Below are 67,218 nucleotides of genomic sequence, written 5' to 3' on the forward strand. Positions count from 1 at the left end.
TCCCAGCGGGCCCTCCCTACCCACAGGGCCTGGGAGTGGGAAGTGAGCGTCCACACCCCAAATCCCCTGCTTTTCCTCCCACCCACACATTCAGCCCGGGGCCCAAACATGGCTGGGAGCCAGTCCCCGGCCTCCCCCTTGGCAACGAAGGCACAACACCCAGCACTAGAGACTGTTTGTCCTGCCAACGCCGCACCCCAGCCTGGGCCTGTGTGCCCCGCTGTGGGGGAGCCTGGCTGCGGGTGGGGGAGGCGCCAGCGGGGCCCCTCAGACCTGGAGACCCTGTCCCTGCATGGCCGAGCTCCGGCGGCCAGGGCTCTCGTCCCAGTGACCGTCGAAAGCGTGGCCCCAGCCCCGGCCCCTGCTTCTAGCCTGAATCACGGGACAGGACTGGGGGACAGAAGCAGGGCTCTGTGAAGGGTTGGGGGGAAGGCTGGGTGCGAGGGGACACTTCTGTCCTGGCTGAAGACAGCAGGGCTCCTTTCGGGCAGGGGTTAAGGGCAGTTCCCCAACTTGCAGGGCAAGAGGGCGGGGGCACCATGCGGGGCTCCAGCATCGAGGGATGTCAGGGCTTGAGAAGCGAGGTGGCACTGGGGACGGGAAGGACAGTTTTACTGTCTGCACCGGCCTTCGGTTTCCGTGGTCCAGGGCTCAGGGTTATGGGAAATGGAGAAAGGCAGGCGGGGGCTCCATCTCTGGGGAACCCTCTGTCTGCGGGAGAATCATAGCCCCCACCTTCCGGGAGCTCCCAGTCTGAGTGGGGAGACTCAGCCCCTGTCCTGGGAGTTTGGGACACCCACACTGGGTGACAGACACAGAGGGCCGATGGAAGGAGCCCTCAGCTCTGCCAGGAGCACGGGGCCAGCTTGGCCTCTGAGGCTTGGCCAAGCTTCCGTGGCTCTGAGAGACGGGGACCCGAGGGTCTTCCTGCCTCTCCTCCCTGAGCGGGGGCACCTTCCCGGAGCTGGTGGACCCGCTCCCAAGTTACCAGGCCTGGTCAAAGCTACGATTAATTTGTCACCGCTTGTCAAATGCTTCCAGGCTCAGCAGAAACTCCCCACCCCCTCAGCCCTGCACTTTGGGATGGAACTGTCACCAGCCCTTTTTACAGAAGAGAACACTGAGGCTCAGGGGAGTGACGAGGTCTGTGCTGAGGGCTCAGGTACCACCGGCCAGGTTGCTGTGTTTAGAGCACCCAGTTCTTCCGACATTTGGGGGAATCGGCTGTGAGCAAACCCCAGGCAGTGCAGCAGAGGGTCAAGTTCAACAGCATCCCTGCCATTCCCCCCAGGGGGCCCCGGGGGTGCCATCCCGGTGTCCTGGCCCCTCTGTCAGGCCCTGTCCCCGGCTTCAGTCCCCAGTGAGGCAGGTGGGGTGGGTGGGGCAGGCAGGGTGGGAGAGACTGGGTCCTGCTGAGGCTGCAGCTTCTCGGCCCACCCAGGCTGAGTCAGGGCTGGGCGGGAGCCACGGGGGCGGCAGCTTTGGCAGGGCCAGCCCGGGCGGCATCCACATTCCTCTCATGCAGGGTGCGCCCGGGCTTGGCCAAGCCAGGTGTCTCGTGCCCCGCCCAGGCCCCCGCCAGCCCTGAGCCAGCTCAGCGCCGTGGCCTTGTAAGGGATGTGTCTGGCAGCGGCCAGGAACGGGGTGTGGGAACTGCTTGCCTTGCAAGTCCTTGTTGGGTGGGGTCAGGCTTGGGGGGGCAGCCTGCTGGAGCCCCAGTCCCTACAGTAGCCTGGGCAGTTGGGGTGCCCCTGCTCGCCCCCTGCTAATGCCCCGCATTGTCTCTGCACTTGGAGAGCCGGAGGCTGACGCTTAAGGCAGCCTGTGGTTTGGGCCCTGGTCTGGCTCGTGACTCAGCAAGTGCTGGTTGGCGGACGAGGGAAGGTGGTCTGAGGGCTGAGGGAGGCCAGGGAGCAGGAGGGGGTACATTCTCTTTGTTGTCCCCTTCGTCCTCACCGACTTGGAGTTCTGGGTGCCCAGTGGGGTCCTGGGACCGAGGCTTTTGTGTGGGGCCCTGTGCCCATGGGGACACCCACTCTGTGGGTTATTGCACTCAGCCTGGCCCTGCTTCCCCCGCACCCTTGGCCCGGCTCTTGGCATTGACATCAAGGGCTGGGTTGGTCAAGGTCAGCCCCTACCACTTGTCGAGTCCTGCTTGTGGTCTGCTTCCTCTCCCTGGGCCTCGGTTCCTCTCCTGTAAAAGGAGGACGGGAGGCTCCCACCTGCCAAGGCCCCTGGTGGTTGAAATGTGACCTTGAGATTGAGGAATTGCTCTGGGACCTCAGATGGGCCATGCTGGGACCCCACTGCTTCCCTGCTGGGAGACCCCCGGCCCTGCCCGGCCCGGCCCTGGAGCCTCCCCATCAGCCTCTACCAGTCAGGCCTCAAGCCTGGAATTTGGGGACCTTGCTCACTGTCCACCCTTTTCCTCTGAGTGCTGCAGCAGGAGGTAGTATTTTGCTCACTGTCTTTGCCCTCCGCCCCCCTCCCTGCCAGCACCCTGCTCTGTGGCCTCGGCAGTTTTGAGCCCAGCCTGTGGGGCCTGGGCTGGCCCCCCTCCACTGTGCCCCGGCAGCAGGCAGGGCCAAGCTGTTTCCTGGGCGGCCCAGGGCAGCTTGGGCTGCAGAAGTTGCTTCCCAGGCCTCCCTCGGTGGGAAGAAACAGGCCTGGACTCGGGCTCAAGGTGGGCGTGGGAATTCTGTCCCGCGTGGACAGTTGGGAACAGTGGCACTCGAGCTGTGGGAGGGGAGTCTGAGAGATGAGCCTGGATGGGGACCCTGCACCTGAGCGGCGGGTGTGGGGGGGGGGGGGAGCCTGCGTCAGGACAGAGGGAGCAGGGTGGGCGTGGCCCTGGCCCTGGCTGGCCCACCCCTGAGCGGCCAGGCAGGACCGGCCTGGGATGTGTTGGGCTGGGCCAGGGACCCCTCGGCACCCCCTTCCCAACCTTTTTTGGCTGAACCTTCGAGCTGTTGTTCTGGGGTGACCCCGTTCCCATGGACCCTCTAGGGACTGTGGCTGCTTTTCTCCCTCCCCTGCCCAGGGCCTTGTGGCAAGAAGGCAGCAGTTCGTCCTGGGGTGGTGCTGTCTGCAGTGGAAGGAAGTGCCCTGGTCCCCTGAAAGCCCAGCTGCCCCGTGGGAGCATGTGTGTGTGCTGTGGGGAGGTGGTCTTGACACTCAGACCAGGGGCCCTGTCGTTGGTTTCTGAGCCGTGAAGGATTCTGGGAGTTGGCTCGGAGACCTGGGTCCAGGTCAGCCTGGGAAATCAGGGGAACAGGTGAGAACAGGCTGGAAGGGCGTGGCCGCAGCTGGAATGCGGGCAGCGCAGCCCCACCCTCCCTCACCCAGGAAGGGGCCTTTGCCGGGTAGCCAGGGCCCAGTGCCCTCGCCAGCGGCCCCCAGCCCTGCCCTGCCAGCCTCCCAGCCCCCCTACCTCCTGTAGGGCACCCCTAGACCCCCTTGCTCCTTGCTGGGCTGTGGCCAGCGGCCCATCTGGGGAAGGCTTTTGGGAGAAGCTGGCAAGTCCTCCTGGAGATTCCGGGTTCTCGGTGCGGTGTGTCTGTTTCTGACCCTCTGCACAGACAGACCCTCAGTCAGTCACGGGGACCCCTCCGGCGGGTTAGGGAAGCCCTTGGCTGCAGCCTGGGCCGGTGGGTGGGGGCTCGGGCCAGCCCTCTCCCGGGGTAGGGGCTGTGGGCGCCTGCCAGGCCTGGAGCTTCCAGATACATGCTGTCAGCCTCTGCAGAGCAGCTTTGTCCTTTGTTCTGCGCGGCTGATCAGGGTGCCCTGTGGCCTTCAAGAGAAAGGCCGGAGTCCTCAGCAGTGGCAAATAGGGCCTCTCTGGGCCCAGCTCCCACCTCAGCTCTCCCTCCCCAGCCAACTCCCCTGTCCGCAGCGCCTCCGCCGAGGCGGAGGGTGCCAGGCCCCGGTGCCTCTGCCCTTTGCCTAGGCCGCCGGAGACCCTGTCGTGCGCAGCTCCCTGCTCGGACCCCTTCCCTGGCGTCCTACTCTTGCGCTGTCCGGGGCCCCTCTTCGGAGCTCGCGTAGCCCTGCGTGCTCGGCGTCCATGAAGCCCTCCCTGGCCGGTCAGCTTGTGAGGCCCAGGCGTCTGCCTCGGAGACAGAGCTCCCCAAGATGAAGACCTGACGAGTGTCCCCCGTGCTGTCCCCAGGCCCTGCCTCCTGTAGGTCAGGGAGTGACAGAATAAATTAATGAGTGAATGCGGGAAGTTTGGGGACTTCCTCTGAGGCCGACAGGGCTGTCACGTGACCCTGGCCCTGCTTTTGCTTCCCCTGGGCTGAGCATAAACGCCCCTCTACCTTGGGGCTGGGTCCCTTGGGGAGATTCCAGAAATCTCCCTTGGGATCAAGGAAGGCGCAGGCTCTTCCTCCTGCTGCGAGGACTCACGGTTAATGGGCTGGCACGTGAGCGGCAATGGCCGCTCTGAGTGTGGATGAGTGTGTAAAGTATGAGTAGCGAGAGGCTGTGTGCGTGTGAAGGTGCACAAGTGTGTAAGTGTGTGCAGGTGTGTGTATGAGTGTGGGAAAGTGTGAGTGTGCATTCACGTGTGAGGCTGGGCACGTCTGTGTGCCTGTGTGAGTGAATGTGAGTGTGGGCGTGGGTTTGTGCGTGTGAGGCTGTGTGAGCCGGTGAGTGGCTGTGGTCTATGTGAGGGTGCGTGTGAGCTGATTTGTGGGTGTGAGAGTGTGAATGTGTTCGTTAGTGTGTAGGAATCTATGAGCATGCGTGAGTGTGGGTACGTCTGTGATTACGGCTCGCTGAGTCTCTGACAGACACCGGTGTGACTATGTGAGACTCGGGAGTGTGAATGCGGGAGTCCTGGAGTGCGCAGTGAAGGTGGGTGAGTGTGTAAGAGTCTGAATGAGTGTGTGTGTAGCCGTGAATCTGTGAGTGTGAATTTGTGAGCCTGGGATCGTGTGAATGTGCGTGTGCGCTGTGTGTAAATGTGTGGCTTGTTCTGGAGGGGGGTTGGCGGGAGCCCGGGGCGGTAGGAGCAGCTTGCCTTTCCCCTTCCCAAGGCTACGGTCAGACCCAGGGAACCCACCCCAGGAGCCCTGGGGAGGCCCAGGGGGCGCCAAGGCTCAGTGGGCCCCAGATGAGGGGCGAGTGGTCTTTTCTGTCCTAGAGGCAGTTCTTTATTAAACAAAAAAAATAATACCGAATGGATTCAGAATGCTATCTGTAACATATATGTAGGATTTAAGAATTAAGATACAACAAACACCCATGAACTTACCACCTAATTTTAAAAGCTCTGACGAAGGTCCCACCCGCACCACCCCTCCCCCTGCAGTGTCAGCGCTAGCCTGGATTTTGGGGTGTTATTTCTTTGCTTCTTTTCGTAGATCTGAAGTTCTTCTCGCCACCCCTTGCAGGTTCCAGCATCTGGTGAGACACCAGACTCTTCCCTGGGCCAAGTCACCCGCCAGGCCCGAGCGGCTCAGTGCTGCCCTCTGGGGGCGCGGGAACGCCAGTTTTTTCCTGCTCTGCTCTGGGCAGTGAGCAGCCTGGGTGAGAAGCCCCACCTGGGGACCCTGCTGAGACCCTGGAGAGACCCTGCTGAAGTGGACACACTCCCTGTGCAAGACGCACAGGGCGCACCAGGGCGCTGATGTGCACACTGGGCACCCACAAATGTTTGCACACAGACATGCTGCATCTATTGTGAACTGAGTGGGTGCCATGCTCTGTGTGGGGTGCCCAAGAAAGGCGAGCCTGTCCCTAGGGAGGTGACAGCAGGAAGTGGGTAGTCCCCACGGAGGGGAGAGTGCCCTGCCTCAGTGGCACTCACATTTAGAGCTGGGAAAGCTGGTGAAGATGGTTGACTTTGGAAGGAGTGGTCTAACAGAATGACCTAAGGTGGGGGCGGGAGGAGGGCTTTGTGCCAGACAGGGCAGGAATTTTTTGAGAAGGAGAATGGGGGGTCGGGGGCGAGGCCTGACGTAATGCCCCGGCCAGCTTCAGCACGGAATTTTGTGTCTGTGGGCCTGGAGTCAAGGGAATGTGCACAATGGCCTGGGTCCCTGGAGCTATGGGAGTCATGGGACTAAAGGGAAAGGGGATGAAGATGGTGGGGAGAAGCCAGGTCCTGGTCAGGAGAAGGGGCCGGTGGGAAGCTCAGGTGGAGGTTGTCTTCAATCCCTTTGTCCCCTGCCGTCGCGGCACCTCTCTGGTTGGCACAGCAGAGGCGCAATACTCAGCGTGACCAGCAGAGGGCGCTCCCGGCACAGAATTGAGGCTCCCGCCAACGCGCTGGCGAGCTGGGATTTAACTGCATCATTCTCCGAAAGCCCAGAGGCCTGCAGTCCAGATGGAAGGATTCTGGCCTCACCCTTGGGGACTGATGAGCACAGGGGTGAAAAGAGACGATCCGTGAGGTGTGAGTCCCAGAGGGTCCTCTTCCTCCCCTTCTCCTTCCTCCTGGTCAGGCCTCCACCCTCCCTCTCCAGGTAGTGACCTCAAAACCACCCCCAGAAATGTGACTGGCCAGCTGACCTGCTCTGGAAGTGCTCTTTTGGGCCGCTAGGATCTGTCAGGGCCAGTCAGCCTTTCTAGAAAGTTCCTCAGCATTCTAGCCCTAGGGCTCTGCCTTGGCCACTCTCCTTGTGACCTCCTTGCCTCTCTGCTTCCCTCACTCGCCTCTAGGGGGAGGACTTCTGGGCCTGGGGTCCAGCAGGTCCCTGGCCTGCCACGTCCCAGGAGCGGGGAGACCCTGGAGTTCTCAGGGCCAGACGCCGCGCTCTGCCACAAAGGCTTCTGCCAGCGGGCTGGTGCGGGCTGGTGGACAATGCCAGGCCCAGCTCAGGCAAGGTGTGGTCAACGCCTCGGACTCCTTGGCAGAGGGGGTGGAATTATGGAGGAAAGCGTCCCTTCAGCTGTAAATGCCGCCTTCTACCTCCTGACATTCCCACCCAGGCAGAGACACCTCCAACTCAAGCCATTCATTTTTCATTCATCTCTACAGTTACTGAGCACCATTTGCTACCTCAAACTTTGGGGACACAGGGAAGAGGGAGGCAAGATCCCTGCTTATGTCTAGGGGATGTGACGCTAGGTGTGACCGCGCAGGGCGCTAAGTGCTTTGAGAGCACTGGAGTCTTTTCCTCTGAATTTTGCTTTTCTCTCTGGCTTCCAGTCTTAGCTGGTGACGTCATCACCCACCCATGTGCTCCACACTGAAAATGCCGAGTCACCCTGGTGCCTCCTCGACTCAGGCCCCGCTCCCCATTGGCTATGACGTCCCGTTCCCACCCCTCACCCTCGCCCTGGCCCCTCTCCCAGGACATTGTTTCAGTCCTGCCCCCCCATCCAGCTTTCACCTCGTCACCAAAGGGAGCCCTTGTAAAACTGTCTGGTGCCCAGAGGCATAAAAGGAAAGATTAGCACGTATGACCTCAATGAAATCATCTGTTTGGAAAAAGACACTATGTGCAATGGCAGACCAGTGGCCACTGGGAAAAACACCCTCGCAAGCCACGAGCCTGAGGGCCTCATTCCCACATTTATTAGAAGCTCCTACGAGTCAGGAAGGAAAAGACCCCGCAGAAAAAATAAGTAAGGAATAGACAAGCAACTGGTCCATAAGAAAGAAGAAGGAAAAGGAGGGACCAAAAAGCACAGGGAAAGATGTTCAAGCTCACTTATAATTAAAAATATGAGAACCAAAACCCAAAACAACTGAAAAGGAGAGGTCTTTTTCAGTGATCAAAAGGACAAAAGTTGGAAAACAATAAGAGACAAACCCTCCAACCTTGATGAGACCCAATGCTGGCGGCTGTGCAGGGGACAGTTGTTCCCATTCATGGCTGGTGGGAGTGAACATCTGTAGAACTTTTCAAGAAGACTTTTTCTTTTTCTTCTTTTTTTTACTGTGGAAAATTTCAAGTATACACAAAAGTAGAGAGAAGAGCCAAACGAACTCCCGTATGCCTGTCACCCAGTTTTTATAATTGTAACACTCTGCGGTTCTTGTTTCTTCTTCTCTCCCTACCACCTTTCATGAAGGAAGTTATTCTAAAGCAAACTCCAGATATCATTTCATTTTACTCTGGAAGAAAATTTGGAAATAGTTACCAAAGTAAAACATGGATTTACCCTTTAACCCAGTAATCCCATTGCTAATATTTCCCTCGAGGAGCTATGTGCAAAAATTCACCTGTCTGTTAAGGGAGGTTTCTGCCGCCGCTGTTTCTAAAAGCAAAGGAGGCTGGAGCCCGGAGAGGTGGTTGGTAGCCACAGGAGGGGAGCAGTTACAGCTTCTGGTCATGATGGATTGAAACAAAGGAGGTGGCCCGCCAAGAGATACTATTAATTGGGAAGCAGAGGCATTGATGAGATTGCTAATATCCCTTTTATAGAATTAAAATCTCTAAATAGATGCCTGTAAAGTAAAACAAAACAGAGCACAGTAATGCTTGGGGGACTCTCTACTGCTACAGGATCAAGTCGAACTCTTCAGGACGCCTTTCATGGCGGCCTCCGCTTCCAACCTTCATACTAGCTATTTCTCCCACTTAAAGGCCCTACGAAGTGGTCCAGAGATTCCCAAAGTGGGTTCCCGGGGACCGTCGCTCCAGCCGCTCCTCCTGGAAGTAGCTCCATGGGTGAACAAGTTTGGGAAGCACGTAGCACTTCATCCCTTCACTGGAGGGTCACAGTGCCCATTAGCTTGTTTAGGGCTCTGGGAAATCTGCATTAAAACGAGCAAAAAGTGGCCAGGAGGTACCATGCCCTGGCCCTCGTCAGCATTGCCCGGCCCGGCTCTGTCGATCAGGGATGAGGAGCACCGCTCTGCGGGGTCCGCCCTGCCCCCTCTGACCTTGCTCACCCCATCTCAGCCACACTGGTCCTTCTTCCTGTTGTCAGAAAGGGAGTACCTTGGTCCAACCCCTTGGTACTCCTGGAATGCCCTTCCCCGTGCTGGTTACTTCCTTAATTCAGTTGCCCTCCTTTTTTTTAGATTTTTAATGATTTTATTAATTTATTTTTAGAGAGGGGGGAGGGAGAGGAGAAAGAGAGGAGGAGAAACTTCGATGAGAGAGAGAAACATCAATCAGTCACCTCTTGCACCTGCCTTTACTGGGGACCAAACCTGCAACCTGGACATGGGCCCTGACCAGGAATTGAACCCGTGACCTTTTGCTTCGGGGTATGATGCCCAACCAACGGGGTCACTCCGGACAGGCCCAGTTGCCTGCTTAAATGTTACCTAGGAGAGGCCTTCCTTTCCTGCTCCCCTAGCACCCAGCTTCCCCTTCATGTCTCCCTGGAGCCTGTATCATTCCCGGGTGTGATTACCACCCATCTCTCCCGCTAGAATGTCTGCTCCCTGAGAGCCAAGCTGTTGTTCGTCCTGTTCGTCGCCTCATCTCCAGAGCCTAGGACAGAGCAGTGCCTGACTAATAGTAGCCAAACAGAGTCATTCCCTTACTTTCCTTAGCATTCCTACCGCCTCCCCTGAAGTACTGGTCCACCCACAAGTGTTCCGGTGATGCCCAAACACACCAGGCGCGCCCCCTCGCCTGGATGATTCTTCTGCCTGGCAGCGCCCTGCCCTGGCTTCAAAATCCAGCTTTGGTGTCCCTCCCTGTGAAACTGTCTCCAGAGGTCTGGTCTGAATGAGCTGCTCCCTCCGGCCCCTCCCAGGTGCTTGTGTGTGTACATACCTTTATCACCGGTCAAATAACACGGCTGCAAAGCCTTGTTTGTCTGCCTCTCGCTCACCCGCCTCCGGTCGCTCTGGGCAGGGCTTGGCTGACTCAGTGCCGAATTCTCCGAGCCCGGCCCAGTGACTGCCGCACACTGAATGCAGTGAACAGGCGCTGAATGAAACCCAGCCTTGGGCTCTCCCTGCCTGCGTCCATTCAGCAAGCATTGATTGCACACTTACTGTGTGCAAAGCCCTGAGTTAGACCTTGCAGTGGCCTAGAGATAAAGTAAAGGGTTGCAATCCTAGAAGGGGAGCGGATCCACCTCCAGGAGCCCTAACACAAGTGAGAGTGGCTAGCGCTCACTGGAGCTAGAGTGGGCTCTGGGAATGTGTGTCATCACAGTGACGTGGGTCTGACTCCAGGGGTTGTGAGGGTGAGGGGCCGTGGTTTCTCCCCCAGCAAAGCTTGCCGGGGAAAGTGTTTCACAGGTGAAACGTGAAACAAAAAGCCCCCAGGGACGGCTCCTGAGGCAGGCACTGCAGGGACGAGGGGGCTGTGAAGTGCAGCGGAGGGAGCTTGCTCTTGGCCAGTGGGTTGGGGCAGCTTCGGGGAGGAGGCAGGACTTGACAGGAGGAGCTGGCGGGGGTTCCATGGAGCCCGGGCCTCCGCACAGGCGCGCTGCGGCCCTGTCCTCCTGTTTTGCCCTTGAGAGGATGGACAACCTCCCTTCCCAGTGCAGGCCCTCTGAGACGAGGTCACTGGGCGTGAAGGCCCCTCTGCCTCCTCTTGCCTGCCACTGCTCCTCCCTCCCATAGTCCTCTCTGCCCTGGTCCTCCCTCCCATAATCCTCCCTGCCCTGGTCCTGTTGCCTGGCCTTCTCTCCTCTCTTCCTCCTTCCCCAGGTCATCCTCCAGCACCGCCCCACCCTTCTCCTGCCTTGTTGTCAGGCACCAGGGTCACAGTGTGGTGAGCTAGGGGGTCAGCACCACGACAGGAGCCAAGAGAACCCCTTTCTTGCCAGCTGTGTTACCTGAAGGAAGAAGGAGACAGGCCACGCTCAGAATATCCCCGGGGTCTCCACACGGAGACACAACCCCCACCCCAAGCCAGCTCCCCGGCTGGGGGCTAGCCATAGCTGCTCCCTTGAGGGAGTGTCCAGTCTGAGCGGGGAGCAAAAGCTTTTCTCTGGGGGAGCCTGGGCCACACCTGCCCTGGAGGAAATTTCTTGAGAGCGTTGAAGAGCAAGTGCCAATGAGCGAGGATGAAGAGTGAGCCCTAAGCCTGGGAGGGCACAGAGGGTGAAGGACAGATGGGCAGGTGGGACGTCCCCAGGGCGCTGGGAGGCTGGGGTCTGGGAGGCCGGTGGAGCTGGGAGCCCTCAGGCCTGAAAGGGGAGCCTGAGCTGCCGCCCTCTCAACCCTCTCGCCTCCCCCGTGCCTCCCTCAGGCCAAGGAGGGAGAGGGAGGAAGGGCAGCCGGAGGAAGGCAGTCCTGTCAGCTCAGGGAAGCAGAGAGTTTCCACATGAGTCTGTCAGTCCAGTCCGCTTGCCAGGCTTCCTCCCACCCATCCCCGCTGGTTCCGGTCCTCCCTCCCTGCTCCTGCCCCGGGTCCCACCTGGGGCACCCTGGCCTCTGGGGCTTTGAGGGGAGGGCTTGGGGCTCTGACGTGGCTCTGCCTGGAGAGGTGAGGTGCCTGCAGGTGTCTGGATCCTATGTCTTGGGTCCACCCCAGACTCCTCTGGCTGGAAACCAGTCAGAGGGAGGTGGCTGAGTCTGCTCGTCCCTAGGGAGGGAGCGCCTGGTGACAGGACCACTGGGGGACCCTTGCTTCTGACCCTCCTGACTGGGAGGGGCTCCCAGGAGCCCCAGCAAGGCTTCGGCCCCCAGCTCTGGGAGGCGGAGGGTGGGGCCCCCTTCTGAGCCGGAGGGAAATCATTACAGGGCAGGGCAGGCCCCGGGCCTCAGGGGAGAGGCTGGGGAGGCAGGATAGAGGGCGCAGAGGGTCTCACAGGGCCAGTGTGGCTGCGTGAGCACGTGCGAAGCCCAGACCGGGCGTGCGGCTTGGTGGCAGGGAAGAGGAAGCTGGAGAGGGGCAATTGGTGGTGCACGGCGCGGAGGCCTCGGGGGCTCTGAAGGGAGGAAGGAAGGCTGACCCATTCGCTGCCCCTTCAAACTGGGCCTCGAGGCAAAGGTCGGGGGGCTTTGGAGGTGGGCTTCAGGGAGAGACACTGAAGAGGGGGTGGTGCCTCATGGCTTGTCCTCCCACCCCTCAGTGTGCTTCAGATGCGGTGCTGGAAGGTGGGCCATCCCTGCCCGGAGGGAGGGTGGAGGCAGCAGGCCGGCCTCTGGGGGCCTGGGGCCCCAGGGAGCGCTGGAGCAGGGCATGGGGAGGGGTTCTCTTCACTGCATGTGGTGCCATGTGAGGGTGACCAGCTGACGTGAGGCCTGCCTTTGGCCCACCCAGGCGACCTCAGGCTCTATTGGCTCCCTCTCCTCCCCAAGACAGTCTTGGGGTGCCAGGGAGGCCCTCCTGAGGTCAAACCTCATGAAACAGCGCTGGTGTGCTGGCCTTGGCTTTGAGACCTTTCCCTCCACCCCTCAGCATCCCTAGGACCCCTCAGACTCCTTAGGCAGGGACGGGGAGCAGGATAAGATTGGGGTTCCTCCCTCCTCTCCCGAATAGCTCCGGCTGCCCCACCCTTCAAGCCAGGAGACACCTTTGCAGGAGCGGCCACCCACCCTCTAAGCCGGAAGTCTTTCCAGTACTCTGGTCTCCTTGCAGCAGCTCCAGCTGCACAGAAAGCCCAACTCCCTCCCTGTCCCCGTGTGTGGCAGTGTGCCCAGGCCACCCGCAAGCTTCCTGGGGAGCCAGCCTCGCCCCCCGCCCGCCCATCCCCTGAGCCCCAGCCACCCCTGGAAGCTCCCGTGCAGACGCCAGTGTCCTGGCAGCACCTAAATCGTTAGCGCCGCAGAGATTAGGCTGGTAATCTCCTTGTCAGGTGGTGGCGGAGCCAGCCTCCAGGATGTGGGATCGTGCTGCTACCTCGCAGTGCGCAGGCGCAGCGCTGACCAAGGGGCCCCTGCCCCCCAGATCCTGCTGCTCCTCCCTCATGCCTCCTGGAGGGCCCCCCCCGGAATGGCTTTGTGCAGGTACCGGAGGTGGGGGGTGAGCGTGAGTGGCCACCCTGACCCTCTGGCTCAGCCCTCTCTGTCAGCCCCATCTTGATGGATGTCACTAGCTCTCCAGGTTCCTTCAGGGACGTGGGAGACAGGAATTACCCCTGCTTTACAAATGAGGAAACTGAGGCTCAGGAATTGACTTCCTTTTAAGACTTGGATCCAAAGCTCCTTCAGGTCTCGCCCCCTTGGATACAGGGCTCCCCAGGCCAGGGCCGCAGACTTGGGATGACGCCCAGAGATCTGGCGGGCTCCCCAGGTCAGAGACGGGTCCTCCCTCTCAGCCTGGGGGGCTCCTCAGGGCCACGTTGGACCTGGGCGGGGACATCACTCCGAGTTGCTGCACCCTCTCCCTGGGGACCATGCACGCTGGGCCAGGGGCAGAGCAGCCTCCAGGCCGCAGGCCTGTGGAGCCTTGTCCTGGGCCTTTTCTGGCTTCCAGGGCTGGGTGGGTTCTCCAACTCCTCAAGAATGAGCTCAGAGGCCTAATTGCTGCTGAGGATGGAGGATCACCCTACCCCGGGGCTGCAAGTCCAACACCACCTTTGTTTCTAAACAATGGGCTTCTAAGAGGGCCACCTGCCCAGGCCGGGCTCTGGCAGGGGAGGGGGTCCAGGGGATGCACTCCCCACGTCCATCCTGAGCCCCAGGCCCTGGGCGGCTGATACAGAGGCAAATTACATGGCTGGGGTTTTGGCTTTGACTTCAAGAGCCAGTGACCCAGCCCCCCTGTAGCCTGGCTATAAAGGGCTGCCCAGGGTCTCTGTCCAGACCAGACACTGCTCCTGACCCGTGGACACCATGGCTGCCACCACCAGCATCCGCCAGTTCTCCACCTCCAGCTCTGTGCCCACCGCGGGTTTCTCTCGGGTGTCCACGGTCCGTGTCGGGGGCGCCTGCCGAGCCCCCAGCCTCCTGGGAGCCGGAAGCTGTGGCAACATGTCGGTTACCTCGTCCCGCTTCTCATCGGGCTTGGGGGGTGGCTACAGTGGGGGCTATACCTGCAACCTGGGTGGGGGTTATGGCCCCAGCGTTAGTGTGTCCGATGCCCTGCTGGGGGGCGGTGAGAAGGAGACCATGCAGAACCTCAACGACCGCCTGGCGTCCTACCTGGAGAAGGTGCGCGCCCTGGAGGCGGCCAACGCCGACCTGGAGCTGAAGATCCGCGACTGGTACAAGAAGCAGGGGCCCGAGCCTGTCCGGGACTACAGCCACTACTTCAAGACCATCGAGGAGCTGCGGAACAAGGTGTGTGGGCTGGCCAGCTCCCTGCCTTCTGCCCTCTGTCCTCCTTAGTACCTGCTTCCGACTCATTCCGTCCCAACTCTGGACCTTTGTGAGCTTTTCTCCTCTTACATCTCCATCATTCACTCACTTGACCTGGAACCCAGCCCTGTGCCAGTCACTGGTCTCAGGCCTGGAGGACATCCCATGCAGGGAGGCTGTTTGGAGTGCTCCCTTTCTGGGAGGAGTGTATTTGGGGCAGGCGATGGAGGAGTGAGCAGGGAAGGGCTCAGAACACTGAAGGCCGCAGAAGGCATTCCAAGGACAGAGAACAGCGTGGGCAAAGGCATAGAGGTGGGGGAGAGTTTGATGTTGACCGCTGGGAGTTGAGGCCGGACATCTTCTCACATTCCATTGGCCTCTGCGTCTGCCTGCCTGCCTGACCTCCTCCAGGCAGTCCTCCTGGATGAATGGCACTCCCCAGGTCTTGGGGCCCCTTCAGCACTTTGAGGTTCAATCTATGCCCTGTTTATTGCGCTGATTTCACTGTTTGGCATGTTCTCATGGCTGCTTTTTTTGTGAGCCCCCCTCACTCTCTCCTTGATGGTCACTCGGGGGGGTCCCTGAGGGCAGAGGCCATGTCTCTCCTTGCAGATTGGGGGGAGGGTCCCTGAAGGAGGGAGCTGTGTCTTTCCCCTCAGACTGAAAGCTCCCAAAGGAAGGAATTTCTTTTAGTCTAATGAAGGAGACAACTCTCTCTCCCTCTTTCTCACACACTTGTGACCTCTAAGATCATGGCCTTGGGCATTCTGTGAGCGTGGCACTTGGGTCTTTTGCACAAACCCACCCCTGGAAGGTCCTACCATGTTGCGACCCTCAGAGGCAGGCCAGAAGTCAAAGAGAAACAGAGAGCCAGGCTGGGTGGGGGGAGCCGGGGCGGAGCGTGGGGGCCCGCGGTGGTCAGGCCTGCTCCGTGTCCTGGTGGAGGACCAGGCACGGCGCTGCCTTTCGAGGGGCTTTGCCTGTTCCTTCCTGGGACCTCAGCCAGCAGGGAATTCCTGCATTGCCCGCTCAGAGCCAAGCTGCTGGGAGTGCCAGATCAGATACTGGGCTCGGTCTGGGCAGCGGGGAGCCCCGGTGAGTCAGGGCTTTCCCCGTGCCATCTGGGGTCAGCCAGCTCCTCAGCACTGCGGAGATGCGGAGATGCGCCCCTCAGAGGTGTTTGCAGGTGCCCCACACTGGGCCCTATCCACATCCTGAGCAGGGAGGTGAGTGGGAGGGACCCCCTGAGGCCTGGGATGTAACAAACTGGCCCTGGAAACAGGGCCTGAGCAGGTCACTTCCCAGACCCAAGGTGAGCCCACTGGAGCTGCTTTGCCTGCCAGGGCTTCCCCCTCTTCCACGGCCTGCACTGCAGCCCCCAGCCTTAAACATTCCACATTCTACCTGCCAAGCCACTCCCTCTGGGCCTCGCTCTCCCCCTCAACCCCACAGCCCTTAATTGGAGCTTCTCTTGGGCATTTCTCACAGTAACAATGACTGCAGCTGGAATAACAACGAACCCTCTGCTCCTTCTAGAATATTCCACGTTCTCATTTAAACCTTCTGATGACTCTGCAGGAAAAGAAAACTTGGCCCTAGATTTGCGGTGGAGCAAGTAGTAACCTTGTTAATTAACTAATTAATCTCACAAGTGTTTCCTCGGGGCCAACTCGGCTGGGCACCGGGGCCAGGGCTGAGGATTTTGAAGGGAACGGGACAGGCATGGCCTTGTTCCCTAGAACGCGGAGTTCATTGGAGGAGGAAATAACCAAAGAAGTCATGGAAAAAATCACACTTGGGAGAAGTGCCAATGATAAGAGGGATGGGCAAGGGAGGAGGTGTATTTGGAAGGAGGGATCCAGATGCGGATTTGAGGAGGGCTTCCTGGAGTAGGTAGCAATGGAGTTGAGAGGTAAAGTTAGATAGGAAAGAGGGAGCGAGGTTCAGGTGGCTTGGGTAGTGAGCCCAGTGTTGTTGAGGGTCCATTTGGGTCTCTTTCCTGGCATCGTGGTTCCCTGTGCCTGGACATCGCGCCCTTACCACTCTGTGGGTCCCCCAGGTGGGTCCTCCGAGAAGGACACACTCTCCAAAGGGCTGCAAGGTGGGGGTGTCACAGGGCCTTCCCGGGGCTGCTGAGGATGCCTGCTCATGGAGCCCACCTCCCGCCCCCAGATCCTGGCGGCCACCATCGACAACGCCGGCCTGGTGCTGCAGATCGACAATGCCCGCCTGGCGGCCGATGACTTCCGCACCAAGTGAGTCTGGGCCCCCAGGGCTGCTGGTGGTGGGCCCTGCTCTGCATACCACAGAGCCCTCCGTGTGTACGAGGCGGGGCCTCGCGGTCCTCCATGGCTCATGCCTCCGCCCCTGCAGGTACGAGACGGAGCTGACCCTGCGCATGAGCGTGGAAGCCGACACCAATGGCCTGCGCAGGGTGCTGGATGAGCTGACCCTGGCCAGGGCCGACCTGGAGATGCAGATCGAGAACCTGAAGGAGGAGCTGGCCTACCTCCGGAAGAACCACGAGGAGGTGAGGCCAAGTTAGGAACAAACGCAGGAGAAACGTGCCTGGGAACAAGCAAGCCTGGGGCCTCCGGATATTCCTGGGCCAGGACCACGCTCTGCATCCAGTGCCCATCCAGGGTGGGGGTCTGGCCCTGGCCTGGGCGACCCTTACAGGGCCCTGGGTGGGGCCTGGTGGGCCCTCTTTCCACAAAGGTTCTTTCCATGTCCCTTAAGGCATGGCCCCCTGTGTGGGGGCAATTAACTCCCTCATGAGCAAATCAGAGTAAGAATGTGCATGCTAATGGTTACAATGAATTATAATGTGATAGTCATAGCAACAAACACCTGTCCAGCACATTGCAAGTGAGCCGCAGCAATGATCTCCGCTGACACCGACAGCAGTGTGGGGAGAAGGGTGCTCGTTCTTCCCTTTACAGTGAACACGCTGAGGCCTGGAGGCATTAAGGGATTTTACCCACAGCTGCACGGGCAGCTGCCCTCCAATCTCTCTGACCCATGTCCATATCCGGGTCCTACTCCACCGCTCTGCCACTTCCTCCACCTCCTTTTTCAGAGAACTCTGGATCCCAGGGACCCCAGGTCTCAACCCAGGACCCTGCAGGGGAACTAACAAACCTGTGGCTTCCTTCTCAGCTGCCCTTGGGGCTGGCCTGAGCTAGGGGAGCCCTATCATCGAGTGGGAGGAGCCCAGAGAGTGTCTCCAACTGGCTTTGAGGCTGGTTATAGAGATTGCATTTCCTAAAGCGGTCTGGTCCTCCCAGTCGGCTTGGGGTTGCTTTCTCCCTGGTTGGCTGTGGGGGACAAGGGTGGTGAGTGGGGTTGTCCTGGCTCCTCCCTGCCGTGACAGAGAGTTGCCCTGTCTCCTGCCCCAGCACACATTGGGGGTAGACACCGAGTATGTGTTGGGGGAAATGTTTTATATCCACAGCCTGCGTATTTGAGCCATGACACCTGCTTCCACCTTCAGGGTGAGGAGCTGCTTGCCTGTCTCTGTCTGTCTGTCTGCCATTGGCACCTGTCTCCCTGAGAAGGCGGGCCTCAGGGTCTCCCCTCAGGATGGCCGCGGGTGAGTCCCTGCTCTCCTCTCTGCCCAGGAAATGAACGCCCTGCGAGGCCAGGTGGGCGGGGACGTCAGTGTGGAGATGGACGCCGCCCCTGGCGTGGACCTGAGCCGCATCCTGAACGAGATGCGCGACCAGTACGAGAAGATAGCGGAGAAGAACCGCAAGGACGCTGAGGACTGGTTCTTCAGCAAGGTGGGTGGCCATGGGTGAGCAGGTGTGTGCACACGTGTGCCTGCCTGTGCTATGTGCTGAGCATGGGCTGGAAAACGTGTAGCGCCTCAGACTGTCCTATCTGGAAGGGCCTTCGGAAACAAGTTGGGCCAGCCCTCATGTTGGATGCGGACCGTGAGGCTCAGAGAGGCCTCGGGTGCACACGACCCGCCCCTGCGGCCTGGAGAACAGACCCAGTTCTCCTCACCCCCAGCGAGGGCTTCTCCCGCACAGGCCTTTGTAGACATGTGTGTGTTTGGATGCATAACTCACACCCTTAGAAGATGCACACTGAGCAGCTGCAGTCTCCCTGGACAGGAACAGACACAAAAAGGATAAAATGCAGGGCCTGTCTTTGAGCAGTGCTTGCCACTCGGGAGGGGCAGCCACTGCAAGTGACCACAAAGCAGGGTGATTATACCAAGTTCCCATGTGGGCACAGAGGGTGTCTGTGTGCAGGTGTGTTTGGGGCCCCACAGAGGCCCCCCCATGTGCAGGGGGAGCAAGTCCAGGAGGTCAGGGCTTGGGGGTGGCCTCCGGCCTCTGCCCCACCCCCACAAGCCTTCCCAAGCCCCTGGGGCCGCCCCTCTTCCAGACGGAGGAGCTGAACCGCGAGGTGGCCACCAACACCGAGGCCCTGCAGAGCAGCAGGACGGAGATCACCGAGCTCCGCCGCTCAGTGCAGAACCTGGAGATTGAGCTGCAGTCCCAGCTCAGCATGGTAGGGCTTCCGTCTTCTCCCTGCCTTGTCCCTGTCATCCCAGAGCGGGTTTAGCCTCGTAGACCCCCGCTCGGAGAACCAGTGACCCGGCTCCTCGCAGCCCGAGTTACCCCGCACCGTTCCGGCTGCCCCCACAACGCAACACAGCGGGGCTCCCCTCTGGGTGGGGAAGAGCCCCATCGTGGGCGTGCTCATCCACCCGCACCCTGGCCCACAGAAAGCATCGCTGGAGGGCAGCCTCGCGGAGACTGAGGCGCGCTACGGGGCGCAGCTGGCCCAGCTGCAGGGGCTCATCAGCAGCATCGAGCAGCAGCTGGCCGAGCTCCGCTGCGACATGGAGCGCCAGAACCACGAGTACCAGGTGCTGCTGGATGTGAAGACGCGGCTGGAGCAGGAGATCGCCACCTACCGCCGCCTGCTGGAGGGCGAGGACGCCCAGTGAGTGGGGGCGCCTGGGCGTCTGCTCAAGCGGGCTGGGGCCCCTTCACCCCGGGAGGGGCGTGTGAGCTGCAGCCTCGGCACCAGCCAAGGCCGGGAGGAGGTGTGGAGGCTTGCAGAGAGGGGGCCAAACTGGGATCACCGGCTGAGGGCCTGCGAGCTGACGGCCTCATTGAAGGCCCCCGACTAACAGGAGTAGGCCTTGGGGTGCTGCGGAGGGGTTTTGCCAGGATGGGTGTGTTCAAGCTGTCTCAGAATATTGCTCTGGCTGCAGAGGGAGAATTGCGTCAGCGAGGCCAGTCTGGGTTCTGGGCACCGGCAGGCCGGAAGGCTGGCGCATGGAGTCGGGCAGGCCGGCTGGGAGGCGGGGCCAGAGGCGGGGAAAGGCCTGGGGCTCACAGCGGTACGCAATGACGGGTTGAGCGCAGCGGGACTCAGTGAGTGTTGAGCGAGCACTTGAAGGCCTGGGTGATGATGACCCTGGGTTTCTGGTTCTGATGACTTATGCGTGGTGACGTCATTATCCGGGATGGGATGAGGAGCAGGGTGGCGGCCTGGTTTGGAGTGAGGAGGGTGGATTGGGGCCCTACTGTGAAAGGGCTGAGAGTATCCTGGAGTCTGAGTCTCCAGGCTTAGTCATGCATTCCAGCTTTTTTGTTCCCTCTAGATGGTGAGGTCCATCTATAGTCTAACCACAGTCTCTCTTGCTTTGAATTTATTTGTTAGGCCCTTCTAGATACGGAAAAACCACTTGCTCAGTGGTTTTCCCCCAGTAAATCCCTGGTTAGCTGCCAAGTGCCTCTGGGCCTCCTGTTGGGGTATCCTCTTTCCTTACCCCTGCCCGCTGGGCCTGTATCCTCTGACCCTTGTGGTTGCCGTTCTTTGCCATGCACTCCCAGCTGTGGTGTTTCTGATTTGCTGGGACCTCTCACCCGGGCCTCCCTGGATACTTCTCCTCTCAGGGGCCCGGGTTGACAGGCCCCCCTCTCCCTTCCTGCAGCCTGGCTAGCCAGTACTCTGCGTCCCTGGCCTCACAGCCCACCCGGGAAGGTAAGAGCCTGCCTTGTATTGCCCAGAGGGTGTGGGGGAGTCTGAGGACCTTTCTGTGGGGGAGGCTGGGGGAGGGGCTCCAGCCTGAGATGCCTTGCGCCCTGCACTCTGCCGCCCGCAGCCTCAGTGACCAGCCGTCAGGTGCGCACCATTGTGGAGGAAGTCCAGGACGGCAAGGTGGTCTCCTCCCGGGAGCAGGTCCATCGCTCCACCCACTGAGGCCCCTTCCCACTTGCAACAGCCCAGCCTGGAAGGTCACGAGGCGGCCGTCGCCTCCCGCTCCTAGCCCGCTGCTGCTGAGCCCTGAGCGCCCGCCGGGGCCTCTGCCCAAGAGCTGTTGCCTTTCCGTAGCTGCTTCCCGCAGCCCCTCACAGAGGGGGCCTCCTGAGTTTGCCCCAGTGACCACTATTAAAGCTTTGCCTGAAGTTCAATGCCTCGTGTGGTCTGGTGTGATCATTGGCTTGGGCGGTGTGGGCGAGGGATGGGGAGGAGGAGAATCTGGGTAGCACTTGTCACCTGCCGACCTGTTCTACCCACCCTAGTCAGGCCTGGGGCCCCTGGGAGGATGAGAGGGAAGGAGGCAGAAGGACCAGGGGGTGCGGGCGGGACAGCCCACCAAGCGAGGAAGGTTTCTAAGAATCAGTGCCGGGGGCCCCTTTGCCTCTCGCTGGCCCCTGGGAGGGCCCTTAGATTTTCCAAGGAACTATGCCTATTCTAGAAAACTCCCATCTTTGCTGCCGGTAGGTCTGGGGGAGAGAGGCTGAGCAGGGGGCTTTCTTTCCTAAGGAGTGGTCTGGGATGTTGATGGGCGAGAAGAGGCGGCAGCAGCAGAGCTGGCCTGGGAAACCAGACTGGCCCTGCCCAAATCGGGGGTGTGTGTGGGGCGGGGTGGCCGCTGTACATGTCAGCGTGGGGGGCGTCCTGTTTGCTTTGGTGGCTTGGCAGCCGCCTGGCTGTTGGGGAATCTCTCTCTGCTGCTGGCGGGGCTGTCTGGGCCTGTCTGGGAAGTGGAAGCCATCAGCAACCTGAGACACAACCGCATTCCGCCCAGGAGCCTGCTGGGAGGGACCCTGGGACCAAGGCCGGGCTGGGGGTGGTGGGCAGGGCAGGGCAGGGCAGAGCTGTAGGGCGTCTCAGGGCCCACCCTGGGTCCATCTCAGAGGGGTGCCTGGGGAAGGCTGTGTGTGTGGTGGGGTGGAAACGGCCGGAGGGTCTCAGGAAGACCCCCCTTCTTGGGCAGTGTCCTTAGGCTGGGACCTAAGGTGTGTGCCCCTCACCTTACCCAGAGGCCTCTTGGGGTACAGGAGTGCTAGGGAAGGTGGGAGGGGCACGGCCTTCAGCTCTCCGACTTTTCCTGTACCGTGATGCTCCTCTGCCAGCTGTCATTTCCCCATCCTATAGCCAAGCTCCTCTTTGCCCACCCAAACCCAAGACCCCAACGCCAACCCCCCTGCCCCACCTGTTAGAAGGAGGTGGGGGAAGGTCTGGCTGGGCCACCAGGGAGTCCCAGGGATGGGGCAGACCAGAAAACCGGCCAGATGGGATTGTAGCCCCTGGAGGGCTTCCCGGGTGTCAGGGCTGTGCAGAGTGGGGCCGGTGTGCCTGGACCCCGGGGCTGGGTCTGCTGCTGTGGGATGAGGCGGGAGGCCCGGCCAGCTCAGTTCTGCACGTATGTGCGCAGTGGGACCCTGTCCCTCCCGAGCCCCACTTTCCTCATCTATAAAATGGGGTGGTCGCCTGATACCCGACAGCACTGCTGTGTTGTGTGATGAACCTGGTGGTTGAGGTCCAGTTTCCAAGGTGGGATGAGGGCTCAGTCCTTGCTGTCTCCCAGGACCCAGTGCAGGGCCAGGTCCATGTGATGGGACAGTAACCTCCGGCTGGGGGCTGCTGGGTTCCCCAACTGTTTGCCCCCCTGACACGGGGGCCAGGCTGGCAGGGCTAAGGTGGCAGCTGCCTGGGAGGCCCAGTGATGGTGACGTCCTGCTTCTCCTCTTCTCCGTATTAGGTCATGGGAAAGCATAGCTGGAGGGCCTGCCTGAATCACAGGTGACAGGCTTAAGACCAGAGACACGCACACGCAGACGCCCAACATGGGGGTTCGGAGAAATGAGGCAAAGCCCCACTGGTGGGAGGGGAGGGGGCCCACAGCCACCTGGGAGCTGGCAGACCTCCAGGGGTGATGAAAGCCCAGGGGAATGGAAACAGAGGAGCAAACCTGTTGCAATCGCTACGCCCGCCCACTTGTCTGCCTATAAAGGAGGCAGGTGCGCCCCGGCAGCAACACGCACCTGAGGCTTCTCTCAGCCCACTCGCTCTGTGCCCGCCCGCCCGCCCGCTGCCGCCGCCATGACCACCACCATCCGCCAGTTCACCTCTTCCAGCTCCATCAAGGGCTCCTCCGGCCTGGGGGGCGGCTCCTCCCGCACCTCCTGCCGGCTGTCTGGCAGCCTGGGCGCCGGCTCCTGCAGGCTGGGGTCTGCCGGTGGCCTGGGCAGTGCCCTCGGGAGCAGCAGCTACTCCAGCTGCTACAGCTTCGGCTCTGGCGGTGGCTATGGCAGCAGCTTTGGGGGTGTCGAGGGGCTGCTGGCGGGAGGTGAGAAGGCCACCATGCAGAACCTTAACGACCGCCTGGCCTCCTACCTGGACAAGGTGCGCGCCCTGGAGCAGGCCAACACTGAGCTGGAGGTGAAAATCCGCGACTGGTACCAGAAGCAGGCCCCAGGGCCTGCCCGGGACTACAGCCACTACTACCAGACCATCGAGGACTTGAAGAACAAGGTGGGCCTGCTTGGGGGAGCGGGCCTGTGGGGCCATGACTTCTCTGCCCAAACCTGGAATCTGGCCTGGGGGCTGCCACAGGGCCTCTGGGAGCCCACCTTGGGGCTGCCCTGTGGGTCCTGTTATCCTTTTTCTGGGGCAGCAGGCAGGACCAGAGACGAGCAGCCCTCATGGAGCTGTTGTCAGGCTCAGTGTCCCCATCACAAAGCTCCTTGCCACTTTGTACAGTGATAGGATAAGGTGAATGGACACGTGTAGGGGGCTGGGCTGGGCTCCTGAGGCTGCCAGACATGTGGGCACCTCCCCCCTTGAAGCAAGAGGGGAATTTTGTGCTGAGGTGAGGTAAGGGGTCTAAGTGCCTGACAGCACCTGCTGGGAGGTGGGGACAGGAGAGCGGGGGCGGGACCTCAGGATGCTTCAGGCGGCCTTATTTGGGGATTTTTCTGGCCTCCCCCTCCCTCCTGCAGCCCTCTCAAGGGCTGCGCTGGGTAAGCCTGGGGGGCGGGGCTGCCTGCCGGAGCCCCTGGTCAGGGCTTAACAGGGGTCATCACTTCCGATTTGAAAATGCTCCTTCATGAGGACTCCTTTGGCCTCCCTTTTGGAGGAGACCCTCAGGGGAACCATCTCCCCAACTGTAAAACGTGGGGGTTGCCCCACATGCCCTCTGTTTTCTGGGATTCTGGGAGAGCTTCTGCTCTGTGGCACCCCCCCCACCACCCCATTCTCTGGCTCTCCCGAGTTCCCAGCCTGAGGACCCCCTGGGCTGCCCACTCTGGTTTAGAGTGGAGGCCCCCCACCCCCCTGCCACCCGGCACGGGGTGGGTGCTGGGGAAGGCAGGCCCCAGGAACAGGAGGCAAGTTTCAGCACATTAGACTCCTGCTGGCCCGAACTTTGTCAACAATTACAGCACAGTAAAGGGAGGAGGGTTGGGCAGGAGGGAGCCCTCCTGGAGAAGACAGCATCCTGGCCCACAGGCAGGAAGACCCACCTTGGAACCCTGGACTGGGCCGAGCTGCCCCCACCCAGTGGTCTGACTATTCTCCCTCCTCCCCAGATCCTCACGGCCACCGTGGACAATGCCAACATCCTGCTGCAGATTGACAATGCCCGCCTGGCTGCGGACGACTTCCGTACCAAGTGAGCCTTCACCAGGGCACAGGGGAGGAGCTGGGGCGGTTCCCCACCCTCAGGCTCCTCGGTTGCTTGTGGTCTAGGCCAGGAGCTGGGGGTGAGGGAATCTACCTCTGAGTCCAGGATGTGGCGAATCCCGAAGAAGGTTGCTGGTCATGGCTTAGGCAGGTCATGCAAGAGAGAAAGGGGAGGCAGGAGGAGGAGGGGAGAGGGCCTTGCCCTCACCGTTCCCAGGGCCCCAGGGCTGGAATTTGCTCCCACTCCTTGCCATCATGATTCCTCATAAGCCTTAGAGCCCTGGCCAAGGTAGGGTGCTGGCTGGGACCCGGGCCTGCCAACCCAAGTGTCTAGGCTGATGTCTGAGGTTCTCCCTGCAGGTTTGAGACGGAGCAGGCCCTGCGCGTGAGCGTGGAGGCCGACATCAACGGCCTGCGCAGGGTGCTGGACGAGCTCACCCTGGCCAGGGCCGACCTGGAGATGCAGATCGAGAACCTGAAAGAGGAGCTGGCCTACCTGAGGAAGAACCACGAGGAGGTGAGGTGGAGTGGGTGGCGGGGCTCTGGGGCTGCACCAGGGATGAGACCGAGGGAAGCGTGCAGAGCAGGTGCTCCAGGGCCAGTCACCTTACAGGGCTGCCCGGTGTGTGGGGCCCTGGTCCCCGGGGGTCCAGAGCCAGGGTGCAGGACAGCCTCCTCCTGCTCCCCTGCATCTGGGCGATCTCCCAGGGGCCCACAGGAGGCCTCATCTCCTCCTGCCAACCCCTGGCCTCCCTCACAAGAACAGGAGATAATTGAAGAGGTCCAGTCCTTGTCCTGCTCAAACCCTTGAATCTGGGTCCTCTACACAATAGAGTTTGGAAATTAGAGGGGATATCCTGGGGGCACAGGCCTAAGAATGAGATTTTTATCTTTGGAAAGCCCTCAGCCTAGTGGGGGAGACACAGAACTTACCCTCAGGGAGCCCCAGTCTGATGGTGGAGGCCGAGCACATGCAGAGCAGTGAACAAAAGTCATTAGGAAGGTCAGAGGGTAGAGGACAGGCAGCACAAGGGAGGGGTCCTCGGGAGGGGTCTGGAGCGCTTGTGTGGGAAGGGCTGGGGCGAGAGGTCAGACAAGGCCCGGATGCCCACACTGCAGTCCCTGCCCTCCCCAGGAGATGATCGCCCTGCGGGGCCAGGCGGGCGGTGAGATCAACGTGGAGATGGACGCCGCCCCCGGCGTGGACCTGAGTCGCATCTTGTCCGAGATGCGCGACCAGTATGAGAAGATGGCAGAGAAGAACCGCAAGGACGCTGAGGACTGGTTCTTCAGCAAGGTATGGGCTGCGGCGGGCCAGAGGCCCCTCCCAGTGGATGGAGCGCAAGGACTGAGTCCCAACAGTAAGCCCAGTGCCTGGCATCTTGAGGGCACGCTCTCCTCAGTGAGACACAGGGACCACCGGGGGTCAGGCTCGCCTGCGGCATCGACAGGCTTGGAGTGTGGCTAAAGCTAGGATCTGGGGGTGGGTGGGGAGCTCTGCTCAGGAACACCGCCAGAGGATAGAGTTCTGGGAGCTTCCACCTCTCCTTTAAGAAGTCAGGAACTAGCACCAGGTGCCTGGCTACTATCCTGGCAGGGGCTCAATCTTCCTATTTGCATGCCTTCCACTTGTAGGAACTAAAGATAAAACATCATTTCAAAGGGAAGTGGGAAGCTGGTGAGAAGGCACACTGCCCCCACAGTCAGGTTTGGGAGGAAGCCGGAGAGGCCTAGGGGAGGTTTGGAGGTGGATAAGATCCGGGGTGTTATGGGGAGTCAGGGAGCCCCAAGTGCCCTCCTGGGCCCAGAATGGCTCCTGGGCTGAGAATGTGGAAGGTGTGGGGCTTGTCTGGCTTGGGGGGACGGCTCTCAGGCTCACCATCACACCATCTTGTGTTCTGTCTGCAGACCGAGGAGCTGAACCGCGAGGTGGCCACCAACAGCGAGCTGGTGCAGAGCGGCAAGAGCGAGATCTCCGAGCTCCGGCGCACCGTGCAGGCCTTGGAGATTGAGCTGCAGTCCCAGCTCAGCATGGTAGGGGTGCTGCCTGGCCTGGGGTGGGCCCAGGGCCCTGGAGGGGGCACTGATGGTCCTCTCTGACCCTGCCCCTCCTGCTCTCCTGCAGAAAGCATCCCTGGAGGGCAGCCTGGCAGAGACGGAGAACCGCTACTGCGTGCAGCTGTCCCAGATCCAGGGGCTGATTGGCAGTGTGGAGGAGCAGCTGGCCCAGCTGCGCTGTGAGATGGAGCAGCAGAACCAGGAGTACAAGATCCTGCTGGATGTGAAGACACGGCTGGAGCAGGAGATCGCGACCTACCGCCGTCTGCTGGAGGGCGAGGACGCCCAGTGAGTGGGGGCCTGGGGCCGGGGTTGTGGGCCTGGGTGGGGGTGAAGCTCTCAGACCCACATCTAATCTCCTTTCTCTGTTTTCTTTGCAGCCTGACTCAGTACAAGCCCAAAGAACGTAAGCATCTTGGCAGCTGAGGGCGGGGCAGCACGGGCAGGCACCCCCTGCACCGTGCTGAGGGAGGGTCGCCAAGAACTCTGGGAAATTATGGCTGATCCTTAGCAGGGCTGCGAGAAGGGACTCCTGAGGGCTCAGGGCTGATGCTCAGGGGAATCAGAGGAGGAAGACACTGGCCTGTCTGATGGGGAGCATGGTCCTAGCTCTGGAGACTCTCATCTGATGGGGAGATGGGGACATGGTCTCATGATCTTTGCTCTGAGACCCTACAGATGAGCAAAAGCAGTCCTGGCTCTGGGCTTTAGTCTGATGGGAGAAAGGGACATGGTCCTTGTCCTCCAGATCTGAGTCTGATGGGGAACATAGAATCCTCACCCTGGGGTATGTAGTCTAATGGAGGTGATGGGGACCAGGCCCTGGCCTTGGAGAGCCCAGACTTATGGGGAGACAGGAGCATAGTCCACGCCCTGGAGACCGACCCCGTGATGTGGAGCGCCCAGTCTGCGAGGCGCCTCCTTTGCAGAAGGACACGTGGGTCAGAGGCACACCTCCCACCTGGGAGGCAGGACTCACACAGGGCACTAGCAGAGGGGCAAGGCAGGAGGGAGGGAGCAGTGACGGCAAGAGGGACACGTGTGTGCGGATGTGATATTGAGGAGCCAGCAGCGTTGTGGGCCCCGAACAGCTATGGGGGGGAGAGCGGCTCCTCCAAGGGGCTGAGAGCTGAGCCAGAGTCCCTGGCCCCTGCCCACCTCCGCGTGTCTGTCTCCTGCAGCCGTGACCACCCGCCAGGTGCGCACCATTGTGGAAGAGGTCCAGGACGGCAAGGTTATTTCCTCCCGGGAGCAGGTCCACCAGACCACCCGCTGAGGACTCTGTCCCCCGGCCAGCCCCCCAGGGCCCCCGGCCAGCCCCCTTGGGCCCCTCGTCAGCCCTGCAGCCTCTGGCCACCCAGCCTCAGCCCTGCGGCTTTCCATCTCTTCCTGACGACCCCTGCCTGACCAATAAATCTTGTTGACTCAGACATAGAATGCATTCTGGTTGTGGCCACTGAGGTGGGCCCTACTGAGGCCTGGGTGAATGGAAGCATGGGGGGGCGGTGGGGGGTGGTGGGAGGGGGAGGGGTCGGGGAGGATGGAGCAGGGGGAGGAGTCTGTGGACACCCCCTGGTGTTGACTTAGAGTCTCAGACCAGGGAAAATGTAGGTCTGGGCAGAGCTTGTGTGTGTGTGGGGGGCTTTGTGTCTCCCAAGGACAGGTGGTCCGAGGGAGGATGGCCTTGGCAGGGCCAGACCCAGCGCGGGGCTGTGGTCTGGGGTCTTAGAAGGCCTCTTTCTGTCCTATAAGTAGGTCTGTGGCCACAGGCAGTCACTTCCCTCGCTGAGCCTCATTTTCTCACCCATAAATGGATGAGAAGTACTCAGGTGTGGGAGCAGAGCCCCAAGGATGGTGCATCCGGTCAACTGCTCCTCGAGGTCCCTCCTCTGGGAGGGGACAGGGGTGGGCAAGGGCAGGGGGAGAGGGCGTGGGGGAAGCAGGCAGGATGGCTAGGGCCCCCCTGCCTCCCCCTGAGAACATGAGCTGGAGACCTGTGCCTCCAGAGAAGCCTGAGGACCCCAGCAGCTGGGGGAGGAAGGTGGGGCCTCTCTCAGGGACGTTTCCTTAAATGGTGAGCTGCTGCTCAGGGTTGGGGTGCTGGGGGCGTAGCTGGGGAGCAGCTCCACCCTCTGCGGCAGTTTGGCCTCTTGGTTTCCGCAGCCTAGTGGTGGGGGTGGGTGGGAAACACATCCTGGGGCAGCCCCGGGGAGCCACGCCCAGGACCCGCTGGGCCCCCGCCCCATTCCCGCAGGTGGCGGGTGATGAGAAGCTGGGGCGGAGCCTGACACCTGGAAGTCCGCCTCTGAGTAAATCCGGAAACCACTGGGTGGGGCCAGCCTGCTTTCCTGGTTTTCTCCGAGAAGTAGGAGTGGGTGGAAGGGGTTAATGAGAGGAGGGGGTGCCCCTCGCCCCAATTCACTGACAAGCCCGGGACTGTCTGCTGCTGCACAGTCAGACCAGGGTGTCCAAACACCTGCTCGGTCTTGGTGCCTGGAGACGGAGGGCGGGGCCTGGGCGGGGCGGGGCGGGGCGGGGCGGGGCGGGGCGGGGGCAGGTGAGGCAGCGGCACCAGTGCTGTCTATGAAGCGGGCGGCTGGGTGTGGGGCTCTGGGCAGCTCCTTGCTGGACCTCAGAATCCGCAGTACGTCAGAAGTGAGGTGAACCCCAGCTAACGGTCCTTCTGGCCCTGATCCCGAGGACGGCGAGGACAGCGGGCTCCTTCCCATAGTGGGGGCTCTCGGCTGGCGCCCGGAGCCCGGGCCTGCGGAGGCAACGGCAGTGCTCCGAGCAGGCTGGGTGTGCGGGCTGGGCTCCATCAGAGGCTGGCGGCTCTCAGCTGCCTGAGCAATAGTCAGGGCAAGGATGGAGGACAGGCAGGTGGCCCTGTACCCCTGAGGCCCCCACGTACATCCGGCCACAACCAGCAGAACCAGCCCTGGGCTGAGGATGGCTCACCTGGAGGGTGATCTCATTTATTTGAACAACTGTTCCAGGAAGCAGGAGGGCTCTGGGAAGAGGCACCGCATTGTGTGCACAGGGACACTGAGGCTCTGAGGGGCAGTGACTCAGCCCTTGTCTGGAGTCTGGCATGCCAGGGGTGGAGCAGGGCCCTGGAAGGAGACAGTTGTGCTGGGAGGAGGAACCCAGAGTCCCGCCTCCTGCTCGACCTCAGGCTCTTAGCGGCTCTCCCTCCCCAGACTCTGGGGGTCCGCTCCTACAGGTGCAGTGGCTAAGGGGAAGTCAGAATATGGGGCTGGCCAGACATAGCCCAGACTGTGCCCCTCTGCTGGGGAAGAAACCCCTGCCCACAAAGAGAGCGGCTCAGGGGGCCATAGTGGGGAGCAGCCGGGTGCTCTGGGAGCTGAGCTGAGGGAGGCGGTGGCTTCTGTGTTGATGTTGGGGGTCCGCAGGAGATAGTCCGGGCCTCAGAGAGGGGAAGCCTCACCCTTTCCAGAAAGACTGCACCCAGGCCTGCGCAGGTGGGGGCCTCAGGGCACAGTGAATAGGTTCAGGGGCCTGTGCTGCCTTGGGGGTGGTGTGGGGGACTTTGGTGGCTTTGTCCGGGCATCCCAAGCTGACCCAGGCTTCTGGGGCCATTGCCTGTGGCTGGACAGGGGACTCCGCAGAGGGTCTCTCGGTTCGTGTGCATGCACCTACCCACCTCCTGCACAAAATATTTTGCTCCTATCAGAGAACCTGTTGGTAACTGCCCTCAGCGCCACCTCACCCACTCTCCTTGGATGGACACGCATGCACCTGATTGCCCATCTCGGTCCCAGGCCTGCGGTAGCCAGGCCCCGTGACTCTTCCTCCACCGCTCTGGCGTCCCGGAAGGGTGAGCTGGCAGCGCTTCCTGCTGGGAGACACCTGGCAGTCACACTGTCCATGGTACTGCATCGCTCTGTGCCTGGGTTCTCCAGGGGGCCAGGGGAAGCAAGAGACACAGGCCCTGGCCCGCAGGGACCCCGAGGGGCCGCAGCCTACGAGTGGCGAGCACGGCACAGCGTCGGGCTGACAATGCCCCCGCAGCCCTTAGGCAGCGTGGGTCTCCGGGGCTAGTCTGTGCTGTGGGTGGCTGTGCCATGGGCTTCCCTGAGTGCCTCTTGGCTGTGCAGACGGTTGTGAGGGACTGTGACAGTCCCCACCCTCGGAAGCGGGGCATCAAACATGGGGGAGCTTGGTGTTCAGATTCACCCGGATCCTGGGACTAGTCAGGGGCCAGAGCCTGGATCAGGGACGGTGTTCACTCCCAGAGGGCCCGGCCCCGCCCCCTGCAGGCCCTCTCCGGGGGGGGGGGCCCTCCACCCCCGGTCACAGCTGCAGCGCACTGTGCTGGGGTTGCTTCTGCCCCCTCTCCCCACCAGGAGGGCTTCTCTTCTTGTTTTTTTTTTTTTTTGGTCATTTTTGTTTTTGTTTTTTTGCTTCTGAGTTCACATACTATGTACCTTATAAATACCTGTGAATAAATGCAATATGACCATCAGTCTGTGCCAGGTGCTTTATTAATTTCACCTTCAATGTGTCTGGGAAGTAGTGCTGATCTTCCCATTTCCCCGAGAAGGAAACAGGCTCAGAGAGGCCGAACGACTTGTCTAACACCTGATCCCGGTTTGCCCGACTCCAGCCGGGCTGCCTCTGTCCTGGCTCGTCCAGCCTCTTCTCTCTTCACCCTCTCTGGGAGCCGTGGTTCTGGGTGCCAGCAGGGGCTGAGGGCACTGCAGCTGCGTCCTCTCTCCCCTCAGTCTCCCGGGGGCCTCTGTCTCCTGCCCTCCCTCCCCTAGGCCTGACCGGTTCCCAGAGAGAAAACCGTCCCCAGAACCAGCTTTGTCCTGTGATGCTGATGCAGCGGGCCAAGCAGGGCCCGGGGACTGGGATGGGTGCTGGGGATCGGTCAGGTTTGGAAAGCGTGGCAAGTTGAGGCCTTGGTGTTGGCCAATAATATTTCCCGGCCAACTCTGGGATGTGCTGACCTCACACCTGAGATGGGACGTCCGAGGAGAGAGGAATGAGGCGAACCCTCCGCCTGGAGAGGCGCCAGCTGGGTGGAAGTACCCACAGGCCCGGCGACCCTGGCACAGGTGTAATGGAGGAAGCGCTCCCCCTCCTTCTTTGCCAATTCAGCTCTTCAGAGGCCCAGCCAGAGCCACCCCTGGTTCAGCCACCTTCTGAAGGGGGTCTTGGAGGTGACCCCCTGTTGCTGCTGGTGACGCTCGTCCAGCTGTGTCCCGAGGAAAGAACACCCAAGGGTTTTCTGCCCTGGGTGCTGCATTCCTGCCTTAGTTTTCTCTCCAGGTCAAATGATAAGTTCCAAGGCTAGAGACTAGGTCACATCTCCCCCACCCGCTATGCGCCAGTGCTGGGCAGTGATGGGCACTTGGTTCGCAGTATCGATGGAATGTTTGATGGTTGGTCAGCAGCTTCCTTCCCACAGCTTCTCAGCCCAGGTAGCTCCCTGCACCTTCAGGCCTGGGCCTGTGCAACACCTCCCCCTCTCCCGACTGCCCCTCCCGCCCTCGCAGCCTCCAGGGATGGGGGAGGGGCATCAATCCAATTAGAACGGAGGAGGAGGGTGTGCTGGGGACAAAGAAGGAAATTTCCCAGAGGCCGGTTTGAGTCTCTGTTCCTCTGTGTCCATGCGGTATAACACAGGACAAGTCTTTCACTCTCTTTGGTTGGAGCTTGGTGGCCTTTGGGGACCTCAAAGGTCATTTTTCAGTTCTGAGAGTGGTGAGTCTGTAGTTCAACCTGAATCCCAGGCCCATCCTGACACCTGGGATGGTAGGATTTTTGCCCCAAATTTTAGGGCCCGTTTGCCCATTTGGCGGGTGTGGGCAGGGGAGCATCTCCCAGGCCTAGTCCCGAGGTGTGTGCTAATACTTCTGGGGCCTGTGCCCACAAGCCAAGTGGCTGATGGAGCGCGGCCTGGCGGTAAGGAAGCCTGGTTGTGCTGAGGCAGAGGGTTTTGTGGTGGCATCGCCCAGCAGGGCTCGGGCTGGGGCAGGCCCTCTCCGCTCCACTCACCTTGACCAAGAGGCACTTTGGAGCGAGGACATGGCCTGCTCTGGAGGTCGCCCCTCAGACCACCCCTAGGAGGCCTCTAGGACTCTCCCAGTCCTGCCTCCGGGTCATGCCCGCTGTGGGCCGAGCTCCTTCAGGGCACCGTAGGGAGGTAGATGAGAATGGACACAGTGGGCCCGGCCTGCCAGGCCCCCTGGGAGAGCGGACGCTGCCTGAACTCTGGGTTCTAGTCCCGGGCTTAGTGACTTGAGGGGATCGCCCCTCTGTCTGGTTTTCCCTCTATACCACAGGATGAATTCAAGGCAGTGAAAAGGGCCAGAGACAGAGAGAGAGCGTGGTTCAGGCTGGTGGAAATGGCTGGAGCTGGACAGACAGACAGATGGGGTCAAACCTCAGCTCCCCACTGATGGGAGTCTTGGGAAGCCCACTTACCCTTCCAGCTCCCTGTCTGTGCACTGGTGGCAGGAACGGGCCCCTCTCAGAACCATGTGGCACTGGTAGCGCACTCTACATGCGGTTTGGGTATGGCAGGTGACTAGAGAGCTACCTCCTCCGCCCCTGCCCTCTACTGAATGAGTGAAGCTGCCAAGCCCAGCCAGGAATCTGTGGACACTTGAGAGAAAACTGTTGGGAACTGAACCCTGGACACAGTGTGGGGACTTAAAGCCCACGGTGGGGTCCGGGGTCACTCATGGTACCAGTGGCAAGATAGGGACTCCCTCCCATCACAGTTTATCGTGGGTGCCAGTGACTAGGAGGAGCAGTGCATCGGGGGTGGGCTGCTCAAAGGGTGGGAGTGAGGGGGCGCAGGCAGGAGGGCAGGGGTGTGGGGGGAGGGGCCAGAGCCTAGCAGTGGGCTCTGGGAGGCAGGTGAGAGGCAGCTGTGCAGGCAGGAAAGAATGGATCAGAGCGGGCCACCGGGGGAGAGGCCAGAGGGGCTATTCCTGCATGTTCCTCTGCATGTGGCTGGGGTCCTCCCCTTTTACAAATTTAATGAAAAAAGAAAAACAGCAACCGAGGCTCAGATGTGTGAAAGGGCTGCCTATGCTGTGCAGCTTGCGAGCGGCTGTGCCGGGAGTCAAGCCGCCGCCGCCTGTCAGCTCCGCAGCACGTGCGGGTCCGTGGTGCATGCCCCTTCCGGAGGTGCTGGGGGCTCAACGGCGGCCTCCCAGACAGGTTGCATCCAGTAAGGGAAAGAGAGTCATAGACTTTTTAGAACTGGAAAAGACTGCAAGATCACCCAGTCCAGCCTTGTCATTTTGCTGAGGGGAAGCAAGCTCAGAGAGGGTAGGTGAGGGGCCCCTGGTCACACAGTGAGCCAAGCAGAGAGAGGCCTTGAACCGGACTCTCCTGTCAGGAGCCGGCGCAAAGGGTCCGCAGGGCTGCCTGCTGAGCCAGCCCTGCGAGGGCATCGCTGAGGCTGTCACCGTGGGGCAGGGAGTCCTTCCCGGGGCTGACTCACTGCCTGGGGACGCGGCCGCCATTAAGCCGCCTGCGCCAAGGCCCTGCTGTCCCCTCGGGCTCCAGGAACAGGAGCAGATTCCTGCCGCCTAGCCTGAGTCACCACTGACTCTCTTTTGTCTATTTTCTCTTGGCCCCACGCCCCTCAAAGCTGGGTGGGAACTCCGAGCAGCGCAGCACAGTGAATGGACCCCAGACTGAGTAATCCGGAGTAGGGAGTTGGATGGGACCTGGAGTGATGAAATCCAGGGGGAACCCCGAGTCAGCAGTTGGGGTGGCCCCGCCTTCCCCAGGTGCATATAAAGGTGCCAGGGGTTGAAGCAGCCCCAGCATCTTCCCAGACTCTCTGAGCACCTTTCTCTCCTCTCTGCCGACGTACTCGCTCACTCACCTCCCTCCTTGGCACCATGACCACCTGCAGCCGCCAGTTCACCTCCGGCTCCATGAAGGGCTCCTGTGGCCTTGGCTCCAGCCGCATGTCCTCTGTCCTGGCTGGAGGGTCCTGCCGGGCCCCCAGCGCCTTCGGGGGCATGTCTGTCTCCTCCTCCCGCTACTCCTCCGGGGGAGCCTGTGGGCTCGGGGGCGGCTATGGCGGTGGCTTCAGCAGTGGTAGCAGCTTTGGTGGAGCCCTGGGTAGTGGCTTTGGAGGAGGATATGGTGGCGGCTTTGGTGCCGGCTTCGGCGGCGGCTTTGGTGCTGGTTTCGGTGGCGGCGATGGCGGCCTCCTCTCTGGCAACGAGAAGTTCACCATGCAGAACCTCAATGACCGCCTGGCCTCCTACCTGGACAAGGTGCGTGCCCTGGAGGAGGCCAACGCCGACCTGGAGGTCAAGATCCGCGACTGGTACCAGAGGCAGCGGCCCAGTGAGACCAAGGACTACAGCCCCTACTTCAAGACCATTGAGGACCTGAGGAACAAGGTGGGTGGGCCAGGCGGGAGGCTCTGGCGGGGGAGCATCGGGAGAGGTCATGGCTGCAGTGGCCCTTAGGAATCTGCTTGCTAGCATCTCCCTTTCACAGACTGAATCTGGCCTGGGGGGAGTGGCCAAGGTCCCCTCAGAGACTTGGTGGCAGAGGGCTCTTTTTCAGCATCTGAGCCCGACCTGGAACCCTGGCTCTTTTATTCCCTGCAAGCTTTCTTTGCACTGCGCCTTCAGCTTCTCTCAGCCTCGGGCCCAGGATGGGGAGATGGGAGAGGTGGGGAGCACCCCCTACACACCCAGCAGGCTGGCTGGGGGAGCATGCGGCCTGACCTGCAAGGCAGGCAACCCCCAAGTGTGGGGAGGCCCCTTTCACCCATCTGTGCTCCTCGCCTCTGAGCCCACCCTGCCCTTTCCCCGCCTCTGCAGATCATTGCTGCCACCATCGAGAACGCTCAGCCCATTCTGCAGATTGACAATGCCCGGCTGGCAGCTGATGACTTCAGGACCAAGTAAGCATCCCCGGGCTGAGGGCAGAGAGCAAAGGGAGGGGGCGAGAAGGGGGGCTGTCTATCCAGGAGGAGCAGAAGGCCTTGAGCCTCAGAAGCCTCACGGATGGAATGTGATGCCCTGACCTCTGTGCTGCCAGGTACGAGCACGAGCTGGCCCTGCGCCAGAGCGTGGAGGCCGACATCAACGGCCTGCGCAGGGTGCTGGATGAGCTGACCCTGGCCAGGGCCGACCTGGAGATGCAGATCGAGAGCCTGAAGGAGGAGCTGGCCTACCTGAGGAAGAACCACGAGGAGGTGAGGCTGCTGCTGGCCTTGTGGGTGGGAGGCAGGTTCAAGGGGCTGCTGAGGCACCTGGGGTCAGGAGAGGGGTCAGCTGAGCTGACTGCCTCTGGCCATCCCTTCCTAGGAGATGCTTGCCCTGCGGGGTCAGACTGGCGGGGATGTCAATGTGGAGATGGACGCTGCCCCTGGTGTGGACCTGAGCCGCATCCTGAACGAGATGCGAGACCAGTATGAGCAGATGGCAGAGAAGAACCGCAGGGACGCCGAGGCCTGGTTCCTGAGCAAGGTGAGGCCTGGGTCCTCAGCCCTCCGGCAGGACTTCCCCGCTGGGGGCCGGGGAGCGCCTGGAGTGCCTCACATCTTCTGCTCTTTCTCCTGTCTCAGACCGAGGAGCTGAACAAAGAAGTGGCCTCCAACAGCGAACTAGTGCAGAGCAGCCGCAGCGAGGTGACCGAACTCCGCAGGGTGCTCCAGGGCCTGGAGATTGAACTGCAGTCCCAGCTCAGCATGGTAAGAAAAAGCGAGCACAGCCCCAACCCCCAAGTCACCAGTAATGGCCACCAAGCCCTCAACACTGCCACAACAACCGTTCCAAGTCTCTTTCCCCAAGAGTGGGATGGAGGGATCATTGTACCCATTTTATAGGTGGAGAAGTTAAGGCCCAGAATGGTAATTTTCTCTCTGTTTTCTGGCCATCAGTAGCTGAACTGGGATCAAAATCCATGTACCTCACAGAAAATACACCAGAGACCTGGAGAAACAGCAGTAACCACCACTGATGACTCTTTCTCTCTCTCTCTCTCTCTCTCTCTCTCTCCCATCTACAGAAAGCATCCTTGGAGGGCAGCCTGGAGGAGACCAAAGGCCGCTACTGCATGCAGCTGTCCCAGATCCAGGGGCTGATCGGCAGCGTGGAGGAGCAGCTGGCCCAGCTGCGCTGTGAGATGGAGCAGCAGAGCCAGGAGTATCAGATCCTGCTGGACGTGAAGACACGGCTAGAGCAGGAGATCGCCACCTACCGCAGCCTGCTGGAGGGCGAGGACTCCCAGTGAGTGGCTGTCCCCTGTCCCCCCAGTTCTGTCCCATAAACCCTTCTGCCCCGTGCTGCTCCCAGCATCTCTAACTGCCCTATCTTTTCTCTCCCACAGTCTCTCCTCCTCTCAATTCTCGTCCAGCCAATCCTATTCCCGAGATGGTAAGGCTTCCGAGGGTCCCGGGCACTTGAGAGCCTCCAGCCCTCCCTCCCCGCTGTGCGGGACCAGCTGAGCTGCCAGAGCCTTTCTCACCTCTTCTCTCCTCTCCCACAGCCTCCTCCTCCTCCTCCGGCCGCCAGACCCGGCCCATCCTCAAGGAGCAGGGCTCGTCAAGCTTCAGCCAGGGCCAGAACCCCAAGATCTGAGCTGCCTCTGCCAGAGCCTCTGGCCCACCCGCTGGCCTCAGCTCCGGAAGGCCTGGGTCCGGCCCCTCTTCTCCCAGCGCAGGTCCCAGCTATCTCCCCCGTCCCCCTCCCCCGCAGCTGGTGATGGGCTAATAAAGCTGACTTTCTGGTTGATGCAAACCTGTGTGGTCTCTGTTCTTGAAACGCTGGGAGGGGAGTTGAAGGTGCTTCCTAGGAACCTTCTGGGACCTCACAGCCCAAGGAATGCCGGAAAGACCAAAGCTCCGAAGAGTTTGTAGGGTCTTCCTGGCAGACTCCGTGCCATCGGGAAGTGGGGGTGAGATACAGGACGGGAAGGAGTCACCCATGTTGACAGACATCATGTGAGGTGTTTTACGGAGGTTCCTTCCTTACACCTTCCCAGCAACTCTGTGACCCGGGTGTGGTCAGGCCCATGTTGGAATGGAGACAACCCTGGGATTCAGAGAGGTTAAGTGACTGGCATGAAGTCACGCAGATACTAAGTAGCACGGCTGCGGGCACACCCAGGGCTGTCTGGTGACAAAACCCATGCCTTTCCTTCATACCACCCTACCTCATCATAGACTCCAAAGCGTGAGCTCTTAGCCCTACCTCCGGCTCCTCACTCCTGCACACCATGATTTTTGTGTTGGATGGTGGAAGGCTGAGCCTTCTGCCTGGGGGATGGTGTCCGTGGCTCAAACCTTTCTCCTCCCAACGTACTGCTCCTCATCACCCCCATACTCCCCTCCTTTCCCGCAGGCCCCCTCAGCCCATAAAGTTCACGCTGATGAGTCCCCTAGGAAGCATCTGACCACTCATACCTGCCCCTTCGTTCCCCGTGTCACCGCCGCATTCAACCCTGCTTCCTCTCTCCCTAGAAGTGACCACTTGCTGCCCATCTCTCCCACTCCCACTTCTGCCCAATGACCCTTCTCACAAGAGTGTGGTCAAGACCAGGAACAAGGAGGTGGTCAGGCCGGCTTTGCCTGACCACTGGTGCTGCTCCCTCTCCCCTCCGATGCTTGGCCCTCCCTTCTCCACCTGCTTTGGTTCTGTCCTGCCCTTCTGCTCGGTACCCATGACTCAGCCATACCTGACCGGCTGTGACGTGTCACACCTTGCACTTGCCATGGGTGCCTTCCATATTTAAAATTTTTAATTCAAAAACGTCAGTTAGTATGTGTAACATAATGCAATCTTTTATAAAAAGGCCATCCCAGTTTGTGTCACAGAACTCCTTCACCCCTCCCTCTTTCTTAGCTGTTACTTTTGGCATTTGCCTCCTCATTTTTGACAACAAGCCTCTACTGCGGTTCTTTGATTTTGTCAGTTTTGATGTTGAGTGCTGATGTCCTGCTGTAAAGGCGGGGACTGACTTAACTCTCTTATGCAGGGTTGTCTCTTCCCACTTCTTCCTTACTTCCCTTCTTCCCATCCTCTTGATATACTCATATTTTCATTACATAAGTGTTTAATGTTTACATTATTATGACTATTAAATATTATTCAGAATCAAATCATATTTTATATTACATTTTATTTCCTTGGAGTAAAGATCTCTTTCTCAATTTGTTTAGGTTTTCTACGTCCCTACCACTAACTTATTCTCGCATTCCCTGCTGGAAGCATGTGTGATGTGCTGAACGCTGCCTATTCCATCAATTTCATCTTTTCAAAGATGTCCCTCCTGGAGCCTCCTGTCCTCCTGCTTCGGTCTGTCTGGGTGCTCTCTGGGCCTGCTGTCACCCGAGAATCTCCCTTCACCATGATCTTGGCTGTCCCTTGTTCTGTGCTGTGTCCCTTGTTTCCTGGGTCCCACGTCTTCCTTTTTCTTTTTATTTTCCCTTCATTTTACTGAAGTACATTCTCTAGTAGTTTCTGAGAAAGGATTCCTAGACTTTTATGTCTAAAAATATGGTTAGTTTACCCTCACTCCCCTCATCCTTGACTGACAGTTTGGCTGGGTATAGAATTCTAGCCTGAAAATAATTTTTGCTCAGTATTTGGAAGGTACTGTCACACTGTCTCCCGGCATCTCTCAATAGTGTTGCTATTAAGTCTAATGCTGATTGATTATAGATTCTTGGTACTATCCCATTCCCACCCCTTCCCCTAGAACTTTTGGGTTTTTCTCTCTCTGTCTAGCAGGCTGAACTATCACATGCTCTCTCTTGATGTGGCTGTGTTTTCACCCTCTGGATCGCGTTCTAAGCAGAATCTTTTAATGTGGAAACCCGTGCTCTTCAGTTCTGGGAAATTTTCTTGAATATTCATTTGATGTTTGGTGTCCTCCCTCATTTTCCTCTCTTTCTGAAACTCTTCCTTTGCTCTGCAGCTCACTCCAGTTTCTATCTGGCCTGTCCTTTCTTTTTACTGGCTTTCTGAGGTTTTCCAAAATTTTTGCCATCTAATTTTATTATTTAGAGTTTAAAAAATATGATATATATTTAAAATATTTTATTTGTTTATTTTTAGACAGACGGGAAGGGAGGGAGAAAGAGAAACAGAGAAACATTGATGTGAGAGAGAAATATCAATCAATTGCCTCTTGCACGCCCCCGACCACGGACCTGGCCTGCAACCCAGGCATGTGCTCTGACTGGGAATTCAGCTGGCAACCTTTTAGCCTGCAGGATGATACCCAACCCATTGAGCCACACCAGCCTGGGCTAATATATATTTTTAATGCCCTATAACTCTGGATACTTTTTTAAAATATATAGTTTATTGATTATGCTATTACAGTTGTTCCATTTTTTCCCTCCCTGTTATTTCCCTCCACCCTGCACCACCCCACCCCCCAGCATTCCCCCCACCTTAGTTCATGTCCATGGGTTATACATGTAAACTTCGGCTTCTTTTTCCTATACTATTCTTAAAGTGCCCCTGTCTACTTTGTACCTACTATTTATGCTATTTATTCCCTGTACCTTTTCCCCCATTCTTTCCCTTCCCTCTCCCCTCTGTTTTACTGTTCATAGTTTTTGATCTTCTTCTTTTTCTTAGATAAGTCCCTTTAACATTTCATATAATAAGGGCTTGGTGATGATGAACTCCTTTAACTTGATCTTGTCTGGGAAGCACTTTATCTGCCCTTCCATTCTAAATGATAGCTTTGCTGGAGAGAATAATCTTGGAAGTAGGTCTTTGCTTTTCATGACTTTGAAAACTTCTTGCCAGCCCCTTCTTGCTTGCAAGGTTTCTTTTGAGAAATCATCTGATAATCTTATGGGAACTCCTTTGTAGGTAACTGTCTCCTTTTCTCTTGCTGCTTTTAAGATTCTCTCCTTATCTTTAATCTTGGGTAATGTAATTACGATGTGCCTTGTTGTGTGCTTCCTTGGGTCCAACTTCTTTGGGACTCTCTGAGCTTCATGGATCTCCTGGAAATCTATTTCCTTCGCCAGATTGGGGAAGTTCTCCTTTGTTATTTTTTTAAATAAGTTTTCAATTTTTTGCTCTTCCTCTTCTCCTTTTGGCACTCCTATGATTTGGATGTTGGATCAGTTAAAGTTGTCCCAGAGGTTCCTAAGCCTCTCCTCATTTTTTTGAATTCTTTTTTCTTCATTATGTTCTGGTTCAATGTTTATCTCTTCCTTCTGCTCCCAGTCGTTGATTTGAGTCCAGGTTTCCTTCACTTCACCGTTGGTTCCCTGTATATTTTTCTTTATTTCACTTTGCATAGACTTTGCTTTTTCCTCCATTTTGCCACCATACTTAACCAATTCAGTGAGCATCCAGGTTACCAGTGTTTTGAACTGTGCATCTGATAGATTGGCTATCTGTTCATCACTTAGTTCTATTTTTGGAGCTTTGATCTGTTCTTTTATTTGGGCCACATTTCTTTGTCTCAGCGTGCCAGTTAAGTTGGGAGGGGCGGAGCCTTAGGTATTCCCCAGGGCGGGGCAACCCAGGTCGCTGCACTGTGACGCTGTGTGGGGGAGGGGCCGGAGAGGGCACAATGCAGTTGCTCGGCTCTCAGTGGCTTTTAGTGACTTTCCATGCTACCCACAAGCAAACTGGGCCTGTGTGGTGCTGATTCCCAGGTGTGTGGGTTCCTGTACATTCTAGGACCCCGTGGGTCTCTCCAACCGACTTTCCTGTGAAGCTGGGAGTTTCTCCTGCTGCTGTAACCCCCACAGGTTTTTAACGCCAGAGGTTCCGAGGCTTGCTTTTCCCGCACTGCAACCCTGGGTTGCGTGGTCTGTCTCGCTCCCCTGCTGTTCCTCCGGTTTATTTGCATCCAAGTGTAGGACCTCCCGGTCTGCCAGCTGCAGCCTCACCTGCCTGGTCCTTCAGCCACCACCTTGCCGTGGGTCATCCCCTCCTCAGCTGCCCGTCTCTGCCCATCGTCCTGGTCTGAATGAATGTTTCTTCTTTAGCTCCTTGGTTGTCAGGCTTCCAAGTAGTTCGATTTTCGGGCAATTTTGGTTATTTTTTTGTTTTTAAATTTGTTGTTGTCCTCTTTTTGGTTGAGCGAGGAGGCAAAGTGTATCTACCTATGCCTCCATCTTGGCTGGAAGTCCTTGTTTTCTCTCTGGATACTTTTTTAATAGTCTCTTATTCTTTTGTCAAGATGGAGTAGTTTCTTTTATCTCTCTGAGCCTATTAATAATGGCTTTAATAATTCTTCTATTTAGTATATAAAACATAACTACAATTGCACAGAATGTCTATACAGTTTTGCATTCAGTTTTTATTAATTTTATAAAAGAAGCACTTCCACATGTTATTAAAAATGTTATATAGTAGTCCCTCCTTATCTGTGGGGAATACATTCCAAGACCTGCCTCCGCCCCGTAGAAGCCTGAAACCATGGATTGTTCCAAGCCCTATATATGTTATGTTTTTCTCCCAGAAACACATCCTACAATAAAGTTTGCAACTTCTCTTCGGTGCATGTGAATTGCCAGCATCACTACCGTTGTGCTTTGGGGCCGTTATTAAGTAAAATAAGGGTGACTTGAACATAAGCACTGAAATACCACGACAGTCCATCTAATAGCTGAGACGATGGGTAATGTGTGCAGAGTGGATACATTGGACAAAAAAATGATTCGTGTCCAGGCAGGACAGCGTGGGTTGGCATGAGATTTTATCACGCCAGTTAGAATAGCGCAAGGCCTAAAACTTCCGAATTATTTATTCCGGAAACTTTTCCATTTAAAATTTTCAGACCACAGTTGACCGTGGGTAGCTGACACCATGGAAAGTGAAACTGAAAGTTAAGGGGAGGCCACTGCATCGTCAATGCTGTTTGTATTTTCTTTTTTGGTTGCCGTTTAAAATAAAGCAGAAATGAACATCTTTCCTCATAAAGCTTTTACAGATATTTTGCATCATTTCTTTAGGTTACATGCCCAGAAGAATAGTGACTAGGTGAGAAGATACTGGTTGCTCTAAGGTTCTTGAGTAGCGTTGCCAAATTGATTTAACGAGAAGTTGTATCGACATACATATTTTGCCAGCGGGGAATGGGAGTGCCTATTTCAAAACATGCTCACCAACTTCGAGTATTTTCTTTTAAAATTAAATCTCTTTTGTAAATGGATTCATCTGTCACATTTAAGGCCAAAGTTCTAGAAGGACCCTTCCACTGAGATGTAGCGCAGGCCTGGGTTACTAAAACCTCCTCAGCTGGGGCGCTGCTCATGAGTCTTTCAGTGACGAGATGCTGAAGCAGAGTATGTACACCACCCTCTGCCGGGACGTGGGGAGAGATTTTATCAAAGCTCTTCCTGCTGGTGTCTTCAGGCGCACTCATCAGCAGACCCCTGGGAAGCTCTGTGAGAAAGGCGTCTGTTTCACAGATGGGGAAGCTGAGGTCCCAAATAATGAAGGGGGAGAAAAACTTCCTTGGGGTCTCCCAGTTAGTAAAACTTGAGAGAAGGGACCTCATTTCTCCTGTTTGTTGCTGGATCCTGTAGACGTAAAGCGTGAATCCCTTTAAAGAAGAACATTATCAAAACAGAAATGTGAGTTTGTTCTTCCCTAAGGGAACCAGCTTTTCCTCTCAGAAATGCCTTGCTGCCTGGATTGATCGAACGACGATTCAAGACCCAAATCAGACTGCATTTTGCTCTCGACTGCATCCCCACTTCCTAATATCCTGCTGCTGGGTTGGGGAGGTTGAGTGCTCTGAATGTTCCTTGTAACTTGTCTACTTTGAACACACCCTCGGATTCTTCATACTTGACTTAGTGTCGAAGTTTGTGAAATATTGTTTTAGTTAACTGCATAAAGTGTGAAAACAATGGCTAGAGTGGGACTTAATGACAGCCTGTGCAGTGTACCTGCTGATGTAAATGCATCGGTGGTAAGCTCGTAAGGTTTTGCTTTCTTTGGGCCCATTGTTTCTGAGCTCTATAAAAAGCACAGAGTATGTCTTGTGTCTGAGATAAGGGATTCCTTACGTTTGCCTTCCCACTGCTGTAGTTTGTTTAAGACCTGCCGGCTCCCTGACACGTAACCACGTACGAAGCTTTCTGTTTTGCCTGTTCCCACAACCCTTAGACAGCACCCAGCCTGTAAGAGACGCTCGGTAAAGGTTTGTCACGTCAAACCATGGGACTCGTGTAGAAGCCTCTGCTCTTTCTGGGCTCCACAAAACCTTCTCAGAAACAAATTTCTTGAGAACAGGCGTCTTTGGATTCCAGGTGTGTCTGGTTATGGTAAAAGGCAGCCATCATGGCAGGTGCTGATGAACTGCCATGGAAGAGAAAGCAAGTGTCTTCATGAGCCGTGGTTGGGCAGAGTCCAGTCCGCGAGAGCCGAGGCACTGGGCAAGTGGAGCTCTTCGCTGGGCCTTCCGGATAAACTGGTCACCACCACGGGCTGATGTAGCTTTGCATCCTCTCTTCTCCAATCGCCCAGGACTCCTGAAGGGCTTAGAGCAGATCAAGAGGTGTTAAAGCAAAGATGGCTATTTAGGAGGGTCCGTTTCTGACTTGGCTCCCTGTTAAAAACGCATTGCTGGGATCCAAAAGTCCCTATCTTTCCTGTGATCATTGCATTGTTACACACAAAACATTGTCCTGGCAGGTGTGGCTCAGTGAGCTGAGTGCCGGCCTGTGAACCAAAGGGTTGCCAGTTTGGTTCCCAGTCTGGGCACATGCCTGGATTGCGGGCCAGGTCCCCAGTAGGGGGTGTGCGAGAGGCAACCACACATTGATGTTTCCCTTTCTTTCTCCCTCCTTTCCCTGTCTTAAAAAAAAACAAAAAACCAAAAAAACAGATATGTTTTGGTCCTTCCAGCTTTAATCTGCCATACAAATAGTGTGACAACATAAATGGAAATATAAAAAATAAAAACATTCCTCCATTGTTCTGTGCCTAAGGTCTTCATTCTCCCAGGTTCCTTTCTGACCTTATTATGTGTGGGTGCATGGCAAAGGTGATTTTCAGATCCTTAAGGGGTTTCATTATTAAATGAACAGGTTCACAGAAACAAAAGATCGGTATAAAAAGACATATGTGCAATTATTTATATGTGGCTGAAAGTGGAAAACAAAGTGACTACCTGTTAGTAGTGCACGGTCAAATAAATAGAGATCCAGTCATACTGTAAAATATTCAGTAGCCATCACGGTCAATAGACTGGCGCTATGTCAGATGACAAGAAGAGGTTCCTGAAGGTACTGAGGGAAGGGAGATGCATGAAGCAGAAAGGCACATGTAGTTTACTGATCTCACATGTGTGATAAAATAAAAACCAGTCCCCCATTTATGCAAACGTGTGCGTGTGTGTATAATTATATGAGCACCAAAAATATGAAAGGGTAGTTGTGAAGTTCGTAGCATGGGTTACTTTGGGGGTAGGGCGAGAGGCTGATGTAGGTGAGCGGGAAGTAGGAGGGAAGAGGGGGATCCCCAAGAAATAAGAAAGGAAAGAAAGAGTACACACATGTTTATACATATGCATAAAATTGTGTATGTGTCTACATGAACAAAGAAAATAAACAAAAAACCTATAACCAAAAAATCAGTTACTTTCTTGAATATCACATTAACTTCCTGGTCAAAAACGTAATGCACACACGAATATGCCGAGCTGTCAGTTTCATATTGCTAAGTAATAGATTTTTTATCATCCTAACAATTTTTAAGTATGCAGTTCAATAGTGTCGAATATATTCACATTGTTGTACAACAGACTCTAGAACTTTTTCATCTTGCAAGATTAAAACTCTATACCTATTAAATACTAATTCCCTCTTTTTTCCCGAGTCCTTGCTAACCAGCTTCCTACTTTCTGTTTCTCTGATTTTGGCTGCTTTAGGTACTTCCTCTGGTGGAATCATACAGTCTTTTGTCCTTTTTGTGACTGGATTATTTCACTTAGCACATAATGTCTTTCAGGTTTATCCATGTTGATTAGCATGTGATGCCATAGATTTTAATTCACTTTTTATTTAGATAATAATGTGACTACACAAGCCAAAAGTGATAACCACAAGAAAAGAACTAAAGCTGAAGTAGGGGGGGTCACAGTCCCTTGCAGAAGGTAGTGTGGCACAGTGGAGGGGGGCAGGAGGCCACCCTGGGTTTGAACTCCAAGCACCATGTTGGGCCGAGTCCTTTGCTTCTCTGCGTCTCAGTTCCTCTTCTGTAACTTTAGGGTATTAGTATGTACCTGAGAGGGTTCATGAGAGGATTAAAGGAGATAAAAGGTAGATAAAGCACTCAGTAGGCACCCAATAAATGCTTGCTCACTCTTTCCCTCTCCCTTTGACAGTTTTTGAAGCAGGCTGATCTGTTATTACCTCATTTGATTCCTGCAGCCAGGCTGGGGACAGACCCCTCCACCCCCGACCCTCTGCCAAGACTCCTAGCTGTTGCCTCGGACGAACGGCATCATCCCATTTTACAGGTGTGGAAACTTGGGTGCAGGGAGGTTGAGTGACTTGCTCAAGAACGCATAACTAGTAGGTGAGGTGTCAGAACACCCTACCCCCATGCCACCTCCAAGCAGATCTTCTAGATGAGCAGACCCCTGGCCTGGAGCCTAGAGAACTCAGCCCATGTCCACGTAGAGGCTGCTCGGGGCCAGGTGTGCTGGGCTGGGGGGCAGGCGCAGGGTGGGGGCTGCAGTGATCACTGACTTACGGCACCTGGGCAGGGAATGGCACTCTTTGTCCTCCTCCTAGTGGTGCCTCAGGGGTGTGCAGGGCGGGCTGTGCTCACCAAGGCCAGGCCCCTTGCTTGGCTGACACTTCCCCCACCCCCTCATCTGCCCGCCCCCCTGCTACCCGGCGCCCCACCCCCCCAGCCCCGCAGGTGAGGCAGTGGGGCGTTTACATCATGCAAGTGTGAAATGCTGCTAATCAGGGCTTGATTGATTGTCTAGACTTGAGAAGGGTTAGATATCTACATTTTAAGAAAAAAATGTTCAGAATACTGCCGCTTAATCTTAAAAGTGTGCCCTGTCGGTAGTCAGTGCACTGTGAATAGAAAAAAAAAATGTAAGAAAATACTGGAAATCTCCTTTCAGTTTTTGAAATCTGCTCGCTGATTCAGTATGGAAGTCACTCATATCACTGAGTGAACGACTGAATTTAGGGCAAGGGCCTTTGTTGTTTCACTGTTATCTTACTCCTCAACATAAACACACATTCCAATGAACTTATGTCAGAACTACACTTGTTTGTTAATTGCAGCTTTAGGTTGCAAGAGTTGGGCAAGGTCCAGGACACAAAGTTTGGCAAAAATCAAGGAGCGCATCCTATGAGAATCAATGGAATTCATGGAATTTGCAATGAAGATGCTTCTTAGTATTTGTAAATTGAGTGCTGCACATCTCTTATGTTATTTATGCAAAATTTATGATAAAATTGTATATATATAATGTATATACAGGGTCTGGCACAAATAACACCCCCTTTTTATTATAAAATCGTAAGAATGTAATTTTGTACGAATGTAATTTTGTACGAATGTAAAATTGTAAGAACATAACAATATCACACTCGAGCACACCGTATGACATTTTAGGTAACATGTTCGAATTAAAACTATAAATTATTCCACCCATATTACTACCCTACCAACCACACTCAAGCAAGCATTACTTCTGTCAGATTCCTGTATATTCCCTCAGCCCCCTTGGGTTAAATATTTACCAGCATACCACTGGTTTTTACAGTTTCAGCTCAAAAACTCAGGTGCTTCTGTGTGGGTTCCAGAAGCAGACTCTCAGACAAAAATTCAAGTGCAAGAAGTGTTTTGGGTGGTGTCTTGTGAAACAGCATACGGGCGCAGGTAGGTGAGACAGGAAGGGAAGGAAGTTAACATGAGGTGTGTTATCAAGCAGGTGAACACTGTGGACATCTGTAGTTTCATCCTGCTGGGGGACCCCAAGAGACAGAGAGAGACACAGCGCTCAACCTCAGAATGGGGACCCTGTGGCGGCTCCATGCCTTCCCCCTCACACCCATCTGTTGGGCTGACTTCCTCAGCAGGGCTCCCGGGCCTGCCCGTTCCCGTAGACTCCACCCCGGCCAGGCCCTCGGAGACTCACGGGCTCATCACCTCAGCCCTGCTGGCCTCAGCAGCTCTCCCGAGGCCTCCCGCCTTTTCTCGTCACTCCAACGCCCCAGCGCGTTCCCGGACTCCTCTTTGTTCTTCATCTCTGTCTTTGCCTGACTTTTGATACCTGTTCTCCATGGGAGCTCACCCCTGCCTCTCATTGGTCAGGCTCTTGGGATTGATTTAAGTGTTTTTTTTTTTTTAACCAAACAGTTTACTCTGTGCCTAACACCATGCTGGCCACTTGCCATGAATTACTCACTCCTGTCCATGACCCTGCTGGGTAGAAACTGATACTATATCCACTTGTTGTGAAATGGGCTCGGAGGGCTGCCGTGGCTTGACCAAGGTCACATGGCTACTGAGGCCCAGATGGGAGCCCTCTCTCACCGACTTGGGAAGCCCTGTTGCTTCCTGGATGCCACGTGGTGTCAGCCTGGGGGAAGGGTTTTGCTGTGTGAAGCTGAATCTGCTCCCCAACCTCTGATGGTGGAAATCGCCCCTTTTCTCTCTGGAACTCCCAGGACCCCTCTCCTGTCTCTGCCCGGGAGCTCAGGACTCCTGACGCAGCCCTTCTGCCTCTCGGTTGCTGACTTTCCTCGAGTTCCCACAGCCACACCCCTGCCTGGGAATGCCCTCTCCCCACTCCACCCACTCAGGGCTCTTCCTTCTTTCAAAACCTGAGTTAAACGTAACATTTCCAAGAAGCCTTTCATGGGCTACCCACCCCACCTGGCGGCTCCTCGGCCCAAGGAGCTGAGAAGCCTCTGGGCTCATTTGTCCTCTCTCATCAGACCGGACATTTCCGAGGACAAGCGCTGTGTCTCCACCACCAGACCCGGTAATTACAGAAAATTAACGCACCGAGCTCCTCCTGAAGGAGAGGCACTTTGTGGCCCTCGGAAGCACTGCAGTAAGCTACCGGAGGCGCGCACGGACCACAGAAGCACGGCTGTTTTCACCCCGCATGTTCTCATCTGGCCTGTTCTCATCATGCCCCCAGGCTGCGTGCGTTAAACATTTTGCACTTTCAAAGCAGGTTCTGCTGTGTGACTTTGGACAAACCCCTTCCCCTCTCTGGGCCTCAGTTTCCTAATTTATAGAGTTTAGAGGCTGGTCTAGATGACCATGGAGACCCTTTTTGTCTCTGTCTTTTGGGGACCCTCTAGCAGGGAAGGGACCTGTCATTGGAAAGTGAGGCTCACAGCTAGGCAGAGCTGGCATGGAACCCTGGCTGAGCAGCTTCCTTGCTGTGGACTTTGGGGGTTTCCTCAGCCTCTGACGCGTCTACATCGGAAACACCGGGTGGTAGATCCCTGTTCCGTCGGCTTCCACAGCTGGCAGGCTCAGACGAGACCAGGGACACTGAAACGCCTGGCTCGGCCCACCGGTTGTGTCAGCCCATGCTCTCTCACAAGGACACTTGGCGCAGATGGGCCAGCTGGTCTGGGAACGTGGCGGGTGGCAGAGGTTTCTAGGGGAAAGGGGACCAGGGCCTTGGGGAAGAGCTTCAGGCTCCGGACCGCCTCCCACGCTGGCACCCCTGCCTGCCAGCCTCCTCCTGGCCCCTGCTAGTCCTGCCTTTCCCGTGGCAGAGGCTGAGGCCCAGGTCAGCTCAGCCCCTAGCCCATTGTCTCTACAAGTGACAGCCCTCAGCTCTGGGAGGCTTTACCCTGACTGTACGCAGGTGGCTGGGACTTGGCGGGGAGACGGGTGAACAAAGTGGGCTGGGAAGGGGAGGGTGTGAAGGGACAGGGGAGGAAAGGCAAGGGGTTCAGGACTCAGCCAGGAGGAGAGAGGTCCACCCTGGGCAGACCCTGGGAGTCTGAGGATCGCAAGATGGGCTCCAGCTGGTCCCTTGTCTGTGAGCCTCTTTAGGCTTCAGATTTCCTACCTGTGACATGGGGAGGACCCTGACTCTCCCTTCCTTTTCCCTGAGGCTTGTTGGGGCCTGGAAAAAGACTAGATATCCGTGAATAGAGAAGCATGGTGTTTCTTCAAGGGCAGCCTGCATGGGAATATCTCAGGGCACAAGAGGGGTTCGAAGAACCCAGTCTGACTTTGGGGCTGGACAAGAGAGGAGGAAAGAGTTCTTCTTTAAGCCTGGACACCCTTACCCCCCCAGTCTCCCCCGAGAGCCCCTCTAGAGTCCAGACAAGTAAGGCTCTTGGGCATCAAGCTCCTTCCCTCCACCAGTGGGTGTAAAAACTAGTGGGTGAAAGTTGAAGGAACAATGAGATAATCGTGTAGTCTCAAAGTATTTTCTCGAGGTATTTTTGATTTCAATGGGGAAAATAGTAACATGACAGTGGAGAAACCTAGCAAACACTATCTTATCCATGAACAACGTTAACATCACCAGCCAATAAGACACATCAACGCGTGACTTAGGCTCCTAAGGAAGACCCACCATCGTTTCTGTGGTTTTTCTTGCCAAAGCGCATAACCTCAATCTGATGATGAGAAAATATCAGAAAAACCCAAACTGAGGGATATTCTACAAAATAAGCGACCAGTGTTCTTCAGAAATGTCAAGGTCGTGAAAGACAGGGGCTGCCACATATGGGAGGAGACTAAGGAGACAGGACAGCTATCGGGCGGTGGCGTCCAGGAGTGAAGCCTGCAACAGAAAAGGGTCAGTGACGGAGACACAGACTGGTGGCATTTGAACACAGCTTGTGGCTCAGTATTAATTTTCTGGTTTTGATCATGTGCAGTGTTCATGTGACATGACTCTCTTAGGGGAAGCTGGGTGAAGAGGGCACATGAACTCTTTACTACTTTCACAACTTTTTCTGGAAGTCTAGAATTAGTTCAAAAATAAAAAAATTAAGTAAATTAAAAAGAGGCCTCTTTCCCAGAGCAGTTGTCTGTTGGTGAAGGAGCCAGGGAAACGGGGGGTGGGGTGGGGTGGGGCGTGTGGCCCAGAGGCCTGAGGGTAGCCTGCAACCGGCCGCCCCTGCCCCGGGGCCCTCATGTTCTGGGAGCGAAAAGCTGCTCCCAGAAGCCTCCTGGGTTGGCCTCGCTCACCTGTTAGCACAGCCGTCTCTTTGTTTCTACTGCCTTTGCCACACGGATACTTGCCAATCTGTTAGATGGTGTAGTGGGTTGAATAGTGTCCTCCTCAAATGCATGTCCACCAGGAACCCCAGAATATGACCTTATTAGAAAATTGAGTCTTTGCAGATGTAATTGTGGTAAGAATTGAGATGAGCTCACTCTGGGTCAGAGGGGGCATTAAATCCAATGAGTGTCCTTATCAGAGATAGGAAGGGACACAGAGCCCTGACTGGTGTGGCTCTTTGGGTTGGGCATCGTCCCACAAAGCGAAAGGTCACTGGTTCAATTCCTGGTCAGGGCACTTGCCTAGGTTGCGAGCCAGGTCCCCGGTTGGGGGCATATAGGAGGCAGTTCATTGATGTTTCTCTTGTACATCAATGTTTCTCTCTCTCTCCTTCTCCCTCCTTCCCCTTCTCTCTAAAAATAAATAAAGAAAGAAAATCTTTAAAAAAAAGAAAGAAAAGAAAAGGAACAGAGAGTCAGAGATGAAGGCTATGTGAAGGCAGATGCAGAGGTTGGAGTGTAGCTCCCGCAAACCAAGGAAGCAAGGAGCCACCGGAAGCCCAGAAGAGGCCAGGCGGCGCTCTCCCCTAGCACCTGCGGGGCAGTGCGACCTGCCAACACCTGGATTCCGGTCTTCTGGCCTCCAGAACTGTGAGAAAATAACGTTCTGTTGCTTTAAGCCACCCAATTTGTGGTACTTTGTTACAGCAGCCCCAGAGAATACATATGAATTGCCTTTTTCTTATGTTTGTTCATATCTTAAGTAACTTCGAGGTGTATCCTCTCTTCCTTCAGGGTGGGGGCTGCCTACGGGCAGGAACAGTCTCTCCCATTAGCTTGGGCTCCAAGGGCATTGGCTGTACCTCCCTCCTCAGACCGGCCTGTTCTGAGGTCCCCTTCTTCCTTAGGATCCCACCCCCTGGCTCCCTGCCTGGTCCTCGGCACACAATGCGGGCTCTGTGGGGGGCTGCCTGGCGCAGTGGCTTCTCTGTTTGGGCTGGCATGGGTCCTCCCGCAGGCGGGTGCAGGGAGGCTCGCCAACCACAAGTGGCACTGCCCCAGGCTCCTCCATCACGCCTCCCTCCCGCCAGCCGGAGGAGGGTCAGGTAAGGGCACCCACTCAAAGCCTGCCTAGGAGCCCAGCGGAGGGGGGGTGCTCCAGGCTCCCACATCATCCCCCTCATCCCCCGAACCCCCGCTGCCCCAGAAAGCTGTCTCTCCTCAAAACGTCACGAGCGCCAGGCCGGGCCATTGGCGCCTAGTTCCCCGTCTGCAGGGGAAGACAGCTGGCCTCAGGATCCGAGTTGGGGTTATAATCCCGGATTGGGGAGAGATCCGACTTGCATTCCACGTCGAGGTGCTAGGGTCTGTGGGGGCGGGGAAGGCTGGCAAAGGGCTCTCCTTGGACTGTGTGCATGAATTTATATGCCATTGGTTCCCCAGCCTCTTTATCTTTTGGAATTCCCCTCGGAGGAGGGTAAGGAGGGAGCCTATTCTGGGTGCCATGAATTAAGGCGGGGAGGAAGGAGACCTTTTCCTGTGTCCCGTGCTCTGGGGAGCCTCCCGTGTCTCCCTGCAGCGGAGAGAGACAGGGTGATGGGCTCGGCACCCACCCTGGCTCCCCGGGTCCCGTTTTTCTCTGGTGAGCACCCCTCCCCACACCCTAACCCACGACTGACAGCAACATGCCTCCTGATAAAAGCGTTTGTCCCTCAGCCAAAGGCCCTGCGCCCTCTCACTGGGCAATTACAAGGCTGGGCCGGGGTAGAAGACCGTTCCGTGGAGGGAGATTAGGAGTGTCTGTCAGGGGTGGGGCTGTGGCTTACTCACATCCTTGTGAGTTCTCTGTGCTGCCGCAGATCTGGGGAGCCCACAGGCTCCGGTGTTTGTCTCAGGTTGTCTTGTGAGCTCCTAAGCTGGGCTGGGGGTGGGGGCAGCTCCCTGAGGTGCGCTTTGATGGTGGCAAGGGTGGGGGGAAAGGGAGGCTCCCTTTCTCTCCTGGGAGCAGTTGATCCTCAGAAGAACGTTGGAGCCTCCAGCAGGGGCTGTTGGGGCCTGTCCGGGGAGACGGGACGTGTCAGGCAGACCCAGACACGACCGCATTCCTCTCGACATGCCCGCAGGGTCTGTGAGGCTGAGGGGCTGGCGGGAAGGCGGGTGCGGCTGGAGGGGGTGCCTTTGGAGGTTGTCTGGGAGCCAAGGGAGAGCTGAGGTCCTTTAGGCAGAACAAAAATGGACCCCTGAAAACATCCCCTGGCCCTCAAAGCCTTCGCGGTCAGGGACCCTCGAGTCCACTCCTAGGTGCCTGTATTCTCTCCTGCCTGCCCCCAGAAAGGCCCTGGGCCAGGTCCACAGGGCGCTTTCATAGTGGTACCTGAGCCAGCCCCTCCCACCAGCGCTGTCTCGGGAGCCTGAGAGCACCCCGGGGGCTGGGAGACAAAGGCCCTGCCAGGCCCGTCCAGGGGTGCCGTCCCAACCCCAGGGAGCCCAGACTGGGCTACAACAGTGCCAACCAGCTTCATGTCACCCTCAGCGTATAAAACCCTTCCATGTGCATCGCCGTGTTGGCTTTGAGGAGCTGACTCTGCAGTAGGCAGGGTGGGTGGTGTTTGCTCCCACTGTACAGATGAACAAACTGAGGCTCAGAGAAGTGTCTGATCCTGGGGTGCAAGGAGTAAATGGCAGGGCTCCCTGGCTGCCTGCTCTTGCCTGGCGTCTCTGCTGTGCCTGCGATGCCCCCGGCCTTTGGCCTGTCGGAGCAGCCAGCACCATGGGCCTGTCCACAGGTGTGTGGAGGCTCTTAAGAGTGTGTGCCTGGGGTTGGGAGGGCTGCCTGGCTCCCCCTTCAATGGGGTGTCAGGGTGGAAGCCTGAAGCGCCCGACTGGCTGGCTGGGCATGGTTCAGGGATGTGGCAGGTCCTTGGCACAGTCCAGCCTGTCAGACCTGGGAGGGCACCAAACTTCCTTGTCTCTTTTTGTAAATGACAATGCTGAGGGGGCAGTTCTGTGCTCGACGGGACCTTGCTGTGCTGGTGTTCCTCCAGGCAGGTGCCGCCTTGAGTTGTGGACTCTCTCAAAGAGGACGAAGTCTCACGTACTTAAGGGCCACCCGGCTTATGGCGCAGGGGCCCTGCTCCCTGCCGCCGCCGGAGCCCAGCACGCAGGCTCCTGAGGGCCACAGCTCCCCGGCTGAAGGGAAAGTGTAGCCTGCAGGCCCGCGCCTTCTCGTGTGAACCACGCCCAGCAGGACAAGAACCCAGAACACCCCAAACAATGAGTTTCCAGTAAAATATGATAGACATGACAAGGCAGAGGAGAGGAGGGATCTGGCTGGGAGCTGCTGTTGGCCCGTGGGTGAGGACAGCCAAGGAGAACAGAGAGTGCCAGGCCCGCCCCCTACTCATGACTATAAAACACCTGCGTCCCTTTCCAACTTACCTGAGCACCTTTCTCACCTCTCTGCTGACACGCTCGCTCACTCACCTCCCTCCTTGGCACCATGACCACCTGCAGCCGCCAGTTCACCTCTTCCGGCTCCATGAAGGGCTCCTGTGGCATTGGCGGGGGCTCCAGCCGCATGTCCTCTGTCCTGGCTGGAGGGTCCTGCCGGGCCTCCAGCGGCTTCGGGGGCATGTCGGTCTCCTCCTCCCGCTATTCGTCTGGAGGCGGCTACGGGCTCGGGGGCGGCCATGGTGGCGGCTTCAGCAGCAGCAGCTTTGGCGGAGCCCTGGGTAGTGGCTTTGGAGGAGGATATGGTGGTGGCTATGGCGGTGGCTACGGCGGTGGCTTCGGCAGTGGCTTCGGTGGTGGCTTCGGTGGTGGCTTCGGTGGTGGCTTGGGTGGCGGCGATGGTGGGCTCGTGGTGGGCAGTGAGAAGGTGGCCATGCAGAACCTCAACGACCGCCTGGCCTCCTACCTGGACAAGGTGCGCGCCCTGGAGGAGGCCAACGCCGACCTGGAGGTCAAGATCCGCGACTGGTACCAGAGGCAGCGGCCCGCTGAGACCAAGGACTACAGCCCCTACTTCAAGACCATCGAGGACCTGAGGAACAAGGTGGGTGAGCCAGGCAGCGGGTGTCGTTCCAGCTACCTGACTCCGGAACAGTAGATGCCTCAGGCCACTGGCACCTTTAGATTTCTAGGACAGATGTCTTCCTCTGGCTCTGGATGCCCCCAACAAAGCTGGCCAGTAGAGGACGTTCTCCCTCCACCCTCATGCTCATGCCCTCTTGGGCTTCAAATCTTCAGATCCCGGGAGACCAGGAGATCTTACCCTTGCATATTATGGAGGAAGAAACTGAAGCTTTGTGTGGCACTGTGACCTGCCCAAGAGCTCACAGCCGAGGCTTGAACGCTTGCGCTCCACCTGCCAGCATAGGAGACAGCTACCTGTTCTCCAGCACAGGGGAGGAGCGAGGCTGTAACGGGACCCAGCTAGACGCCCAAACCGCTCATTAGCTCATTAGTCTGGGCTGTGGCGGCTGCCGCCCATGAGCTCTGGCACCCGCCGGCCCTCCCCACAGCCAGGCGGGCCCGGAAATCCCACAGAGACAGTGGCAGCCCACCTTAGGTGCCCTTGTGCCCTTGTGGGAAGGATCCTGGGGGGCTTTTGTCATCTGACCCCAGGCCCAAACTACCCCCAAGGGCCCTTCCTCTTTTCTCATCCCCTGAGCCACCTGGCTCTCATCTTTTGTGAAAGCTCCACCTGAGGTCCCGGGCTCTGTGGGCCTGAAAAGGGATGTCCGTGCCTGCAGAGAGGACCGGCAGGCCGGCTTGCACAGGGACGGGGTTCAGATGGAGAGCTGGGTCTCATCTAAGGCCACGTAAAGCCTCGAGAGTCTCCTCGGGTTTTGCAGCAAGTCAGTGGTAAAACCAGGACCAGAACTCAAGAGCTCTTGATTCTAAGACCAGGACTCTTTCTTACCCTCTCTGTTGACCACAAGTCAGCAAAGTCCTGGGTCACGGTGGGATGCCTGGAGGCTCCCCTCGAGGCTGTTGCAGAGAAGGCTTGTGGGAGGAGGGGGACTCAGGCCAGGGCATGAAAGCAAGGGCCTAGTGCCAGCTGCGGTGGAGCCCGGCTAGCGATGTCCATTTGACCGATGGCCTGTGCCCTTTCTGTTGCAGATCCTTACGGCCACCGTGGACAATGCTAATGTCGTCCTGCAGATTGACAATGCCCGCCTGGCCGCAGACGACTTCCGCACCAAGTGAGTTTGCAGTGGCGGCCCGAAGTGTCCAGTCTCCCCAGGCAGGGACAAATTTGGAGCAGTGTGCCCTAAACAGAGCTGACATGCACCAGGGTGGCTGTGTGAAAACCCATGAGGGTGCTTATTAAAAGCATGAGATTCTTGGACCCCACCCTTGGAGTCCTGATTCAGTTATCTTAACAGGCCACCTGGGTGATTCTGACCCACAGCCATGTTTGGGAGACACTGAGGGAGGGGCACCCTCCACTTCCCCATGTGCCTCTGAAGTCCGGGAGGCAGTCACGTTTGGAGGCCTTGAGTGTTATTGTTGTCCGAAGCTAGAACCATCTCCCTTCCCTGAGTTCTGTAGCATGATACACTGCCTCACTCCCTGTCACCTCCTACCCCCACCCCAGGAATGTTCAGATGTGAGCAATCAATGGGTGCTGTGCCCAACCTCGGCATTTTCAAGATTGGCTCCCTAAACCACGCACAGTGTGCCAGCTATGGGAAGAAGCTGCAGGGGGAAGAGAACAAAGCCTTCAGTGTGGTCAGGATAGGAATCTCATTCCTTTGCTTTCGGGTCATTCCAGGTACGAGACGGAGCTGACCCTGCGCATGAGCGTGGAGGCCGACATCAACGGCCTGCGCAGGGTGCTGGACGAGCTGACCCTGGCCAGGGCCGACCTGGAGATGCAGATCGAGAGCCTGAAGGAGGAGCTGGCCTACCTGAGGAAGAACCACGAGGAGGTGAGAGCTGAATGGGAAAGCCAGCGCAGAAGATTAGCTGGGAGGGAGGAGACGGAATTGAGACGGTGAGGGCAATGTTCAGGCCAGAAACGCCTCTGACGGGGGAACCCCACTCAGCTGCCATAGTGAGGCTGCCATTGTGGACTGTTCTTTGGTTGTGCAGGAGATGAATTCCATGCGAGGCCAGGTGGGTGGAGATGTCAATGTGGAGATGGACGCCGCCCCCGGCGTGGACCTGAGCCGCATCCTGAACGAGATGCGCGACCAGTACGAGAAGATAGCGGAGAAGAACCGCAAGGACGCCGAGGACTGGTTCTTCAGCAAGGTGGGTGTCATTCAGAGGGGAAGAGACCCAGGAGATCTGCTTCCCAGAAATTTCCAGAAAGAGTGATGTTTTCTTCTCTGTAGACAGAGGAGCTGAACCGTGAGGTGGCCACCAACAGCGAGCTGGTGCAGAGCGGCAAGAGCGAGATCTCCGAGCTCCGGCGCACCGTGCAGAACCTGGAGATCGAATTGCAGTCCCAGCTCAGCATGGTAGGGGCACTCTCAGTCCTGGGGTGGGCCCAGATCTAAGAGGGAGAGAACGACCAACTCATTGATCCCTCATCCTCTTTCTCTCCCTCACAGAAAGCATCCCTGGAGAACAGTCTAGAGGAAACCAAAGGCCGCTACTGCATGCAGCTGGCCCAGATCCAGGAGATGATCGGCAGTCTCGAGGAGCAGCTGGCCCAGCTGCGCTGCGACATGGAGCAGCAGAACCATGAGTACAAGATCTTGCTGGATGTGAAGACGCGGCTGGAACAGGAGATCGCCACCTACCGCCGTCTGCTGGAGGGCGAGGACGCCCAGTGAGTGCCCTGCCCTCCCTTCCAGCACAGCCCCTCACCATTCACTCACTGCCCCCCCCCCCCCGCTGTGGTTAACGATCTTGCCCTTTTCTGTCTTCACAGCCTCTCCTCCTCCCAGTTCTCCTCTGGCTCTCAGTCATCCAGAGATGGTAAGACCTTCCTCCTCATCCAGCCTCAGGACCACCCCTGGTTTCCCAGCAGGTCTAGGGTGTTGGATAGAGGCTTCTTGAAGGGTTGAGCTAGAGTTTTCTCACTGAGTATCCATTAGAAACCATTTTCTGAATGCTGCTTAGGGCTAGGAGCTGGTGGCTCCCACTTCTTACTTTTGCTACCCAGTATCTGTGGCAGACCTCACGGTTCTGGTGGTCAGCACCATGGACAGGACCCTACAGGGCTCTGTGGGCCATAGGTCAATCTGGACTGAGCCAGTTCCATCTGAATTCTTAGGAAGGTCTGGTCTCAGGACACAGGCTCTGTCCCTGACCTTAGGGAGCTCTGATCTGAGAGAAATATGCTGATCGTATCAGTACGGGTTCAAGAGCAGCAAATGAAGAGGGATCCAGGAGAAAGGCCAGCAGGGAGACAGTTCATTTAATCCCTCTCTGCTTCTTGGCCTTCCTGCTTCTTATTTCTTCATTGCTTGTTCACCGCTGCTGACACCTTCTCTTCCCTATTCCCCAGTGTCCTCCAGTCGCCAGATCCGCACCAAGGTCGTGGATGTCCACGATGGCAAAGTGGTGTCCACCCACGAGCAGGTCATTCGCTCCAAGAACTAAGGCTGCTCAGCATTGCTCAGGCCTAGGAAGCACCTCCCCCCACCCTGGGGGGTCTCCCTGGGGGATCCCCTCTCACGAACCCCCTGCCCCGCAAGCAGTTCACACCTGAGCCCAGCCTCACCCTTGCCCCCTCCTGGCATTCAATAAAGCTTCATTATCTGAGTTGCACAACTCCCGCCTCTGCCTGGTCATTGTCAGTAGGTGGGGAGAAAGCGGGGGAAGCGTCTTTTTGAAACTCATCATAGCATCTGGCTATCGCCTCTGGGACTGGGAGAAAGGGCCTGGGAGAGGATTGGGCTCAGGTCCCAGGATGACTTTCATCATCTCCAAAGATACAGACAGAAGGAAGGGTGCACCGGGTCATGTGTGGTGTCTCTCAGGGCGTGGAGGCATGGGCATTCATTCACTTACTCGCTCACTCATTCATTTATCCATTCATCCATTCATTCTCCAGATATCATTGAGTATCTCTCATGTGCCAGGCATTGTGCTAGGGATTATCATTAGGGATTCCTTTGAGAATATATTGAAGCTGTAGATCTCCTCTTTTCATCTTTCAATAAGCCTACCCACATTTGTATACAATTCAAGGGGTTTGTGGGTCCCTAAAGCTCTTCAGTGGAAGTCTGTGAACCCAGTAAGAACTCATGCTCTCCTGAGAATTTTGCTTCCTTTCATCCCACCTTCTCTGGCCTCCAGAGCTGAGTCTGAATCCTGACTGCTTCTAGTTAACAGAAAACAAGTTGATTATCATCTCAAGCCTCCGTTTCCACATCTGAAAAGTGGGCAGAGTGGCAGTCCCTTCCTCGTGGGCTTGCTGCGAGGATTTCCTGGAAGAGTGCGCGTGAGGTCCCTAGCACAGGACCTGGCACAGTACAGGCTGCGGGCACTCTGTGTGAGCGACACTCGGTCAGCTCCCTCTTGTGCGCAGTGACTCTCTGCCCATGATAAGGCCATTTTTAGAGGCTTTGGGGACAGACTAAGTGGTTTCTAACCCTGGCTCTCTTCTGCCTTAGTTCTGTGATCTTGGAGAGCCTCAGTTTCCCGCTTATCCAGGAAGCATGAATGCTGCTTCTGGGTGTTGATATGAGAATCCAAGAAGTGATTACACATTAAGAGCCAAGGTTGTAGAAGCCTCCTCTAGTGGGGAGCGTCCTTCCCCTCTTTGGGGGGCTGGAGAAGGAGGGGCAAAGGGAGGACTTCACTTGAGTGAATAGCAAAGATTCCAGACGTGGGTAGGGCTCACTGCCCCAAGCTAGGAAAGAGTTGCCTGAATGAAGCTTCTAGGCAGAGCCAAGGGTGGGACTGGGGTTAAAGATGGATGTAGTCTTTGAGGGCAAAGGGGCTCAAAGCCTGAGTTTTGGAATCAGACATCCTTGGTTGGAGTCTCGGTTCCTATACTGACTAGCCTAGAACAGTTTGGGCAAAATCCCCTGTTAAAAAATGGGGAATAAATCCCTTAATACATAAGGCTGATGGAGGATTAGATGATCTCATGCAGGCAACGAGTTTAGTATTGTGATTGGCACATAGTTGGTGCTCTGTAAATGGTTGCTTAAGAGGGTGAGTTATTAGGAAAATGAATGAAGCGATATTGGTTTCTCATGACCCCATCTTTACTCTAGGGGAAGGAAGTCTGCTTTGTGTCCCTGAAACTCCTGGATGTCTTTTTACCTGAGCTTTGGCATTAAGAAAGCATGTTCTGGGGTGATCTGGGTGAGGGGTGGGCCATTCCAGAGGTGAATGACTGGAGTTTTGTGTGTTTGGAGGGACAACTTAAGGAGGAGGGAGGTTGGAAGGCACTCCCTCAGAGAGTGGGTGGGGATGGTTTTGTGACCCGAGGGGTGATAGGACCCTGGAGGAGGGGTTGCATGACTCCCCAGGGATGCTGGACCCCGGGGACCAGCATTCCTAGTTGGGCATTGAGCTCAAGGGTAGCATGGCCTCTGGGGAGTGGCCCACATTTGGGAGGCCTCGCAGGGCTGGACGGAGAGTGAAACATCAGCAGTCACAGTGAGCCCTGAGCCGAGGCTGCTCTGCACTGCATAACAACCCCTGGACACTACTCTGCCCTGGCGGTGGTGCCAGATTAGAATTTCCACCCCCAAAGGAGATCTGCTTTAGGAGATTATAGTGACCTACGATTTCTTAGATGTGGGTGTGGCAGGGTGAGCTTCTCGGCCTCCTGAATGGCTGCCATCACTGTCTGGAGGGAATACAGAGAGAAGAGGCTTGCTTGGTGGTCAAGATGGCAGTTGGAGACCACCGGGCTAATAGTAGGCTCAGAAGTAGGAGGCCAGGCAGTCAAGCAGTGGGCTTTGAGGTGGTCCCACCTTGTGTGGCTGAGCCCCAGAGGAAAAGAGTAGGCTGGGCTCCCAGAGTCCCACATGGAGTTCGCTGCCCTCTGGGGCTCCCCACCCCCCACCACGCCCCACTGGGAAAAGTGGGGCCAACACTTTGGGTCCTGCTGCTGACCAGTACTCTCATATACAGTGCCTGGTGCCTCCCGCACCCAAATACGACCTGGACCAGCCACTGTGACAATAAGGCTGCCTCCCCACCCTCACCCCAGATCTAAAAACCAGGAAAGCGACTCCATAGCACAGACTAGTGGAGGCAGGAGGAGATGCTGCGTAGAGTCCTGGGTGTGTCACATGGCCCCTTGGCTCCACTTTCCCCAGTGCAATCTGGGAGGGCTGATCCTGTCCAGGCCCTCTCAGCACAGAAAGGCAGGGCTGGGAGTCCTCTCCAGCCTCCTAATCTTAGGGGACAGTGGTCTTCCCAGCCAGGTACTCGGGCCCCTGGGCCCTCTTCAGGCTCGTGCTTTATTCCCTGTTCTGTTCTCTCTCAGGGATGGGATGAGCTGAGAGCCCCAGGAGACAAGCACGGAATTTTTTTAGCTGACAGTTTTTGTTTTATGGGATGGGACCCACGTTGAAATTCTGGGTCCCCATTTAGTTTCGGGGCTTTTTTAAAATTTATTGTGGAAGGACCTCAAATGTGTCCAGGGCCCTTCACACCTTTACAGACAAGTGACGTATCGCTCTTTGGTTTCCTTACCAGGTGAATCGCCTTTCCCAAGGCCACAGATGACCTGGCTTGGGTAATGTGGCCAGCTAGTCCTTTAGGCTGCTGTCACAGGAGGCAGCCCCAAGGAGGCCTGAGGCCCAGACGCTGGAGGTCCCGAGGTCCTGGCAGGGCCCACCCCACTGAGGTTGGGTGCCACCATGCAGAGGACAAGGGAACGCCAAGGACGCCCAGGACAGTGACCTGGCTTCAGGCAGACACAAGGCAGGCATCAGCTCTGAGGAGCTGCTCGGGGCCGGGCCCCTGCTGTCTTGACAGGGCTTCCCTGTGCGGCCCCATCGGCTGTAGGGCAGGAGCTGGGCCAGGGAGCCTTTTCCCTTGGAGGTACTCTGCTGACCTTTGGGGTGACTCGGCATGGGAGAAAGGGTGAAAACACACACAGAGACAGAAATGCATGTAAGACAGAGAGAGACAAAGTCAGAGACTGGGAGGCAAAGAAAGAGGCAGAGTCAGAATGAGAAAAAGACAGTCAGAGAAAGAAACCGTAGGACATTTGCACATGCCATCCTGGCTGCTCCGCCCCCAGCATGCTCTTCTCCTGGCGTTTTACTCACCCTTCGCTCAAGTGTCTCTTTCTCAGGGAGACCCTCCCTAACCTCCCAGACCAGGCCACACCCCCCATTATGTGGTCCCCATTTTCCTACCAATCACATTCTCTCCATTTTGAATTGTACATTTATTTTTGAGGGTCTGTTTTACTCCATATTGCCCAGGAAAGTAGGAGCTATGTCTGGCTAGCTCATTACTTTATTCCCGGTACTTAGTACAATGCCTGGCACACAGTAGGTGCTCAAGAAAGAATGAATCCAAACTCAAAGTGAGGAAACTGCAGGCCAAGGAGGGGAAGCAACTTTCCCTAAGTAAGTGGGAGAAGGTGGCTTTAGAATCAGACCTGTCCAATTCCAAAGCCAGTGCCCCAAACCTCTCTGCTCGGTGCGTCCTCGCAGACAGAAGGCTGGGGTGTCCAGACTCAGGAGGAGGAGCCTCCTGAGGCCCCGCCCCACTCCCCCACCCTGGCCCATGCCTCTTGGTCTGGTGGAGTCTGGCTTGGCTCGGTGGGGTGGCGGCAGGCTCCTAATGTGTGAGGAAGGAATCAGTGTTGGCAGGTGCAGGCTCCTGGGCCAGGAAGCGCCTGCCTAGCGGGCCAGACCACACCTGCCCTCCCTGCCCCAGCAGTCAGCCACGGATGATGCGGGGCCGGCCCTGGGCCCCACCTGGGCCCAATGACAGACAGCAAGAGAGGAGGAGCAAGCAGGGTGTGAGCGGCCGGTTACAGGCCCGCAGCAGCGCTCTCGTGGCCAGAGGAAGGCCGTCTTTGTCCTCTCTTCCCAAGTCCCCATACTCCTTGCCTTTGGGGACACCTCATAGGTGGAATCTGTTTGGTTCCCTCTCTGTTCCCCGGTCATCCTGAGTCCTCACAGCCCCTTCTCTCCTAGTCCTCCCCGCACCCAGGGCAGCGCCCAGGGGACGGGGGCGCTGTGGGCGCCGCCTGCAGCCCTGCACAGGGGCTGGAGAGAGGCAGCGCTGATTCTCCCAGGGTCCGCGGTGCCAGGTGCCCTGGGCTGCGGTGCTCCACTCCTTGCTTTCCCCCAGGGAGTGCTGAAGGCGGGCTCAGAAGGCAGCCCCTGAGCCCCGAGAGGGAAGAAGAGTGAGCCATGTCAGGGGGCCTAGAAGAAACCGCTCCCTCAGGCTGGGGTGCTGTGAGCATCCCTCATTCCTGAACCCACCTTGCACAGCCCGGTTCCCCATGCCAGACAGAGAGCTTGGAGCATGGGGAAGGAAGGGGCCCAGGTGGGACTGGGGTAAGGCCAGGCCATGGGAGTTGTCCGGCACCGCAAGCTCCCCTGTGTATCGGGAGCAGGACTGACAGATGTAGGGAGCAGGGCCACACCTGGGGACCAGAAGGGCACCCATGTGGAGATCCCTGCGGACAGGGCCTCACACATGCACTGTCTTTCTGGCCCCTGACAGCTCTGCACGAAGGGGCCTCTCTGGAGGAAACTGCGGCCCAGGCCCCAGGGGCTGGGAGGGTGGGGCTGGGAGGCGGCCCTTTTCTCTCTGCCTCACTGCCCCTCTGCGCCCAGTGGGCAGGCACTGGAGCGCGTGTGCAGGACGGCCCCAATGTGGGAGAAAGCGCGCAGAGAAGGGAGGGGCCTGGCAGGGACCAGAGGTCCCTCAGTCCTCATACAGAATCATCCCAGTAAGTCCAAAATTCAGGGGAGAGTCAGGTTTGACTGCTGACCTGTCAGGTGTGTGTCTCGCTGACACCCGGACGCGGGGTGTGGGGAGAGGGCCGGCTGTGCAGTGGTCCCCAGCGGCAGCCCAGCCTCCGGGCGGCTGCAATGCAGTTCTGAGGGCAGCAGCCTGCTGCTCCGAGCTGAGGGAGAGTCGGGGCAGGCCTGGAGGGTGGGAAGCTGAGGGGGCGGCTAGGGCAGGGGTTGGAGGGCTGGGGACCAGGGCTGCCAGGGGGTCATCTCTCACAAGCTGGGCAGGGGTGCACGAGCTGGGAGCTTCTGGTCAGGCAGCTGGTCCCGGCTGCTGCCCCACAGTCAGTCCTGGGCCTTAGGGTGACTCGGTGGGAGTGGATTTACATAGAACAGATGCGCAGGCCCCGAGGCGCCCCTCTGCGGGCTCTCCCCGGCCTGCTCCCCCTGGTTCTGCCAACCCCTCCTCCCACCAGCGTAGACACCTGGGGCCTGGGATTCACACCCCAGAGGGGCAGCATCAGCATGAGGAGTGCGGAGGAGGTAAGAAGGGCGGAACCTTCCCTGGAATCGCAGTTGCTCGGGCGCACCAGCTGAGCCCCGTAGGAGCCTGGGAAAGGCGTGCAACCCAAAGGCTGGCCACCAACCTTGCTCTAAGCGCTCCCTTCCCGTGGGTTAGGCATTTGCAAAATGCTTTCAATAGCTTTTGTACTACCTATTTTATTTTTAAACATTTTTTGTACTATCTATTTACATATTTATTTTATGCAGTTTGGTACAATACACAAGCTTACCTTTCATTTCAACAAAGATATATTTATGAAGAAAATCCTATATCATTATATTACTACCTCAAAACGAAAATCGGAATCACTTGTCAGATGCAGAAGGAAATGATATAAATAAAGGCTTGATTTCTAACTAGGTAGTATTGCTTTCCAAAGGTTCTGAGCTCGAGGTCGGCTTTGGTTTTGTTAAACAAGGCGATTGGCAAGTGTGCAGGGGCGTCGAAGAGGTCACAGTGTCCAGCTGAGATGTTCTCCCTGACCGATGAGAAGACTGAAAAATAGGGAAAGGAAACACTTTCCTCACCAAGCGGCTCCATGTTATTTCACAGTCTCCGTGCATTGCCTCAAAGCCTCTCAGGAAACACGGGTCCTTTACGAAGCCTAAACGTCTTTAGGGTCAGCCCAGAGGTCACTGCCTCTTTTAGAGGTCATTGCTGACCACTCTGGCCTCTTTCTTCTTACCATTTGTTCTTAGCATCTCCTACCTGGAATGAGTGGTTATTTTTCCTTCATCCCAACTGCGTTGGGATTCTGCTTGGACCAGACACAATGCTGTACACGGGGCCAGTACAAGATGAGCAGCAGCGACAAGCCACGACAAGCAGCTCCTACTGTCAGCACGTGGGTATGGGCACAGAGATACAGTGTGGGAGCTGTAACAGAGCTAAGTGCTAAGACAAAGGGAGAGATACAGGAAGGCTTCATGGAGGAGGAGGCATACAGATACATTGCCAAAGATGAATGAGTTTTCTGGGTAGAAAAGACAGAGAAGGACATTTCAATTGCTGGGATCTGGAAGAACATTATCTGAAGTATGAAGGGTGGACGGCAGCATCATATGATCTGGTGAGGGGACCTGGTGAATACTGGGAGTTGGGGCTGGAATGGAAAGATCAGGATGGGCCTTGAGTGCCAGGAATGTGGACCTTGTCTGGGAGGTGAGGGGAAGTCAGTGGAGCGATGTGGTCGGATGTGGGTTGGGAAGGCCCCTGTAGCTCCTGCGCAGAGGAGGAGTCTGAAGGGCAGAGAGGCAGGAAGAGTGGCTACGAGCTGGTGGTTCCTGTGAGGGCAGAGTCTAGAAGGACTCAAGGTTGCATGATCAGAGGCAGTTTAACATTTTCAGCTTGTGGGGGATCTGGCGGTGGTTTTAGTGCTGGCAGTTTTGGCAGTAGCTTTGGTGGAGGTTGCAAGGGTTCGGTGGTGGTGCTGGGGGTCTGGGGGCTTTGGGGTGGCTTTGGTGGTGGTGATGGAGCTGGTGATGGTGGCATTCTGACTGCGGATGAGAAGAGCAGCCATGACTGCCGACTGGTTAGTGGCCGTGAGAACAAGGGTAGAAGCAGAAAGACGAGCCTGGAAGGAGGTAATCTGGATGAGAGACTGTGGCCCGCAGAGTGGAGACCGTCTGAGGTGACTGATCCTGGGCATCACTTGAAGGCGGTACCATCAGGATTCTTGAAGACGTGCCTGTTGGTGTAAAAGAAAGATTCCTATCAAGATATCTCTGCGTCTTTTGTCTGAGCAACCGGATGAGCGATGTTGTTACCCAATGAGATGGGGAGGCTGGGAATAGAGGCTGCGGGCGTGGAAGATGAATCCGTTCTGGACATGTCAAAAATTTACAGTGTCTTTTATGCACTAAAATGGGTTGAGTTGTGTCTCCTGAGATTCGTATGTCGAGGACTTAACCCCTGGCACTTTGGGATGTGACTTTATTTGGGCTTTTCAAGAGGTAATGAAGTGAAAATGAGGCTGTCACGTTGGACCCTAATCCAATCTGACTGGTGTTCCCATAAGAAGAGGAAATTTGGACACACTGAGAGACACAAAAGGCCACACAAGGATGCAGCAAGAAGGCGGCCACCTGCAAGCTAAGGAGAGAGGCCTCAGAAGAAACCAAAGCTGCTGACACCTTGATTTTGGAGTTTTAGCCTCCAGAACTGCGCAATAATACATTTTTGTTGTTTTGGTCACCTAGTCGTGGTGTATTTTTATGCCAGCCTTTTAAGACTGAGGCAGACCCCAAGCAGCCTGGAACCACTTCTTTTACTAAATTCTGTAGCCATTGAGGTTTTGACCTGCAAAGATCAGAACGCAGGCTTTGAAGACAGTTTGCTAGGGATATTGGGTGAGTCATAGAGTCTCCAGGAAAAGCTCCCAGGGACCAAGGCTCGAAGGCTATGCAGCCAGCGGAAGCCCTGCTCCTGCCAGTACCTGCAGGCACAGGTTCGGTGGGACTTTCCACTCGATACTACAGCTGAGCCTCTGGCATCATTGCTTCTGGAAGCTGGATGCCTCTGTGGCCGCTCCTGCCAGAATGGATCCCATGGGGCCCCCCCTTCAGGACGTTAGCTGCCAACTTGCAGGCTGACGCAGCATATAATTGTTGTATAACAATGGTTGGTGGGGGGTGGGGGGTGCCGGTCACGTGTCCGGGCTCCAGCTGCAAGCGGAGCTGGGAGCTTCATGTCTGCCTTCCACTCTGGGGAGGCACAGCCATCGGGTGGAGAATTCCTTTTCAAAGGCCCTGGGTGACCGAGAATAAGAATAATTGTCCACAAGAGGAAGAGGCAGGGACAAACCTTACTGAGGACTTTCCATATGCCAGGCACTGAGTTAGGCACTTTATATATATCACCTTTATTTGGTCTTCACAACAACTTCATGATGCTGTTCATTTTTACATTTCCTACATGAGCAAAGCTGGTTAGAGGGATCAGACGACTTGACAAAAAGATCATATAGCTTCTAAGGGGTGGAATCTGGATTTGAACCTGGGAAGAGTGATCCAAAGAAGCAGGGATCCCATTTTATAGATGGAGAAACGCTAGCTCCGAGAGGTTCAGTAGCTTGTTCGAGGTGACACAGCTTATCAGTGACCAAGCAAAGACTCAGCTCCAGTATGGCCTGGCTCCAAAGCTGGCGTTCTTCCGGCTTTCTCTGGTCTCCAGTAATTATTAAGCCCCCACTGAATACAGAGACAAGCAACTCCTATAAGCAGAGGCCTCTCAGAAATGCTTTTTGTGAGAAGCAGAAAGAACTGAGAAGGAGACAGGTGACTTCACAGGTGTAGGTTCTTTCCTGGGACCTTGGTTTCCCAACCCAGAAAGCCTTGGGTCTGTGCTTGCCAAAGGGAGGAAAGGGTGAGTGAGTGAATGGTGGAGGAATAAGGGTGAGAGCGGGATGGTCTCTGAAAATCCTTTCAGCTCCAGCGTCTGTTATTCCAACACTCATAAATCTCAGCCTCTTTGATCTCCCCGAGTCCCCTCTCCTACATGTTGGGGCCACGG

The 67,218-nt window shown here is 56.9% G+C and overlaps 4 protein-coding genes across 4 annotated transcripts; all 4 read left to right on the plus strand.

The window, feature by feature from the left end:
* Positions 1-13,645: 13,645 nt before the first annotated feature.
* On the plus strand, positions 13,646-20,361 carry LOC129087008 (keratin, type I cytoskeletal 42). Its single transcript, XM_054593778.1, has 8 exons — positions 13,646-14,092; positions 16,283-16,365; positions 16,484-16,640; positions 17,731-17,892; positions 18,506-18,631; positions 18,849-19,069; positions 20,070-20,119; positions 20,241-20,361. The coding sequence occupies exons 1-8, from the start codon at positions 13,646-13,648 to the stop codon at positions 20,336-20,338; spliced, it is 1,344 nt and encodes a 447-aa protein (XP_054449753.1). The 3' UTR covers positions 20,339-20,361.
* Positions 20,362-22,468: 2,107 nt separating this feature from the next.
* LOC129087001 (keratin, type I cytoskeletal 17) lies at positions 22,469-27,383 on the plus strand. Its single transcript, XM_054593770.1, has 8 exons — positions 22,469-22,900; positions 23,956-24,038; positions 24,410-24,566; positions 25,185-25,346; positions 25,958-26,083; positions 26,175-26,395; positions 26,488-26,513; positions 27,289-27,383. Exons 1-8 carry the CDS (start codon positions 22,469-22,471, stop codon positions 27,381-27,383), a joined length of 1,302 nt encoding a protein of 433 aa, XP_054449745.1.
* Positions 27,384-33,996: 6,613 nt separating this feature from the next.
* On the plus strand, positions 33,997-36,355 carry LOC129087006 (keratin, type I cytoskeletal 16). Its single transcript, XM_054593776.1, has 6 exons — positions 33,997-34,509; positions 34,939-35,021; positions 35,159-35,315; positions 35,428-35,589; positions 35,688-35,813; positions 36,131-36,355. Exons 1-6 carry the CDS (start codon positions 33,997-33,999, stop codon positions 36,353-36,355), a joined length of 1,266 nt encoding a protein of 421 aa, XP_054449751.1.
* A 17,436-nt stretch (positions 36,356-53,791) lies between these two features.
* On the plus strand, positions 53,792-57,999 carry LOC129086986 (keratin, type I cytoskeletal 14). Its single transcript, XM_054593746.1, has 8 exons — positions 53,792-54,346; positions 55,417-55,499; positions 56,072-56,228; positions 56,392-56,553; positions 56,637-56,762; positions 56,856-57,076; positions 57,179-57,225; positions 57,758-57,999. Exons 1-8 carry the CDS (start codon positions 53,792-53,794, stop codon positions 57,850-57,852), a joined length of 1,446 nt encoding a protein of 481 aa, XP_054449721.1. The 3' UTR covers positions 57,853-57,999.
* Positions 58,000-67,218: the final 9,219 nt, after the last annotated feature.

The sequence above is a fragment of the Pteronotus mesoamericanus genome, unplaced genomic scaffold, assembly GCF_021234165.1.
Source record: "Pteronotus mesoamericanus isolate MK-2021 breed Mesoamerican mustached bat unplaced genomic scaffold, CSHL_Meso_final scaffold_476, whole genome shotgun sequence".
Lineage (NCBI taxonomy): Eukaryota > Metazoa > Chordata > Mammalia > Chiroptera > Mormoopidae > Pteronotus > Pteronotus mesoamericanus.

What these genes read in the sequence shown, in the direction of transcription:
- LOC129087008 (XM_054593778.1), top strand. Translation starts at nt 13,646, where the DNA reads ATGGCTGCCACCACCAGCATCCGCCAGTTCTCCACCTCCAGCTCTGTG. An exon ending in TCGAGGAGCTGCGGAACAAG is followed by an intron (nt 14,093 to 16,282) that starts GTGTGTGGGCTG and finishes TCCCGCCCCCAG; the next exon opens with ATCCTGGCGGCCACCATCGA. An exon ending in AGGACTGGTTCTTCAGCAAG is followed by an intron (nt 17,893 to 18,505) that starts GTGGGTGGCCAT and finishes CCCCTCTTCCAG; the next exon opens with ACGGAGGAGCTGAACCGCGA.
- LOC129087001 (XM_054593770.1), top strand. Translation starts at nt 22,469, where the DNA reads ATGACCACCACCATCCGCCAGTTCACCTCTTCCAGCTCCATCAAGGGC. An exon ending in TCGAGGACTTGAAGAACAAG is followed by an intron (nt 22,901 to 23,955) that starts GTGGGCCTGCTT and finishes CCTCCTCCCCAG; the next exon opens with ATCCTCACGGCCACCGTGGA. An exon ending in TGAGGAAGAACCACGAGGAG is followed by an intron (nt 24,567 to 25,184) that starts GTGAGGTGGAGT and finishes TGCCCTCCCCAG; the next exon opens with GAGATGATCGCCCTGCGGGG.
- LOC129087006 (XM_054593776.1), top strand. Translation starts at nt 33,997, where the DNA reads ATGACCACCTGCAGCCGCCAGTTCACCTCCGGCTCCATGAAGGGCTCC. An exon ending in TTGAGGACCTGAGGAACAAG is followed by an intron (nt 34,510 to 34,938) that starts GTGGGTGGGCCA and finishes CCGCCTCTGCAG; the next exon opens with ATCATTGCTGCCACCATCGA. An exon ending in AGGCCTGGTTCCTGAGCAAG is followed by an intron (nt 35,590 to 35,687) that starts GTGAGGCCTGGG and finishes CTCCTGTCTCAG; the next exon opens with ACCGAGGAGCTGAACAAAGA.
- LOC129086986 (XM_054593746.1), top strand. Translation starts at nt 53,792, where the DNA reads ATGACCACCTGCAGCCGCCAGTTCACCTCTTCCGGCTCCATGAAGGGC. An exon ending in TGAGGAAGAACCACGAGGAG is followed by an intron (nt 56,229 to 56,391) that starts GTGAGAGCTGAA and finishes TTGGTTGTGCAG; the next exon opens with GAGATGAATTCCATGCGAGG. An exon ending in AGGACTGGTTCTTCAGCAAG is followed by an intron (nt 56,554 to 56,636) that starts GTGGGTGTCATT and finishes TCTTCTCTGTAG; the next exon opens with ACAGAGGAGCTGAACCGTGA.